The sequence below is a fragment of the Pempheris klunzingeri genome, chromosome 19 (genome assembly GCF_042242105.1).
Source record: "Pempheris klunzingeri isolate RE-2024b chromosome 19, fPemKlu1.hap1, whole genome shotgun sequence".
NCBI lineage: Eukaryota > Metazoa > Chordata > Actinopteri > Acropomatiformes > Pempheridae > Pempheris > Pempheris klunzingeri.
In genome coordinates, this window is record NC_092030.1 from 9,786,547 (window position 1) to 9,858,635 (window position 72,089).

Genomic DNA, 72,089 nt, shown 5'->3' on the forward strand with positions numbered 1-72,089 from the left:
TATCTTAAGAAACTTGATCTTACTAGTGTAATTCATCATCTTGAACTATTCTGAGTGTTTCCTGTACAGAAGTTCAGCTTTGCAAGCCCCTGGAAAGACAATTCACCTCCTGTGTCTAAAATAGGCTTAGAATGGTGAGAGAAAGCCAAAATGGACACTGTTGAATACAGACAAATTATCTTAAGAAACTTGATCTTACTAGTGTAATTCATCATCTTGAACTATTCTGAGTGTTTTCTGGGCAAAAATCTAAGTCTATCAGTCCATGATAACACATTTCACCTCCTGTGTCTAAAATAGGCTTAGAATGGTGAGAGAAAGCCAAAATGGACACTGTTGAATACAGACAAATTATCTTAAGAAACTTGATCTTACTAGTGTAATTCATCATCTTGAACTATTCTGAGTGTTTCCTGTACAGAAGTTCAGCTTTGCCAGCCCCTGGAAAGACAATTCACCTCCTGTGTCTAAAATAGGCTTAGAATGGTGAGAGAAAGCCAAAATGGACACTGTTGAATACAGACAAATTATCTTAAGAAACTTGATCTTACTAGTGTAATTCATCATCTTGAACTATTCTGAGTGTTTCCTGTACAGAAGTTCAGCTTTGCCAGCCCCTGGAAAGACAATTCACCTCCTGTGTCTAAAATAGGCTTAGAATGGTGAGAGAAAGCCAAAATGGACACTGTTGAATACAGACAAATTATCTTAAGAAACTTGATCTTACTAGTGTAATTCATCATCTTGAACTATTCTGAGTGTTTCCTGTACAGAAGTTCAGCTTTGCCAGCCCCTGGAAAGACAATTCACCTCCTGTGTCTAAAATAGGCTTAGAATGGTGAGAGAAAGCCAAAATGGACACTGTTGAATACAGACAAATTATCTTAAGAAACTTGATCTTACTAGTGTAATTCATCATCTTGAACTATTCTGAGTGTTTCCTGTACAGAAGTTCAGCTTTGCCAGCCCCTGGAAAGACAATTCACCTCCTGTGTCTAAAATAGGCTTAGAATGGTGAGAGAAAGCCAAAATGGACACTGTTGAATACAGACAAATTATCTTAAGAAACTTGATCTTACTAGTGTAATTCATCATCTTGAACTATTCTGAGTGTTTCCTGTACAGAAGTTCAGCTTTGCCAGCCCCTGGAAAGACAATTCACCTCCTGTGTCTAAAATAGGCTTAGAATGGTGAGAGAAAGCCAAAATGGACACTGTTGAATACAGACAAATTATCTTAAGAAACTTGATCTTACTAGTGTAATTCATCATCTTGAACTATTCTGAGTGTTTCCTGTACAGAAGTTCAGCTTTGCAAGCCCCTGGAAAGACAATTCACCTCCTGTGTCTAAAATAGGCTTAGAATGGTGAGAGAAAGCCAAAATGGACACTGTTGAATACAGACAAATTATCTTAAGAAACTTGATCTTACTAGTGTAATTCATCATCTTGAACTATTCTGAGTGTTTCCTGTACAGAAGTTCAGCTTTGCCAGCCCCTGGAAAGACAATTCACCTCCTGTGTCTAAAATAGGCTTAGAATGGTGAAGAGAAAGCCAAAATGGACACTGTTGAATACAGACAAATTATCTTAAGAAACTTGATCTTACTAGTGTAATTCATCATCTTGAACTATTCTGAGTGTTTCCTGTACAGAAGTTCAGCTTTGCCAGCCCCTGGAAAGACAATTCACCTCCTGTGTCTAAAATAGGCTTAGAATGGTGAGAGAAAGCCAAATGGACACTGTTGAATACAGACAAATTATCTTAAGAAACTTGATCTTACTAGTGTAATTCATCATCTTGAACTATTCTGAGTGTTTTCTGGCAAAGAAGTCTAGTCTATGCAGTCCATGATAACACATTTCACCTCCTGTGTCTAAAATAGGCTTAGAATGGTGAGAGAAAGCCAAAATGGACACTGTTGAATACAGACAAATTATCTTAAGAAACTTGATCTTACTAGTGTAATTCATCATCTTGAACTATTCTGAGTGTTTCCTGTACAGAAGTTCAGCTTTGCCAGCCCCTGGAAAGACAATTCACCTCCTGTGTCTAAAATAGGCTTAGAATGGTGAGAGAAAGCCAAAATGGACACTGTTGAATACAGACAAATTATCTTAAGAAACTTGATCTTACTAGTGTAATTCATCATCTTGAACTATTCTGAGTGTTTCCTGTACAGAAGTTCAGCTTTGCCAGCCCCTGGAAAGACAATTCACCTCCTGTGTCTAAAATAGGCTTAGAATGGTGAGAGAAAGCCAAAATGGACACTGTTGAATACAGACAAATTATCTTAAGAAACTTGATCTTACTAGTGTAATTCATCATCTTGAACTATTCTGAGTGTTTCCTGTACAGAAGTTCAGCTTTGCCAGCCCCTGGAAAGACAATTCACCTCCTGTGTCTAAAATAGGCTTAGAATGGTGAGAGAAAGCCAAAATGGACACTGTTGAATACAGACAAATTATCTTAAGAAACTTGATCTTACTAGTGTAATTCATCATCTTGAACTATTCTGAGTGTTTCCTGTACAGAAGTTCAGCTTTGCCAGCCCCTGGAAAGACAATTCACCTCCTGTGTCCAAAATAGGCTTAGAATGGTGAGAGAAAGCCAAAATGGACACTGTTGAATACAGACAAATTATCTTAAGAAACTTGATCTTACTAGTGTAATTCATCATCTTGAACTATTCTGAGTGTTTCCTGTACAGAAGTTCAGCTTTGCAAGCCCTGGAAAGACAATTCACCTCCTGTGTCTAAAATAGGCTTAGAATGGTGAGAGAAAGCCAAAATGGACACTGTTGAATACAGACAAATTATCTTAAGAAACTTGATCTTACTAGTGTAATTCATCATCTTGAACTATTCTGAGTGTTTCCTGTACAGAAGTTCAGCTTTGCCAGCCCTGGAAAGACAATTCACCTCCTGTGTCTAAAATAGGCTTAGAATGGTAAGAGAAAGCCAAAATGGACACTGTTGAATACAGACAAATTATCTTAAGAAACTTGATCTTACTAGTGTAATTCATCATCTTGAACTATTCTGAGTGTTTCCTGTACAGAAGTTCAGCTTTGCCAGCCCCTGGAAAGACAATTCACCTCCTGTGTCTAAAATAGGCTTAGAATGGTGAGAGAAAGCCAAAATGGACACTGTTGAATACAGACAAATTATCTTAAGAAACTTGATCTTACTAGTGTAATTCATCATCTTGAACTATTCTGAGTGTTTTCCTGGGCAAAAATCTAAGTCTATCAGTCCATGATAACACATTTCACCTCCTGTGTCTAAAATAGGCTTAGAATGGTGAGAGAAAGCCAAAATGGACACTGTTGAATACAGACAAATTATCTTAAGAAACTTGATCTTACTAGTGTAATTCATCATCTTGAACTATTCTGAGTGTTTCCTGTACAGAAGTTCAGCTTTGCCAGCCCCTGGAAAGACAATTCACCTCCTGTGTCTAAAATAGGCTTAGAATGGTGAGAGAAAGCCAAAATGGACACTGTTGAATACAGACAAATTATCTTAAGAAACTTGATCTTACTAGTGTAATTCATCATCTTGAACTATTCTGAGTGTTTTCTGGGCAAAAATCTAAGTCTATCAGTCCATGATAACACATTTCACCTCCTGTGTCTAAAATAGGCTTAGAATGGTGAGAGAAAGCCAAAATGGACACTGTTGAATACAGACAAATTATCTTAAGAAACTTGATCTTACTAGTGTAATTCATCATCTTGAACTATTCTGAGTGTTTCCTGTACAGAAGTTCAGCTTTGCAAGCCCCTGGAAAGACAATTCACCTCCTGTGTCTAAAATAGGCTTAGAATGGTGAGAGAAAGCCAAAATGGACACTGTTGAATACAGACAAATTATCTTAAGAAACTTGATCTTACTAGTGTAATTCATCATCTTGAACTATTCTGAGTGTTTCCTGTACAGAAGTTCAGCTTTGCAAGCCCCTGGAAAGACAATTCACCTCCTGTGTCTAAAATAGGCTTAGAATGGTGAGAGAAAGCCAAAATGGACACTGTTGAATACAGACAAATTATCTTAAGAAACTTGATCTTACTAGTGTAATTCATCATCTTGAACTATTCTGAGTGTTTCCTGTACAGAAGTTCAGCTTTGCCAGCCCCCTGGAAAGACAATTCACCTCCTGTGTCTAAAATAGGCTTAGAATGGTAAGAGAAAGCCAAAATGGACACTGTTGAATACAGACAAATTATCTTAAGAAACTTGATCTTACTAGTGTAATTCATCATCTTGAACTATTCTGAGTGTTTCCTGTACAGAAGTTCAGCTTTGCCAGCCCCTGGAAAGACAATTCACCTCCTGTGTCTAAAATAGGCTTAGAATGGTGAGAGAAAGCCAAAATGGACACTGTTGAATACAGACAAATTATCTTAAGAAACTTGATCTTACTAGTGTAATTCATCATCTTGAACTATTCTGAGTGTTTCCTGTACAGAAGTTCAGCTTTGCCAGCCCCTGGAAAGACAATTCACCTCCTGTGTCTAAAATAGGCTTAGAATGGTGAGAGAAAGCCAAAATGGACACTGTTGAATACAGACAAATTATCTTAAGAAACTTGATCTTACTAGTGTAATTCATCATCTTGAACTATTCTGAGTGTTTCCTGTACAGAAGTTCAGCTTTGCCAGCCCCTGGAAAGACAATTCACCTCCTGTGTCTAAAATAGGCTTAGAATGGTGAGAGAAAGCCAAAATGGACACTGTTGAATACAGACAAATTATCTTAAGAAACTTGATCTTACTAGTGTAATTCATCATCTTGAACTATTCTGAGTGTTTCCTGTACAGAAGTTCAGCTTTGCCAGCCCCTGGAAAGACAATTCACCTCCTGTGTCTAAAATAGGCTTAGAATGGTGAGAGAAAGCCAAAATGGACACTGTTGAATACAGACAAATTATCTTAAGAAACTTGATCTTACTAGTGTAATTCATCATCTTGAACTATTCTGAGTGTTTCCTGTACAGAAGTTCAGCTTTGCCAGCCCCTGGAAAGACAATTCACCTCCTGTGTCTAAAATAGGCTTAGAATGGTGAGAGAAAGCCAAAATGGACACTGTTGAATACAGACAAATTATCTTAAGAAACTTGATCTTACTAGTGTAATTCATCATCTTGAACTATTCTGAGTGTTTTCTGGCAGAAATCTAAGTCTATCAGTCCATGATAACACATTTCACCTCCTGTGTCTAAAATAGGCTTAGAATGGTGAGAGAAAGCCAAAATGGACACTGTTGAATACAGACAAATTATCTTAAGAAACTTGATCTTACTAGTGTAATTCATCATCTTGAACTATTCTGAGTGTTTCCTGTACAGAAGTTCAGCTTTGCCAGCCCTGAAAGACAATTCACCTCCTGTGTCTAAAATAGGCTTAGAATGGTGAGAGAAAGCCAAAATGGACACTGTTGAATACAGACAAATTATCTTAAGAAACTTGATCTTACTAGTGTAATTCATCATCTTGAACTATTCTGAGTGTTTCCTGTACAGAAGTTCAGCTTTGCCAGCCCCTGGAAAGACAATTCACCTCCTGTGTCTAAAATAGGCTTAGAATGGTGAGAGAAAGCCAAAATGGACACTGTTGAATACAGACAAATTATCTTAAGAAACTTGATCTTACTAGTGTAATTCATCATCTTGAACTATTCTGAGTGTTTCCTGTACAGAAGTTCAGCTTTGCCAGCCCCTGGAAAGACAATTCACCTCCTGTGTCTAAAATAGGCTTAGAATGGTGAGAGAAAGCCAAAATGGACACTGTTGAATACAGACAAATTATCTTAAGAAACTTGATCTTACTAGTGTAATTCATCATCTTGAACTATTCTGAGTGTTTCCTGTACAGAAGTTCAGCTTTGCCAGCCCCTGGAAAGACAATTCAACCTCCTGTGTCTAAAATAGGCTTAGAATGGTGAGAGAAAGCCAAAATGGACACTGTTGAATACAGACAAATTATCTTAAGAAACTTGATCTTACTAGTGTAATTCATCATCTTGAACTATTCTGAGTGTTTCCTGTACAGAAGTTCAGCTTTGCCAGCCCCTGGAAAGACAATTCACCTCCTGTGTCTAAAATAGGCTTAGAATGGTGAGAGAAAGCCAAAATGGACACTGTTGAATACAGACAAATTATCTTAAGAAACTTGATCTTACTAGTGTAATTCATCATCTTGAACTATTCTGAGTGTTTCCTGTACAGAAGTTCAGCTTTGCCAGCCCCTGGAAAGACAATTCACCTCCTGTGTCTAAAATAGGCTTAGAATGGTGAGAGAAAGCCAAAATGGACACTGTTGAATACAGACAAATTATCTTAAGAAACTTGATCTTACTAGTGTAATTCATCATCTTGAACTATTCTGAGTGTTTCCTGTACAGAAGTTCAGCTTTGCAAGCCCCTGGAAAGACAATTCACCTCCTGTGTCTATAATAGGCTTAGAATGGTGAGAGAAAGCCAAAATGGACACTGTTGAATACAGACAAATTATCTTAAGAAACTTGATCTTACTAGTGTAATTCATCATCTTGAACTATTCTGAGTGTTTCCTGTACAGAAGTTCAGCTTTGCCAGCCCCTGGAAAGACAATTCACCTCCTGTGTCTAAAATAGGCTTAGAATGGTAAGAGAAAGCCAAAATGGACACTGTTGAATACAGACAAATTATCTTAAGAAACTTGATCTTACTAGTGTAATTCATCATCTTGAACTATTCTGAGTGTTTCCTGTACAGAAGTTCAGCTTTGCCAGCCCCTGGAAAGACAATTCACCTCCTGTGTCTAAAATAGGCTTAGAATGGTGAGAGAAAGCCAAAATGGACACTGTTGAATACAGACAAATTATCTTAAGAAACTTGATCTTACTAGTGTAATTCATCATCTTGAACTATTCTGAGTGTTTTCTGGGCAAAAATCTAAGTCTATCAGTCCATGATAACACATTTCACCTCCTGTGTCTAAAATAGGCTTAGAATGGTGAGAGAAAGCCAAAATGGACACTGTTGAATACAGACAAATTATCTTAAGAAACTTGATCTTACTAGTGTAATTCATCATCTTGAACTATTCTGAGTGTTTCCTGTACAGAAGTTCAGCTTTGCAGCCCCTGGAAAGACAATTCACCTCCTGTGTCTAAAATAGGCTTAGAATGGTGAGAGAAAGCCAAAATGGACACTGTTGAATACAGACAAATTATCTTAAGAAACTTGATCTTACTAGTGTAATTCATCATCTTGAACTATTCTGAGTGTTTTCTGGGCAAAAATCTAAGTCTATCAGTCCATGATAACACATTTCACCTCCTGTGTCTAAAATAGGCTTAGAATGGTGAGAGAAAGCCAAAATGGACACTGTTGAATACAGACAAATTATCTTAAGAAACTTGATCTTACTAGTGTAATTCATCATCTTGAACTATTCTGAGTGTTTCCTGTACAGAAGTTCAGCTTTGCAAGCCCCTGGAAAGACAATTCACCTCCTGTGTCTAAAATAGGCTTAGAATGGTGAGAGAAAGCCAAAATGGACACTGTTGAATACAGACAAATTATCTTAAGAAACTTGATCTTACTAGTGTAATTCATCATCTTGAACTATTCTGAGTGTTTCCTGTACAGAAGTTCAGCTTTGCCAGCCCCCTGGAAAGACAATTCACCTCCTGTGTCTAAAATAGGCTTAGAATGGTAAGAGAAAGCCAAAATGGACACTGTTGAATACAGACAAATTATCTTAAGAAACTTGATCTTACTAGTGTAATTCATCATCTTGAACTATTCTGAGTGTTTCCTGTACAGAAGTTCAGCTTTGCCAGCCCCTGGAAAGACAATTCACCTCCTGTGTCTAAAATAGGCTTAGAATGGTGAGAGAAAGCCAAAATGGACACTGTTGAATACAGACAAATTATCTTAAGAAACTTGATCTTACTAGTGTAATTCATCATCTTGAACTATTCTGAGTGTTTCCTGTACAGAAGTTCAGCTTTGCCAGCCCCTGGAAAGACAATTCACCTCCTGTGTCTAAAATAGGCTTAGAATGGTGAGAGAAAGCCAAAATGGACACTGTTGAATACAGACAAATTATCTTAAGAAACTTGATCTTACTAGTGTAATTCATCATCTTGAACTATTCTGAGTGTTTCCTGTACAGAAGTTCAGCTTTGCCAGCCCCTGGAAAGACAATTCACCTCCTGTGTCTAAAATAGGCTTAGAATGGTGAGAGAAAGCCAAAATGGACACTGTTGAATACAGACAAATTATCTTAAGAAACTTCATCTAACTACTGTAATTCATCATCTTGAACTATTCTGAGTGTTTCCTGTACAGAAGTTCAGCTTTGCCAGCCCCTGGAAAGACAATTCACCTCCTGTGTCTAAAATAGGCTTAGAATGGTGAGAGAAAGCCAAATGGACACTGTTGAATACAGACAAATTATCTTAAGAAACTTGATCTTACTAGTGTAATTCATCATCTTGAACTATTCTGAGTGTTTCCTGTACAGAAGTTCAGCTTTGCCAGCCCCTGGAAAGACAATTCACCTCCTGTGTCTAAAATAGGCTTAGAATGGTGAGAGAAAGCCAAAATGGACACTGTTGAATACAGACAAATTATCTTAAGAAACTTGATCTTACTAGTGTAATTCATCATCTTGAACTATTCTGAGTGTTTCCTGTACAGAAGTTCAGCTTTGCCAGCCCCTGGAAAGACAATTCACCTCCTGTGTCTAAAATAGGCTTAGAATGGTGAGAGAAAGCCAAAATGGACACTGTTGAATACAGACAAATTATCTTAAGAAACTTGATCTTACTAGTGTAATTCATCATCTTGAACTATTCTGAGTGTTTCCTGTACAGAAGTTCAGCTTTGCCAGCCCCTGGAAAGACAATTCACCTCCTGTGTCTAAAATAGGCTTAGAATGGTGAGAGAAAGCCAAAATGGACACTGTTGAATACAGACAAATTATCTTAAGAAACTTGATCTTACTAGTGTAATTCATCATCTTGAACTATTCTGAGTGAATTCCTGTACAGAAGTTCAGCTTTGCCAGCCCCTGGAAAGACAATTCACCTCCTGTGTCTAAAATAGGCTTAGAATGGTGAGAGAAAGCCAAAATGGACACTGTTGAATACAGACAAATTATCTTAAGAAACTTGATCTTACTAGTGTAATTCATCATCTTGAACTATTCTGAGTGTTTCCTGTACAGAAGTTCAGCTTTGCCAGCCCCTGGAAAGACAATTCACCTCCTGTGTCTAAAATAGGCTTAGAATGGTGAGAGAAAGCCAAAATGGACACTGTTGAATACAGACAAATTATCTTAAGAAACTTGATCTTACTAGTGTAATTCATCATCTTGAACTATTCTGAGTGTTTCCTGTACAGAAGTTCAGCTTTGCCAGCCCCTGGAAAGACAATTCATCTCCTGTGTCTAAAATAGGCTTAGAATGGTGAGAGAAAGCCAAAATGGACACTGTTGAATACAGACAAATTATCTTAAGAAACTTGATCTTACTAGTGTAATTCATCATCTTGAACTATTCTGAGTGTTTCCTGTACAGAAGTTCAGCTTTGCCAGCCCCTGGAAAGACAATTCACCTCCTGTGTCTAAAATAGGCTTAGAATGGTGAGAGAAAGCCAAAATGGACACTGTTGAATACAGACAAATTATCTTAAGAAACTTGAGCTTACTAGTGTAATTCATCATCTTGAACTATTCTGAGTGTTTCCTGTACAGAAGTTCAGCTTTGCCAGCCCCTGGAAAGACAATTCACCTCCTGTGTCTAAAATAGGCTTAGAATGGTGAGAGAAAGCCAAAATGGACACTGTTGAATACAGACAAATTATCTTAAGAAACTTGATCTTACTAGTGTAATTCATCATCTTGAACTATTCTGAGTGTTTCCTGTACAGAAGTTCAGCTTTGCCAGCCCCTGGAAAGACAATTCACCTCCTGTGTCTAAAATAGGCTTAGAATGGTGAGAGAAAGCCAAAATGGACACTGTTGAATACAGACAAATTATCTTAAGAAACTTGATCTTACTAGTGTAATTCATCATCTTGAACTATTCTGAGTGTTTCCTGTACAGAAGTTCAGCTTTGCCAGCCCCTGGAAAGACAATTCACCTCCTGTGTCTAAAATAGGCTTAGAATGGTGAGAGAAAGCCAAAATGGACACTGTTGAATACAGACAAATTATCTTAAGAAACTTGATCTTACTAGTGTAATTCATCATCTTGAACTATTCTGAGTGTTTCCTGTACAGAAGTTCAGCTTTGCCAGCCCCTGGAAAGACAATTCACCTCCTGTGTCTAAAATAGGCTTAGAATGGTGAGAGAAAGCCAAAATGGACACTGTTGAATACAGACAAATTATCTTAAGAAACTTGATCTTACTAGTGTAATTCATCATCTTGAACTATTCTGAGTGTTTCCTGTACAGAAGTTCAGCTTTGCCAGCCCCTGGAAAGACAATTCAACTCCTGTGTCTAAAATAGGCTTAGAATGGTAAGAGAAAGCCAAAATGGACACTGTTGAATACAGACAAATTATCTTAAGAAACTTGATCTTACTAGTGTAATTCATCATCTTGAACTATTCTGAGTGTTTCCTGTACAGAAGTTCAGCTTTGCCAGCCCCTGGAAAGACAATTCACCTCCTGTGTCTAAAATAGGCTTAGAATGGTGAGAGAAAGCCAAAATGGACACTGTTGAATACAGACAAATTATCTTAAGAAACTTGATCTTACTAGTGTAATTCATCATCTTGAACTATTCTGAGTGTTTTCTGGGCAAAAATCTAAGTCTATCAGTCCATGATAACACATTTCACCTCCTGTGTCTAAAATAGGCTTAGAATGGTGAGAGAAAGCCAAAATGGACACTGTTGAATACAGACAAATTATCTTAAGAAACTTGATCTTACTAGTGTAATTCATCATCTTGAACTATTCTGAAGTGTTTTCTGGGCAAAAATCTAAGTCTATCAGTCCATGATAACACATTTCACCTCCTGTGTCTAAAATAGGCTTAGAATGGTGAGAGAAAGCCAAAATGGACACTGTTGAATACAGACAAATTATCTTAAGAAACTTGATCTTACTAGTGTAATTCATCATCTTGAACTATTCTGAGTGTTTCCTGTACAGAAGTTCAGCTTTGCCAGCCCCTGGAAAGACAATTCAACTCCTGTGTCTAAAATAGGCTTAGAATGGTGAGAGAAAGCCAAAATGGACACTGTTGAATACAGACAAATTATCTTAAGAAACTTCATCTAACTACTGTAATTCATCATCTTGAACTATTCTGAGTGTTTTCTGGGCAAAAATGTAAGTCTATCATTCCATGATAACACATTTCACCTCCTGTGTCTAAAATAGGCTTAGAATGGTGAGAGAAAGCCAAAATGGACACTGTTGAATACAGACAAATTATCTTAAGAAACTTGATCTTACTAGTGTAATTCATCATCTTGAACTATTCTGAGTGTTTCCTGTACAGAAGTTCAGCTTTGCCAGCCCCTGGAAAGACAATTCACCTCCTGTGTCTAAAATAGGCTTAGAATGGTGAGAGAAAGCCAAAATGGACACTGTTGAATACAGACAAATTATCTTAAGAAACTTGATCTTACTAGTGTAATTCATCATCTTGAACTATTCTGAGTGTTTCCTGTACAGAAGTTCAGCTTTGCCAGCCCCTGGAAAGACAATTCAACTCCTGTGTCTAAAATAGGCTTAGAATGGTAAGAGAAAGCCAAAATGGACACTGTTGAATACAGACAAATTATCTTAAGAAACTTGATCTTACTAGTGTAATTCATCATCTTGAACTATTCTGAGTGTTTCCTGTACAGAAGTTCAGCTTTGCCAGCCCCTGGAAAGACAATTCACCTCCTGTGTCTAAAATAGGCTTAGAATGGTGAGAGAAAGCCAAAATGGACACTGTTGAATACAGACAAATTATCTTAAGAAACTTGATCTTACTAGTGTAATTCATCATCTTGAACTATTCTGAGTGTTTCCTGTACAGAAGTTCAGCTTTGCCAGCCCCTGGAAAGACAATTCACCTCCTGTGTCTAAAATAGGCTTAGAATGGTGAGAGAAAGCCAAAATGGACACTGTTGAATACAGACAAATTATCTTAAGAAACTTGATCTTACTAGTGTAATTCATCATCTTGAACTATTCTGAGTGTTTTCTGGGCAAAAATCTAAGTCTATCAGTCCATGATAACACATTTCACCTCCTGTGTCTAAAATAGGCTTAGAATGGTGAGAGAAAGCCAAAATGGACACTGTTGAATACAGACAAATTATCTTAAGAAACTTGATCTTACTAGTGTAATTCATCATCTTGAACTATTCTGAGTGTTTTCTGGGCAAAAATCTAAGTCTATCAGTCCATGATAACACATTTCACCTCCTGTGTCTAAAATAGGCTTAGAATGGTGAGAGAAAGCCAAAATGGACACTGTTGAATACAGACAAATTATCTTAAGAAACTTGATCTTACTAGTGTAATTCATCATCTTGAACTATTCTGAGTGTTTCCTGTACAGAAGTTCAGCTTTGCCAGCCCCTGGAAAGACAATTCATCTCCTGTGTCTAAAATAGGCTTAGAATGGTGAGAGAAAGCCAAAATGGACACTGTTGAATACAGACAAATTATCTTAAGAAACTTGATCTTACTAGTGTAATTCATCATCTTGAACTATTCTGAGTGTTTCCTGTACAGAAGTTCAGCTTTGCCAGCCCCTGGAAAGACAATTCACCTCCTGTGTCTAAAATAGGCTTAGAATGGTGAGAGAAAGCCAAAATGGACACTGTTGAATACAGACAAATTATCTTAAGAAACTTGATCTTACTAGTGTAATTCATCATCTTGAACTATTCTGAGTGTTTCCTGTACAGAAGTTCAGCTTTGCCAGCCCCTGGAAAGACAATTCACCTCCTGTGTCTAAAATAGGCTTAGAATGGTGAGAGAAAGCCAAAATGGACACTGTTGAATACAGACAAATTATCTTAAGAAACTTGATCTTACTAGTGTAATTCATCATCTTGAACTATTCTGAGTGTTTCCTGTACAGAAGTTCAGCTTTGCCAGCCCCTGGAAAGACAATTCACCTCCTGTGTCTAAAATAGGCTTAGAATGGTGAGAGAAAGCCAAAATGGACACTGTTGAATACAGACAAATTATCTTAAGAAACTTGATCTTACTAGTGTAATTCATCATCTTGAACTATTCTGAGTGTTTCCTGTACAGAAGTTCAGCTTTGCCAGCCCCTGGAAAGACAATTCAACTCCTGTGTCTAAAATAGGCTTAGAATGGTAAGAGAAAGCCAAAATGGACACTGTTGAATACAGACAAATTATGTTAAGAAACTTGATCTTACTAGTGTAATTCATCATCTTGAACTATTCTGAGTGTTTCCTGTACAGAAGTTCAGCTTTGCCAGCCCCTGGAAAGACAATTCACCTCCTGTGTCTAAAATAGGCTTAGAATGGTGAGAGAAAGCCAAAATGGACACTGTTGAATACAGACAAATTATCTTAAGAAACTTGATCTTACTAGTGTAATTCATCATCTTGAACTATTCTGAGTGTTTCCTGTACAGAAGTTCAGCTTTGCCAGCCCCTGGAAAGACAATTCACCTCCTGTGTCTAAAATAGGCTTAGAATGGTGAGAGAAAGCCAAAATGGACACTGTTGAATACAGACAAATTATCTTAAGAAACTTGATCTTACTAGTGTAATTCATCATCTTGAACTATTCTGAGTGTTTCCTGTACAGAAGTTCAGCTTTGCCAGCCCCTGGAAAGACAATTCACCTCCTGTGTCTAAAATAGGCTTAGAATGGTGAGAGAAAGCCAAAATGGACACTGTTGAATACAGACAAATTATCTTAAGAAACTTGATCTTACTAGTGTAATTCATCATCTTGAACTATTCTGAGTGTTTCCTGTACAGAAGTTCAGCTTTGCCAGCCCCTGGAAAGACAATTCACCTCCTGTGTCTAAAATAGGCTTAGAATGGTGAGAGAAAGCCAAAATGGACACTGTTGAATACAGACAAATTATCTTAAGAAACTTGATCTTACTAGTGTAATTCATCATCTTGAACTATTCTGAGTGTTTCCTGTACAGAAGTTCAGCTTTGCCAGCCCCTGGAAAGACAATTCATCTCCTGTGTCTAAAATAGGCTTAGAATGGTGAGAGAAAGCCAAAATGGACACTGTTGAATACAGACAAATTATCTTAAGAAACTTGATCTTACTAGTGTAATTCATCATCTTGAACTATTCTGAGTGTTTCCTGTACAGAAGTTCAGCTTTGCCAGCCCCTGGAAAGACAATTCACCTCCTGTGTCTAAAATAGGCTTAGAATGGTGAGAGAAAGCCAAAATGGACACTGTTGAATACAGACAAATTATCTTAAGAAACTTGAGCTTACTAGTGTAATTCATCATCTTGAACTATTCTGAGTGTTTCCTGTACAGAAGTTCAGCTTTGCCAGCCCCTGGAAAGACAATTCACCTCCTGTGTCTAAAATAGGCTTAGAATGGTGAGAGAAAGCCAAAATGGACACTGTTGAATACAGACAAATTATCTTAAGAAACTTGATCTTACTAGTGTAATTCATCATCTTGAACTATTCTGAGTGTTTCCTGTACAGAAGTTCAGCTTTGCCAGCCCCTGGAAAGACAATTCACCTCCTGTGTCTAAAATAGGCTTAGAATGGTGAGAGAAAGCCAAAATGGACACTGTTGAATACAGACAAATTATCTTAAGAAACTTGATCTTACTAGTGTAATTCATCATCTTGAACTATTCTGAGTGTTTCCTGTACAGAAGTTCAGCTTTGCCAGCCCCTGGAAAGACAATTCACCTCCTGTGTCTAAAATAGGCTTAGAATGGTGAGAGAAAGCCAAAATGGACACTGTTGAATACAGACAAATTATCTTAAGAAACTTGATCTTACTAGTGTAATTCATCATCTTGAACTATTCTGAGTGTTTCCTGTACAGAAGTTCAGCTTTGCCAGCCCCTGGAAAGACAATTCACCTCCTGTGTCTAAAATAGGCTTAGAATGGTGAGAGAAAGCCAAAATGGACACTGTTGAATACAGACAAATTATCTTAAGAAACTTGATCTTACTAGTGTAATTCATCATCTTGAACTATTCTGAGTGTTTCCTGTACAGAAGTTCAGCTTTGCCAGCCCCTGGAAAGACAATTCAACTCCTGTGTCTAAAATAGGCTTAGAATGGTAAGAGAAAGCCAAAATGGACACTGTTGAATACAGACAAATTATCTTAAGAAACTTGATCTTACTAGTGTAATTCATCATCTTGAACTATTCTGAGTGTTTCCTGTACAGAAGTTCAGCTTTGCCAGCCCCTGGAAAGACAATTCACCTCCTGTGTCTAAAATAGGCTTAGAATGGTGAGAGAAAGCCAAAATGGACACTGTTGAATACAGACAAATTATCTTAAGAAACTTGATCTTACTAGTGTAATTCATCATCTTGAACTATTCTGAGTGTTTTCTGGGCAAAAATCTAAGTCTATCAGTCCATGATAACACATTTCACCTCCTGTGTCTAAAATAGGCTTAGAATGGTGAGAGAAAGCCAAAATGGACACTGTTGAATACAGACAAATTATCTTAAGAAACTTGATCTTACTAGTGTAATTCATCATCTTGAACTATTCTGAGTGTTTTCTGGGCAAAAATCTAAGTCTATCAGTCCATGATAACACATTTCACCTCCTGTGTCTAAAATAGGCTTAGAATGGTGAGAGAAAGCCAAAATGGACACTGTTGAATACAGACAAATTATCTTAAGAAACTTGATCTTACTAGTGTAATTCATCATCTTGAACTATTCTGAGTGTTTCCTGTACAGAAGTTCAGCTTTGCCAGCCCCTGGAAAGACAATTCAACTCCTGTGTCTAAAATAGGCTTAGAATGGTGAGAGAAAGCCAAAATGGACACTGTTGAATACAGACAAATTATCTTAAGAAACTTCATCTAACTACTGTAATTCATCATCTTGAACTATTCTGAGTGTTTTCTGGGCAAAAATGTAAGTCTATCATTCCATGATAACACATTTCACCTCCTGTGTCTAAAATAGGCTTAGAATGGTGAGAGAAAGCCAAAATGGACACTGTTGAATACAGACAAATTATCTTAAGAAACTTGATCTTACTAGTGTAATTCATCATCTTGAACTATTCTGAGTGTTTCCTGTACAGAAGTTCAGCTTTGCCAGCCCCTGGAAAGACAATTCACCTCCTGTGTCTAAAATAGGCTTAGAATGGTGAGAGAAAGCCAAAATGGACACTGTTGAATACAGACAAATTATCTTAAGAAACTTGATCTTACTAGTGTAATTCATCATCTTGAACTATTCTGAGTGTTTCCTGTACAGAAGTTCAGCTTTGCCAGCCCCTGGAAAGACAATTCAACTCCTGTGTCTAAAATAGGCTTAGAATGGTAAGAGAAAGCCAAAATGGACACTGTTGAATACAGACAAATTATCTTAAGAAACTTGATCTTACTAGTGTAATTCATCATCTTGAACTATTCTGAGTGTTTCCTGTACAGAAGTTCAGCTTTGCCAGCCCCTGGAAAGACAATTCACCTCCTGTGTCTAAAATAGGCTTAGAATGGTGAGAGAAAGCCAAAATGGACACTGTTGAATACAGACAAATTATCTTAAAAAACTTGATCTTACTAGTGTAATTCATCATCTTGAACTATTCTGAGTGTTTTCTGGGCAAAAATCTAAGTCTATCAGTCCATGATAACACATTTCACCTCCTGTGTCTAAAATAGGCTTAGAATGGTGAGAGAAAGCCAAAATGGACACTGTTGAATACAGACAAATTATCTTAAGAAACTTGATCTTACTAGTGTAATTCATCATCTTGAACTATTCTGAGTGTTTTCTGGGCAAAAATCTAAGTCTATCAGTCCATGATAACACATTTCACCTCCTGTGTCTAAAATAGGCTTAGAATGGTGAGAGAAAGCCAAAATGGACACTGTTGAATACAGACAAATTATCTTAAGAAACTTGATCTTACTAGTGTAATTCATCATCTTGAACTATTCTGAGTGTTTCCTGTACAGAAGTTCAGCTTTGCCAGCCCCTGGAAAGACAATTCATCTCCTGTGTCTAAAATAGGCTTAGAATGGTGAGAGAAAGCCAAAATGGACACTGTTGAATACAGACAAATTATCTTAAGAAACTTGATCTTACTAGTGTAATTCATCATCTTGAACTATTCTGAGTGTTTCCTGTACAGAAGTTCAGCTTTGCCAGCCCCTGGAAAGACAATTCACCTCCTGTGTCTAAAATAGGCTTAGAATGGTGAGAGAAAGCCAAAATGGACACTGTTGAATACAGACAAATTATCTTAAGAAACTTGATCTTACTAGTGTAATTCATCATCTTGAACTATTCTGAGTGTTTCCTGTACAGAAGTTCAGCTTTGCCAGCCCCTGGAAAGACAATTCACCTCCTGTGTCTAAAATAGGCTTAGAATGGTGAGAGAAAGCCAAAATGGACACTGTTGAATACAGACAAATTATCTTAAGAAACTTGATCTTACTAGTGTAATTCATCATCTTGAACTATTCTGAGTGTTTCCTGTACAGAAGTTCAGCTTTGCCAGCCCCTGGAAAGACAATTCACCTCCTGTGTCTAAAATAGGCTTAGAATGGTGAGAGAAAGCCAAAATGGACACTGTTGAATACAGACAAATTATCTTAAGAAACTTGATCTTACTAGTGTAATTCATCATCTTGAACTATTCTGAGTGTTTCCTGTACAGAAGTTCAGCTTTGCCAGCCCCTGGAAAGACAATTCAACTCCTGTGTCTAAAATAGGCTTAGAATGGTAAGAGAAAGCCAAAATGGACACTGTTGAATACAGACAAATTATGTTAAGAAACTTGATCTTACTAGTGTAATTCATCATCTTGAACTATTCTGAGTGTTTCCTGTACAGAAGTTCAGCTTTGCCAGCCCCTGGAAAGACAATTCACCTCCTGTGTCTAAAATAGGCTTAGAATGGTGAGAGAAAGCCAAAATGGACACTGTTGAATACAGACAAATTATCTTAAGAAACTTGATCTTACTAGTGTAATTCATCATCTTGAACTATTCTGAGTGTTTTCTGGGCAAAAATCTAAGTCTATCAGTCCATGATAACACATTTCACCTCCTGTGTCTAAAATAGGCTTAGAATGGTGAGAGAAAGCCAAAATGGACACTGTTGAATACAGACAAATTATCTTAAGAAACTTGATCTTACTAGTGTAATTCATCATCTTGAACTATTCTGAGTGTTTTCTGGGCAAAAATCTAAGTCTATCAGTCCATGATAACACATTTCACCTCCTGTGTCTAAAATAGGCTTAGAATGGTGAGAGAAAGCCAAAATGGACACTGTTGAATACAGACAAATTATCTTAAGAAACTTGATCTTACTAGTGTAATTCATCATCTTGAACTATTCTGAGTGTTTCCTGTACAGAAGTTCAGCTTTGCCAGCCCCTGGAAAGACAATTCAACTCCTGTGTCTAAAATAGGCTTAGAATGGTGAGAGAAAGCCAAAATGGACACTGTTGAATACAGACAAATTATCTTAAGAAACTTCATCTAACTACTGTAATTCATCATCTTGAACTATTCTGAGTGTTTTCTGGGCAAAAATGTAAGTCTATCATTCCATGATAACACATTTCACCTCCTGTGTCTAAAATAGGCTTAGAATGGTGAGAGAAAGCCAAAATGGACACTGTTGAATACAGACAAATTATCTTAAGAAACTTGATCTTACTAGTGTAATTCATCATCTTGAACTATTCTGAGTGTTTCCTGTACAGAAGTTCAGCTTTGCCAGCCCCTGGAAAGACAATTCACCTCCTGTGTCTAAAATAGGCTTAGAATGGTGAGAGAAAGCCAAAATGGACACTGTTGAATACAGACAAATTATCTTAAGAAACTTGATCTTACTAGTGTAATTCATCATCTTGAACTATTCTGAGTGTTTCCTGTACAGAAGTTCAGCTTTGCCAGCCCCTGGAAAGACAATTCACCTCCTGTGTCTAAAATAGGCTTAGAATGGTGAGAGAAAGCCAAAATGGACACTGTTGAATACAGACAAATTATGTTAAGAAACTTCATCTAACTAGTGTAATTCATCATCTTGAACTATTCTGAGTGTTTCCTGTACAGAAGTTCAGCTTTGCCAGCCCCTGGAAAGACAATTCACCTCCTGTGTCTAAAATAGGCTTAGAATGGTGAGAGAAAGCCAAAATGGACACTGTTGAATGCAGACAAATTATCTTAAGAAACTTCATCTAACTACTGTAATTCATCATCTTGAACTATTCTGAGTGTTTTCTGGGAAAAAATGTAAGTCTATCAGTCCATGATAACACATTTCACCTCCTGTGTCTAAAATAGGCTTAGAATGGTGAGAGAAAGCCAAAATGGACACTGTTGAATACAGACAAATTATCTTAAGAAACTTGATCTTACTAGTGTAATTCATCATCTTGAACTATTCTGAGTGTTTCCTGTACAGAAGTTCAGCTTTGCCAGCCCCTGGAAAGACAATTCACCTCCTGTGTCTAAAATAGGCTTAGAATGGTGAGAGAAAGCCAAAATGGACACTGTTGAATACAGACAAATTATGTTAAGAAACTTCATCTAACTACTGTAATTCATCATCTTGAACTATTCTTAGTGTTTCCTATACAGAAGTTCAGCTTTGCCAGCCCCTGGAAAGACAATTCACCTCCTGTGTCTAAAATAGGCTTAGAATGGTGAGAGAAAGCCAAAATGGACACTGTTGAATACAGACAAATTATCTTAAGAAACTTCATCTAACTACTGTAATTCATCATCTTGAACTATTCTGAGTGTTTTCTGGGCAAAAATGTAAGTCTATCAGTCCATGATAACACATTTCACCTCCTGTGTCTAAAATAGGCTTAGAATGGTGAGAGAAAGCCAAAATGGACACTGTTGAATACAGACAAATTATCTTAAGAAACTTGATCTTACTAGTGTAATTCATCATCTTGAACTATTCTGAGTGTTTTCTGGGCAAAAATGTAAGTCTATCATTCCATGATAACACATTTCACCTCCTGTGTCTAAAATAGGCTTAGAATGGTGAGAGAAAGCCAAAATGGACACTGTTGAATACAGACAAATTATCTTAAGAAACTTGATCTTACTAGTGTAATTCATCATCTTGAACTATTCTGAGTGTTTCCTGTACAGAAGTTCAGCTTTGCCAGCCCCTGGAAAGACAATTCACCTCCTGTGTCTAAAATAGGCTTAGAATGGTGAGAGAAAGCCAAAATGGACACTGTTGAATACAGACAAATTATCTTAAGAAACTTGATCTTACTAGTGTAATTCATCATCTTGAACTATTCTGAGTGTTTCCTGTACAGAAGTTCAGCTTTGCCAGCCCCTGGAAAGACAATTCACCTCCTGTGTCTAAAATAGGCTTAGAATGGTGAGAGAAAGCCAAAATGGACACTGTTGAATACAGACAAATTATCTTAAGAAACTTGATCTTACTAGTGTAATTCATCATCTTGAACTATTCTGAGTGTTTCCTGTACAGAAGTTCAGCTTTGCCAGCCCCTGGAAAGACAATTCACCTCCTGTGTCTAAAATAGGCTTAGAATGGTGAGAGAAATCCAAAATGGACACTGTTGAATACAGACAAATTATGTTAAGAAACTTCATCTAACTAGTGTAATTCATCATCTTGAACTATTCTGAGTGTTTCCTGTACAGAAGTTCAGCTTTGCCAGCCCCTGGAAAGACAATTCACCTCCTGTGTCTAAAATAGGCTTAGAATGGTGAGAGAAAGCCAAAATGGACACTGTTGAATGCAGACAAATTATCTTAAGAAACTTCATCTAACTACTGTAATTCATCATCTTGAACTATTCTGAGTGTTTTCTGGGAAAAAATGTAAGTCTATCAGTCCATGATAACACATTTCACCTCCTGTGTCTAAAATAGGCTTAGAATGGTGAGAGAAAGCCAAAATGGACACTGTTGAATACAGACAAATTATCTTAAGAAACTTGATCTTACTAGTGTAATTCATCATCTTGAACTATTCTGAGTGTTTCCTGTACAGAAGTTCAGCTTTGCCAGCCCCTGGAAAGACAATTCACCTCCTGTGTCTAAAATAGGCTTAGAATGGTGAGAGAAAGCCAAAATGGACACTGTTGAATACAGACAAATTATGTTAAGAAACTTCATCTAACTACTGTAATTCATCATCTTGAACTATTCTTAGTGTTTCCTATACAGAAGTTCAGCTTTGCCAGCCCCTGGAAAGACAATTCACCTCCTGTGTCTAAAATAGGCTTAGAATGGTGAGAGAAAGCCAAAATGGACACTGTTGAATACAGACAAATTATCTTAAGAAACTTCATCTAACTACTGTAATTCATCATCTTGAACTATTCTGAGTGTTTTCTGGGCAAAAATGTAAGTCTATCAGTCCATGATAACACATTTCACCTCCTGTGTCTAAAATAGGCTTAGAATGGTGAGAGAAAGCCAAAATGGACACTGTTGAATACAGACAAATTATCTTAAGAAACTTGATCTTACTAGTGTAATTCATCATCTTGAACTATTCTGAGTGTTTTCTGGGCAAAAATGTAAGTCTATCATTCCATGATAACACATTTCACCTCCTGTGTCTAAAATAGGCTTAGAATGGTGAGAGAAAGCCAAAATGGACACTGTTGAATACAGACAAATTATCTTAAGAAACTTCATCTAACTACTGTAATTCATCATCTTGAACTATTCTGAGTGTTTTCTGGGCAAAAATGTAAGTCTATCAGTCCATGATAACACATTTCACCTCCTGTGTCTAAAATAGGCTTAGAATGGTGAGAGAAAGCCAAAATGGACACTGTTGAATACAGACAAATTATCTTAAGAAACTTGATCTTACTAGTGTAATTCATCATCTTGAACTATTCTGAGTGTTTCCTGTACAGAAGTTCAGCTTTGCCAGCCCCTGGAAAGACAATTCATCTCCTGTGTCTAAAATAGGCTTAGAATGGTGAGAGAAAGCCAAAATGGACACTGTTGAATACAGACAAATTATCTTAAGAAACTTGATCTTACTAGTGTAATTCATCATCTTGAACTATTCTGAGTGTTTCCTGTACAGAAGTTCAGCTTTGCCAGCCCCTGGAAAGACAATTCACCTCCTGTGTCTAAAATAGGCTTAGAATGGTGAGAGAAAGCCAAAATGGACACTGTTGAATACAGACAAATTATCTTAAGAAACTTGATCTTACTAGTGTAATTCATCATCTTGAACTATTCTGAGTGTTTCCTGTACAGAAGTTCAGCTTTGCCAGCCCCTGGAAAGACAATTCACCTCCTGTGTCTAAAATAGGCTTAGAATGGTGAGAGAAAGCCAAAATGGACACTGTTGAATACAGACAAATTATCTTAAGAAACTTGATCTTACTAGTGTAATTCATCATCTTGAACTATTCTGAGTGTTTCCTGTACAGAAGTTCAGCTTTGCCAGCCCCTGGAAAGACAATTCACCTCCTGTGTCTAAAATAGGCTTAGAATGGTGAGAGAAAGCCAAAATGGACACTGTTGAATACAGACAAATTATCTTAAGAAACTTGATCTTACTAGTGTAATTCATCATCTTGAACTATTCTGAGTGTTTCCTGTACAGAAGTTCAGCTTTGCCAGCCCCTGGAAAGACAATTCAACTCCTGTGTCTAAAATAGGCTTAGAATGGTAAGAGAAAGCCAAAATGGACACTGTTGAATACAGACAAATTATGTTAAGAAACTTGATCTTACTAGTGTAATTCATCATCTTGAACTATTCTGAGTGTTTCCTGTACAGAAGTTCAGCTTTGCCAGCCCCTGGAAAGACAATTCACCTCCTGTGTCTAAAATAGGCTTAGAATGGTGAGAGAAAGCCAAAATGGACACTGTTGAATACAGACAAATTATCTTAAGAAACTTGATCTTACTAGTGTAATTCATCATCTTGAACTATTCTGAGTGTTTTCTGGGCAAAAATCTAAGTCTATCAGTCCATGATAACACATTTCACCTCCTGTGTCTAAAATAGGCTTAGAATGGTGAGAGAAAGCCAAAATGGACACTGTTGAATACAGACAAATTATCTTAAGAAACTTGATCTTACTAGTGTAATTCATCATCTTGAACTATTCTGAGTGTTTTCTGGGCAAAAATCTAAGTCTATCAGTCCATGATAACACATTTCACCTCCTGTGTCTAAAATAGGCTTAGAATGGTGAGAGAAAGCCAAAATGGACACTGTTGAATACAGACAAATTATCTTAAGAAACTTGATCTTACTAGTGTAATTCATCATCTTGAACTATTCTGAGTGTTTCCTGTACAGAAGTTCAGCTTTGCCAGCCCCTGGAAAGACAATTCAACTCCTGTGTCTAAAATAGGCTTAGAATGGTGAGAGAAAGCCAAAATGGACACTGTTGAATACAGACAAATTATCTTAAGAAACTTCATCTAACTACTGTAATTCATCATCTTGAACTATTCTGAGTGTTTTCTGGGCAAAAATGTAAGTCTATCATTCCATGATAACACATTTCACCTCCTGTGTCTAAAATAGGCTTAGAATGGTGAGAGAAAGCCAAAATGGACACTGTTGAATACAGACAAATTATCTTAAGAAACTTGATCTTACTAGTGTAATTCATCATCTTGAACTATTCTGAGTGTTTCCTGTACAGAAGTTCAGCTTTGCCAGCCCCTGGAAAGACAATTCACCTCCTGTGTCTAAAATAGGCTTAGAATGGTGAGAGAAAGCCAAAATGGACACTGTTGAATACAGACAAATTATCTTAAGAAACTTGATCTTACTAGTGTAATTCATCATCTTGAACTATTCTGAGTGTTTCCTGTACAGAAGTTCAGCTTTGCCAGCCCCTGGAAAGACAATTCACCTCCTGTGTCTAAAATAGGCTTAGAATGGTGAGAGAAAGCCAAAATGGACACTGTTGAATACAGACAAATTATGTTAAGAAACTTCATCTAACTAGTGTAATTCATCATCTTGAACTATTCTGAGTGTTTCCTGTACAGAAGTTCAGCTTTGCCAGCCCCTGGAAAGACAATTCACCTCCTGTGTCTAAAATAGGCTTAGAATGGTGAGAGAAAGCCAAAATGGACACTGTTGAATGCAGACAAATTATCTTAAGAAACTTCATCTAACTACTGTAATTCATCATCTTGAACTATTCTGAGTGTTTTCTGGGAAAAAATGTAAGTCTATCAGTCCATGATAACACATTTCACCTCCTGTGTCTAAAATAGGCTTAGAATGGTGAGAGAAAGCCAAAATGGACACTGTTGAATACAGACAAATTATCTTAAGAAACTTGATCTTACTAGTGTAATTCATCATCTTGAACTATTCTGAGTGTTTCCTGTACAGAAGTTCAGCTTTGCCAGCCCCTGGAAAGACAATTCACCTCCTGTGTCTAAAATAGGCTTAGAATGGTGAGAGAAAGCCAAAATGGACACTGTTGAATACAGACAAATTATGTTAAGAAACTTCATCTAACTACTGTAATTCATCATCTTGAACTATTCTTAGTGTTTCCTATACAGAAGTTCAGCTTTGCCAGCCCCTGGAAAGACAATTCACCTCCTGTGTCTAAAATAGGCTTAGAATGGTGAGAGAAAGCCAAAATGGACACTGTTGAATACAGACAAATTATCTTAAGAAACTTCATCTAACTACTGTAATTCATCATCTTGAACTATTCTGAGTGTTTTCTGGGCAAAAATGTAAGTCTATCAGTCCATGATAACACATTTCACCTCCTGTGTCTAAAATAGGCTTAGAATGGTGAGAGAAAGCCAAAATGGACACTGTTGAATACAGACAAATTATCTTAAGAAACTTGATCTTACTAGTGTAATTCATCATCTTGAACTATTCTGAGTGTTTTCTGGGCAAAAATGTAAGTCTATCATTCCATGATAACACATTTCACCTCCTGTGTCTAAAATAGGCTTAGAATGGTGAGAGAAAGCCAAAATGGACACTGTTGAATACAGACAAATTATCTTAAGAAACTTGATCTTACTAGTGTAATTCATCATCTTGAACTATTCTGAGTGTTTCCTGTACAGAAGTTCAGCTTTGCCAGCCCCTGGAAAGACAATTCACCTCCTGTGTCTAAAATAGGCTTAGAATGGTGAGAGAAAGCCAAAATGGACACTGTTGAATACAGACAAATTATCTTAAGAAACTTGATCTTACTAGTGTAATTCATCATCTTGAACTATTCTGAGTGTTTCCTGTACAGAAGTTCAGCTTTGCCAGCCCCTGGAAAGACAATTCACCTCCTGTGTCTAAAATAGGCTTAGAATGGTGAGAGAAAGCCAAAATGGACACTGTTGAATACAGACAAATTATCTTAAGAAACTTGATCTTACTAGTGTAATTCATCATCTTGAACTATTCTGAGTGTTTCCTGTACAGAAGTTCAGCTTTGCCAGCCCCTGGAAAGACAATTCACCTCCTGTGTCTAAAATAGGCTTAGAATGGTGAGAGAAAGCCAAAATGGACACTGTTGAATACAGACAAATTATGTTAAGAAACTTCATCTAACTAGTGTAATTCATCATCTTGAACTATTCTGAGTGTTTCCTGTACAGAAGTTCAGCTTTGCCAGCCCCTGGAAAGACAATTCACCTCCTGTGTCTAAAATAGGCTTAGAATGGTGAGAGAAAGCCAAAATGGACACTGTTGAATGCAGACAAATTATCTTAAGAAACTTCATCTAACTACTGTAATTCATCATCTTGAACTATTCTGAGTGTTTTCTGGGAAAAAATGTAAGTCTATCAGTCCATGATAACACATTTCACCTCCTGTGTCTAAAATAGGCTTAGAATGGTGAGAGAAAGCCAAAATGGACACTGTTGAATACAGACAAATTATCTTAAGAAACTTGATCTTACTAGTGTAATTCATCATCTTGAACTATTCTGAGTGTTTCCTGTACAGAAGTTCAGCTTTGCCAGCCCCTGGAAAGACAATTCACCTCCTGTGTCTAAAATAGGCTTAGAATGGTGAGAGAAAGCCAAAATGGACACTGTTGAATACAGACAAATTATGTTAAGAAACTTCATCTAACTACTGTAATTCATCATCTTGAACTATTCTTAGTGTTTCCTATACAGAAGTTCAGCTTTGCCAGCCCCTGGAAAGACAATTCACCTCCTGTGTCTAAAATAGGCTTAGAATGGTGAGAGAAAGCCAAAATGGACACTGTTGAATACAGACAAATTATCTTAAGAAACTTCATCTAACTACTGTAATTCATCATCTTGAACTATTCTGAGTGTTTTCTGGGCAAAAATGTAAGTCTATCAGTCCATGATAACACATTTCACCTCCTGTGTCTAAAATAGGCTTAGAATGGTGAGAGAAAGCCAAAATGGACACTGTTGAATACAGACAAATTATCTTAAGAAACTTGATCTTACTAGTGTAATTCATCATCTTGAACTATTCTGAGTGTTTTCTGGGCAAAAATGTAAGTCTATCATTCCATGATAACACATTTCACCTCCTGTGTCTAAAATAGGCTTAGAATGGTGAGAGAAAGCCAAAATGGACACTGTTGAATACAGACAAATTATCTTAAGAAACTTGATCTTACTAGTGTAATTCATCATCTTGAACTATTCTGAGTGTTTCCTGTACAGAAGTTCAGCTTTGCCTGCCCCTGGAAAGACAATTCACCTCCTGTGTCTAAAATAGGCTTAGAATGGTGAGAGAAAGCCAAAATGGACACTGTTGAATACAGACAAATTATCTTAAGAAACTTGATCTTACTAGTGTAATTCATCATCTTGAACTATTCTGAGTGTTTCCTGTACAGAAGTTCAGCTTTGCCAGCCCCTGGAAAGACAATTCACCTCCTGTGTCTAAAATAGGCTTAGAATGGTGAGAGAAAGCCAAAATGGACACTGTTGAATACAGACAAATTATGTTAAGAAACTTCATCTAACTACTGTAATTCATCATCTTGAACTATTCTTAGTGTTTCCTATACAGAAGTTCAGCTTTGCCAGCCCCTGGAAAGACAATTCACCTCCTGTGTCTAAAATAGGCTTAGAATGGTGAGAGAAAGCCAAAATGGACACTGTTGAATACAGACAAATTATCTTAAGAAACTTCATCTAACTACTGTAATTCATCATCTTGAACTATTCTGAGTGTTTTCTGGGCAAAAATGTAAGTCTATCAGTCCATGATAACACATTTCACCTCCTGTGTCTAAAATAGGCTTAGAATGGTGAGAGAAAGCCAAAATGGACACTGTTGAATACAGACAAATTATCTTAAGAAACTTGATCTTACTAGTGTAATTCATCATCTTGAACTATTCTGAGTGTTTTCTGGGCAAAAATGTAAGTCTATCAGTCCATGATAACACATTTCACCTCCTGTGTCTAAAATAGGCTTAGAATGGTGAGAGAAAGCCAAAATGGACACTGTTGAATACAGACAAATTATCTTAAGAAACTTGATCTTACTAGTGTAATTCATCATCTTGAACTATTCTGAGTGTTTCCTGTACAGAAGTTCAGCTTTGCCAGCCCCTGGAAAGACAATTCACCTCCTGTGTCTAAAATAGGCTTAGAATGGTGAGAGAAAGCCAAAATGGACACTGTTGAATACAGACAAATTATCTTAAGAAACTTGATCTTACTAGTGTAATTCATCATCTTGAACTATTCTGAGTGTTTCCTGTACAGAAGTTCAGCTTTGCCAGCCCCTGGAAAGACAATTCACCTCCTGTGTCTAAAATAGGCTTAGAATGGTGAGAGAAAGCCAAAATGGACACTGTTGAATACAGACAAATTATCTTAAGAAACTTGATCTTACTAGTGTAATTCATCATCTTGAACTATTCTGAGTGTTTCCTGTACAGAAGTTCAGCTTTGCCAGCCCCTGGAAAGACAATTCACCTCCTGTGTCTAAAATAGGCTTAGAATGGTGAGAGAAAGCCAAAATGGACACTGTTGAATACAGACAAATTATCTTAAGAAACTTGATCTTACTAGTGTAATTCATCATCTTGAACTATTCTGAGTGTTTCCTGTACAGAAGTTCAGCTTTGCCAGCCCCTGGAAAGACAATTCACCTCCTGTGTCTAAAATAGGCTTAGAATGGTGAGAGAAAGCCAAAATGGACACTGTTGAATACAGACAAATTATGTTAAGAAACTTCATCTAACTAGTGTAATTCATCATCTTGAACTATTCTGAGTGTTTCCTGTACAGAAGTTCAGCTTTGCCAGCCCCTGGAAAGACAATTCACCTCCTGTGTCTAAAATAGGCTTAGAATGGTGAGAGAAAGCCAAAATGGACACTGTTGAATACAGACAAATTATCTTAAGAAACTTGATCTTACTAGTGTAATTCATCATCTTGAACTATTCTGAGTGTTTTCTGGGCAAAAATGTAAGTCTATCATTCCATGATAACACATTTCACCTCCTGTGTCTAAAATAGGCTTAGAATGGTGAGAGAAAGCCAAAATGGACACTGTTGAATACAGACAAATTATCTTAAGAAACTTGATCTTACTAGTGTAATTCATCATCTTGAACTATTCTGAGTGTTTCCTGTACAGAAGTTCAGCTTTGCCAGCCCCTGGAAAGACAATTCACCTCCTGTGTCTAAAATAGGCTTAGAATGGTGAGAGAAAGCCAAAATGGACACTGTTGAATACAGACAAATTATGTTAAGAAACTTCATCTAACTACTGTAATTCATCATCTTGAACTATTCTTAGTGTTTCCTATACAGAAGTTCAGCTTTGCCAGCCCCTGGAAAGACAATTCACCTCCTGTGTCTAAAATAGGCTTAGAATGGTGAGAGAAAGCCAAAATGGACACTGTTGAATACAGACAAATGATCTTAAGAAACTTGATCTTACTAGTGTAATTCATCATCTTGAACTATTCTGAGTGTTTTCTGGGCAAAAATGTAAGTCTATCAGTCCATGATAACACATTTCACCTCCTGTGTCTAAAATAGGCTTAGAATGGTGAGAGAAAGCCAAAATGGACACTGTTGAATACAGACAAATTATCTTAAGAAACTTGATCTTACTAGTGTAATTCATCATCTTGAACTATTCTGAGTGTTTCCTGTACAGAAGTTCAGCTTTGCCAGCCCCTGGAAAGACAATTCACCTCCTGTGTCTAAAATAGGCTTAGAATGGTGAGAGAAAGCCAAAATGGACACTGTTGAATACAGACAAATTATCTTAAGAAACTTGATCTTACTAGTGTAATTCATCATCTTGAACTATTCTGAGTGTTTCCTGTACAGAAGTTCAGCTTTGCCAGCCCCTGGAAAGACAATTCACCTCCTGTGTCTAAAATAGGCTTAGAATGGTGAGAGAAAGCCAAAATGGACACTGTTGAATACAGACAAATTATCTTAAGAAACTTGATCTTACTAGTGTAATTCATCATCTTGAACTATTCTGAGTGTTTCCTGTACAGAAGTTCAGCTTTGCCAGCCCCTGGAAAGACAATTCACCTCCTGTGTCTAAAATAGGCTTAGAATGGTGAGAGAAAGCCAAAATGGACACTGTTGAATACAGACAAATTATGTTAAGAAACTTCATCTAACTACTGTAATTCATCATCTTGAACTATTCTTAGTGTTTCCTATACAGAAGTTCAGCTTTGCCAGCCCCTGGAAAGACAATTCACCTCCTGTGTCTAAAATAGGCTTAGAATGGTGAGAGAAAGCCAAAATGGACACTGTTGAATACAGACAAATTATCTTAAGAAACTTCATCTAACTACTGTAATTCATCATCTTGAACTATTCTGAGTGTTTTCTGGGCAAAAATGTAAGTCTATCAGTCCATGATAACACATTTCACCTCCTGTGTCTAAAATAGGCTTAGAATGGTGAGAGAAAGCCAAAATGGACACTGTTGAATACAGACAAATTATGTTAAGAAACTTCATCTAACTACTGTAATTCATCATCTTGAACTATTCTGAGTGTTTTCTGGGCAAAAATGTAAGTCTATCAGTCCATGATAACACATTTCACCTCCTGTGTCTAAAATAGGCTTAGAATGGTGAGAGAAAGCCAAAATGGACACTGTTGAATACAGACAAATTATCTTAAGAAACTTGATCTTACTAGTGTAATTCATCATCTTGAACTATTCTGAGTGTTTTCTGGGCAAAAATGTAAGTCTATCAGTCCATGATAACACATTTCACCTCCTGTGTCTAAAATAGGCTTAGAATGGTGAGAGAAAGCCAAAATGGACACTGTTGAATACAGACAAATTATCTTAAGAAACTTGATCTTACTAGTGTAATTCATCATCTTGAACTATTCTGAGTGTTTTCTGGGCAAAAATGTAAGTCTATCATTCCATGATAACACATTTCACCTCCTGTGTCTAAAATAGGCTTAGAATGGTGAGAGAAAGCCAAAATGGACACTGTTGAATACAGACAAATTATCTTAAGAAACTTGATCTTACTAGTGTAATTCATCATCTTGAACTATTCTGAGTGTTTTCTGGGCAAAAATGTAAGTCTATCATTCCATGATAACACATTTCACCTCCTGTGTCTAAAATAGGCTTAGAATGGTGAGAGAAAGCCAAAATGGACACTGTTGAATACAGACAAATTATCTTAAGAAACTTGATCTTACTAGTGTAATTCATCATCTTGAACTATTCTGAGTGTTTCCTGTACAGAAGTTCAGCTTTGCCAGCCCCTGGAAAGACAATTCACCTCCTGTGTCTAAAATAGGCTTAGAATGGTGAGAGAAAGCCAAAATGGACACTGTTGAATACAGACAAATTATCTTAAGAAACTTGATCTTACTAGTGTAATTCATCATCTTGAACTATTCTGAGTGTTTCCTGTACAGAAGTTCAGCTTTGCCAGCCCCTGGAAAGACAATTCACCTCCTGTGTCTAAAATAGGCTTAGAATGGTGAGAGAAAGCCAAAATGGACACTGTTGAATACAGACAAATTATGTTAAGAAACTTCATCTAACTACTGTAATTCATCATCTTGAACTATTCTTAGTGTTTCCTATACAGAAGTTCAGCTTTGCCAGCCCCTGGAAAGACAATTCACCTCCTGTGTCTAAAATAGGCTTAGAATGGTGAGAGAAAGCCAAAATGGACACTGTTGAATACAGACAAATTATCTTAAGAAACTTCATCTAACTACTGTAATTCATCATCTTGAACTATTCTGAGTGTTTTCTGGGCAAAAATGTAAGTCTATCAGTCCATGATAACACATTTCACCTCCTGTGTCTAAAATAGGCTTAGAATGGTGAGAGAAAGCCAAAATGGACACTGTTGAATACAGACAAATTATCTTAAGAAACTTGATCTTACTAGTGTAATTCATCATCTTGAACTATTCTGAGTGTTTTCTGGGCAAAAATGTAAGTCTATCATTCCATGATAACACATTTCACCTCCTGTGTCTAAAATAGGCTTAGAATGGTGAGAGAAAGCCAAAATGGACACTGTTGAATACAGACAAATTATCTTAAGAAACTTGATCTTACTAGTGTAATTCATCATCTTGAACTATTCTGAGTGTTTCCTGTACAGAAGTTCAGCTTTGCCAGCCCCTGGAAAGACAATTCACCTCCTGTGTCTAAAATAGGCTTAGAATGGTGAGAGAAAGCCAAAATGGACACTGTTGAATACAGACAAATTATCTTAAGAAACTTGATCTTACTAGTGTAATTCATCATCTTGAACTATTCTGAGTGTTTCCTGTACAGAAGTTCAGCTTTGCCAGCCCCTGGAAAGACAATTCACCTCCTGTGTCTAAAATAGGCTTAGAATGGTGAGAGAAAGCCAAAATGGACACTGTTGAATACAGACAAATTATCTTAAGAAACTTGATCTTACTAGTGTAATTCATCATCTTGAACTATTCTGAGTGTTTCCTGTACAGAAGTTCAGCTTTGCCAGCCCCTGGAAAGACAATTCACCTCCTGTGTCTAAAATAGGCTTAGAATGGTGAGAGAAAGCCAAAATGGACACTGTTGAATACAGACAAATTATCTTAAGAAACTTGATCTTACTAGTGTAATTCATCATCTTGAACTATTCTGAGTGTTTTCTGGGCAAAAATCTAAGTCTATCAGTCCATGATAACACATTTCACCTCCTGTGTCTAAAATAGGCTTAGAATGGTGAGAGAAAGCCAAAATGGACACTGTTGAATACAGACAAATTATCTTAAGAAACTTGATCTTACTAGTGTAATTCATCATCTTGAACTATTCTGAGTGTTTCCTGTACAGAAGTTCAGCTTTGCCAGCCCCTGGAAAGACAATTCAACTCCTGTGTCTAAAATAGGCTTAGAATGGTGAGAGAAAGCCAAAATGGACACTGTTGAATACAGACAAATTATCTTAAGAAACTTCATCTAACTACTGTAATTCATCATCTTGAACTATTCTGAGTGTTTTCTGGGCAAAAATGTAAGTCTATCATTCCATGATAACACATTTCACCTCCTGTGTCTAAAATAGGCTTAGAATGGTGAGAGAAAGCCAAAATGGACACTGTTGAATACAGACAAATTATCTTAAGAAACTTGATCTTACTAGTGTAATTCATCATCTTGAACTATTCTGAGTGTTTCCTGTACAGAAGTTCAGCTTTGCCAGCCCCTGGAAAGACAATTCACCTCCTGTGTCTAAAATAGGCTTAGAATGGTGAGAGAAAGCCAAAATGGACACTGTTGAATACAGACAAATTATCTTAAGAAACTTGATCTTACTAGTGTAATTCATCATCTTGAACTATTCTGAGTGTTTCCTGTACAGAAGTTCAGCTTTGCCAGCCCCTGGAAAGACAATTCACCTCCTGTGTCTAAAATAGGCTTAGAATGGTGAGAGAAAGCCAAAATGGACACTGTTGAATACAGACAAATTATGTTAAGAAACTTCATCTAACTAGTGTAATTCATCATCTTGAACTATTCTGAGTGTTTCCTGTACAGAAGTTCAGCTTTGCCAGCCCCTGGAAAGACAATTCACCTCCTGTGTCTAAAATAGGCTTAGAATGGTGAGAGAAAGCCAAAATGGACACTGTTGAATACAGACAAATTATCTTAAGAAACTTGATCTTACTAGTGTAATTCATCATCTTGAACTATTCTGAGTGTTTTCTGGGCAAAAATGTAAGTCTATCATTCCATGATAACACATTTCACCTCCTGTGTCTAAAATAGGCTTAGAATGGTGAGAGAAAGCCAAAATGGACACTGTTGAATACAGACAAATTATCTTAAGAAACTTGATCTTACTAGTGTAATTCATCATCTTGAACTATTCTGAGTGTTTCCTGTACAGAAGTTCAGCTTTGCCAGCCCCTGGAAAGACAATTCACCTCCTGTGTCTAAAATAGGCTTAGAATGGTGAGAGAAAGCCAAAATGGACACTGTTGAATACAGACAAATTATCTTAAGAAACTTGATCTTACTAGTGTAATTCATCATCTTGAACTATTCTGAGTGTTTCCTGTACAGAAGTTCAGCTTTGCCAGCCCCTGGAAAGACAATTCACCTCCTGTGTCTAAAATAGGCTTAGAATGGTGAGAGAAAGCCAAAATGGACACTGTTGAATACAGACAAATTATGTTAAGAAACTTCATCTAACTACTGTAATTCATCATCTTGAACTATTCTTAGTGTTTCCTATACAGAAGTTCAGCTTTGCCAGCCCCTGGAAAGACAATTCACCTCCTGTGTCTAAAATAGGCTTAGAATGGTGAGAGAAAGCCAAAATGGACACTGTTGAATACAGACAAATTATGTTAAGAAACTTCATCTAACTACTGTAATTCATCATCTTGAACTATTCTTAGTGTTTCCTATACAGAAGTTCAGCTTTGCCAGCCCCTGGAAAGACAATTCACCTCCTGTGTCTAAAATAGGCTTAGAATGGTGAGAGAAAGCCAAAATGGACACTGTTGAATACAGACAAATTATCTTAAGAAACTTCATCTAACTACTGTAATTCATCATCTTGAACTATTCTGAGTGTTTTCTGGGCAAAAATGTAAGTCTATCAGTCCATGATAACACATTTCACCTCCTGTGTCTAAAATAGGCTTAGAATGGTGAGAGAAAGCCAAAATGGACACTGTTGAATACAGACAAATTATCTTAAGAAACTTGATCTTACTAGTGTAATTCATCATCTTGAACTATTCTGAGTGTTTCCTGTACAGAAGTTCAGCTTTGCCAGCCCCTGGAAAGACAATTCACCTCCTGTGTCTAAAATAGGCTTAGAATGGTGAGAGAAAGCCAAAATGGACACTGTTGAATACAGACAAATTATCTTAAGAAACTTGATCTTACTAGTGTAATTCATCATCTTGAACTATTCTGAGTGTTTCCTGTACAGAAGTTCAGCTTTGCCAGCCCCTGGAAAGACAATTCACCTCCTGTGTCTAAAATAGGCTTAGAATGGTGAGAGAAAGCCAAAATGGACACTGTTGAATACAGACAAATTATCTTAAGAAACTTGATCTTACTAGTGTAATTCATCATCTTGAACTATTCTGAGTGTTTCCTGTACAGAAGTTCAGCTTTGCCAGCCCCTGGAAAGACAATTCACCTCCTGTGTCTAAAATAGGCTTAGAATGGTGAGAGAAAGCCAAAATGGACACTGTTGAATACAGACAAATTATCTTAAGAAACTTGATCTTACTAGTGTAATTCATCATCTTGAACTATTCTGAGTGTTTCCTGTACAGAAGTTCAGCTTTGCCAGCCCCTGGAAAGACAATTCACCTCCTGTGTCTAAAATAGGCTTAGAATGGTGAGAGAAAGCCAAAATGGACACTGTTGAATACAGACAAATTATCTTAAGAAACTTGATCTTACTAGTGTAATTCATCATCTTGAACTATTCTGAGTGTTTCCTGTACAGAAGTTCAGCTTTGCCAGCCCCTGGAAAGACAATTCACCTCCTGTGTCTAAAATAGGCTTAGAATGGTGAGAGAAAGCCAAAATGGACACTGTTGAATACAGACAAATTATCTTAAGAAACTTCATCTAACTAGTGTAATTCATCATCTTGAACTATTCTGAGTGTTTCCTGTACAGAAGTTCAGCTTTGCCAGCCCCTGGAAAGACAATTCACCTCCTGTGTCTAAAATAGGCTTAGAATGGTGAGAGAAAGCCAAAATGGACACTGTTGAATACAGACAAATTATCTTAAGAAACTTCATCTAACTACTGTAATTCATCATCTTGAACTATTCTGAGTGTTTTCTGGGAAAAAATGTAAGTCTATCAGTCCATGATAACACATTTCACCTCCTGTGTCTAAAATAGGCTTAGAATGGTGAGAGAAAGCCAAAATGGACACTGTTGAATACAGACAAATTATCTTAAGAAACTTGATCTTACTAGTGTAATTCATCATCTTGAACTATTCTGAGTGTTTCCTGTACAGAAGTTCAGCTTTGCCAGCCCCTGGAAAGACAATTCACCTCCTGTGTCTAAAATAGGCTTAGAATGGTGAGAGAAAGCCAAAATGGACACTGTTGAATACAGACAAATTATCTTAAGAAACTTGATCTTACTAGTGTAATTCATCATCTTGAACTATTCTGAGTGTTTCCTGTACAGAAGTTCAGCTTTGCCAGCCCCTGGAAAGACAATTCACCTCCTGTGTCTAAAATAGGCTTAGAATGGTGAGAGAAAGCCAAAATGGACACTGTTGAATACAGACAAATTATCTTAAGAAACTTGATCTTACTAGTGTAATTCATCATCTTGAACTATTCTGAGTGTTTCCTGTACAGAAGTTCAGCTTTGCCAGCCCCTGGAAAGACAATTCACCTCCTGTGTCTAAAATAGGCTTAGAATGGTGAGAGAAAGCCAAAATGGACACTGTTGAATACAGACAAATTATGTTAAGAAACTTCATCTAACTACTGTAATTCATCATCTTGAACTATTCTTAGTGTTTCCTATACAGAAGTTCAGCTTTGCCAGCCCCTGGAAAGACAATTCACCTCCTGTGTCTAAAATAGGCTTAGAATGGTGAGAGAAAGCCAAAATGGACACTGTTGAATACAGACAAATTATGTTAAGAAACTTCATCTAACTACTGTAATTCATCATCTTGAACTATTCTTAGTGTTTCCTATACAGAAGTTCAGCTTTGCCAGCCCCTGGAAAGACAATTCACCTCCTGTGTCTAAAATAGGCTTAGAATGGTGAGAGAAAGCCAAAATGGACACTGTTGAATACAGACAAATTATCTTAAGAAACTTCATCTAACTACTGTAATTCATCATCTTGAACTATTCTGAGTGTTTTCTGGGCAAAAATGTAAGTCTATCAGTCCATGATAACACATTTCACCTCCTGTGTCTAAAATAGGCTTAGAATGGTGAGAGAAAGCCAAAATGGACACTGTTGAATACAGACAAATTATCTTAAGAAACTTGATCTTACTAGTGTAATTCATCATCTTGAACTATTCTGAGTGTTTCCTGTACAGAAGTTCAGCTTTGCCAGCCCCTGGAAAGACAATTCACCTCCTGTGTCTAAAATAGGCTTAGAATGGTGAGAGAAAGCCAAAATGGACACTGTTGAATACAGACAAATTATCTTAAGAAACTTGATCTTACTAGTGTAATTCATCATCTTGAACTATTCTGAGTGTTTCCTGTACAGAAGTTCAGCTTTGCCAGCCCCTGGAAAGACAATTCACCTCCTGTGTCTAAAATAGGCTTAGAATGGTGAGAGAAAGCCAAAATGGACACTGTTGAATACAGACAAATTATCTTAAGAAACTTGATCTTACTAGTGTAATTCATCATCTTGAACTATTCTGAGTGTTTCCTGTACAGAAGTTCAGCTTTGCCAGCCCCTGGAAAGACAATTCACCTCCTGTGTCTAAAATAGGCTTAGAATGGTGAGAGAAAGCCAAAATGGACACTGTTGAATACAGACAAATTATCTTAAGAAACTTGATCTTACTAGTGTAATTCATCATCTTGAACTATTCTGAGTGTTTCCTGTACAGAAGTTCAGCTTTGCCAGCCCCTGGAAAGACAATTCACCTCCTGTGTCTAAAATAGGCTTAGAATGGTGAGAGAAAGCCAAAATGGACACTGTTGAATACAGACAAATTATCTTAAGAAACTTGATCTTACTAGTGTAATTCATCATCTTGAACTATTCTGAGTGTTTCCTGTACAGAAGTTCAGCTTTGCCAGCCCCTGGAAAGACAATTCACCTCCTGTGTCTAAAATAGGCTTAGAATGGTGAGAGAAAGCCAAAATGGACACTGTTGAATACAGACAAATTATCTTAAGAAACTTCATCTAACTAGTGTAATTCATCATCTTGAACTATTCTGAGTGTTTCCTGTACAGAAGTTCAGCTTTGCCAGCCCCTGGAAAGACAATTCACCTCCTGTGTCTAAAATAGGCTTAGAATGGTGAGAGAAAGCCAAAATGGACACTGTTGAATACAGACAAATTATCTTAAGAAACTTCATCTAACTACTGTAATTCATCATCTTGAACTATTCTGAGTGTTTTCTGGGAAAAAATGTAAGTCTATCAGTCCATGATAACACATTTCACCTCCTGTGTCTAAAATAGGCTTAGAATGGTGAGAGAAAGCCAAAATGGACACTGTTGAATACAGACAAATTATCTTAAGAAACTTGATCTTACTAGTGTAATTCATCATCTTGAACTATTCTGAGTGTTTCCTGTACAGAAGTTCAGCTTTGCCAGCCCCTGGAAAGACAATTCACCTCCTGTGTCTAAAATAGGCTTAGAATGGTGAGAGAAAGCCAAAATGGACACTGTTGAATACAGACAAATTATCTTAAGAAACTTGATCTTACTAGTGTAATTCATCATCTTGAACTATTCTGAGTGTTTCCTGTACAGAAGTTCAGCTTTGCCAGCCCCTGGAAAGACAATTCACCTCCTGTGTCTAAAATAGGCTTAGAATGGTGAGAGAAAGCCAAAATGGACACTGTTGAATACAGACAAATTATCTTAAGAAACTTGATCTTACTAGTGTAATTCATCATCTTGAACTATTCTGAGTGTTTCCTGTACAGAAGTTCAGCTTTGCCAGCCCCTGGAAAGACAATTCACCTCCTGTGTCTAAAATAGGCTTAGAATGGTGAGAGAAAGCCAAAATGGACACTGTTGAATACAGACAAATTATCTTAAGAAACTTGATCTTACTAGTGTAATTCATCATCTTGAACTATTCTGAGTGTTTCCTGTACAGAAGTTCAGCTTTGCCAGCCCCTGGAAAGACAATTCACCTCCTGTGTCTAAAATAGGCTTAGAATGGTGAGAGAAAGCCAAAATGGACACTGTTGAATACAGACAAATTATCTTAAGAAACTTGATCTTACTAGTGTAATTCATCATCTTGAACTATTCTGAGTGTTTCCTGTACAGAAGTTCAGCTTTGCCAGCCCCTGGAAAGACAATTCACCTCCTGTGTCTAAAATAGGCTTAGAATGGTGAGAGAAAGCCAAAATGGACACTGTTGAATACAGACAAATTATCTTAAGAAACTTGATCTTACTAGTGTAATTCATCATCTTGAACTATTCTGAGTGTTTCCTGTACAGAAGTTCAGCTTTGCCAGCCCCTGGAAAGACAATTCACCTCCTGTGTCTAAAATAGGCTTAGAATGGTGAGAGAAAGCCAAAATGGACACTGTTGAATACAGACAAATTATGTTAAGAAACTTGATCTTACTAGTGTAATTCATCATCTTGAACTATTCTGAGTGTTTCCTGTACAGAAGTTCAGCTTTGCCAGCCCCTGGAAAGACAATTCACCTCCTGTGTCTAAAATAGGCTTAGAATGGTGAGAGAAAGCCAAAATGGACACTGTTGAATACAGACAAATTATGTTAAGAAACTTGATCTTACTAGTGTAATTCATCATCTTGAACTATTCTGAGTGTTTCCTGTACAGAAGTTCAGCTTTGCCAGCCCCTGGAAAGACAATTCACCTCCTGTGTCTAAAATAGGCTTAGAATGGTGAGAGAAAGCCAAAATGGACACTGTTGAATACAGACAAATTATCTTAAGAAACTTCATCTAACTACTGTAATTCATCATCTTGAACTATTCTGAGTGTTTTCTGGGCAAAAATCTAAGTCTATCAGTCCATGATAACACATTTCACCTCCTGTGTCTAAAATAGGCTTAGAATGGTGAGAGAAAGCCAAAATGGACACTGTTGAATACAGACAAATTATCTTAAGAAACTTCATCCAACTACTGTAATTCATCATCTTGAACTATTCTGAGTGTTTTCTGGGCAAAAATGTAAGTCTATCAGTCCATGATAACACATTTCACCTCCTGTGTCTAAAATAGGCTTAGAAAGGTGAGAGAAAGCCAAAATGGACACTGTTGAATACAGACAAATTATCTTAAGAAACTTGATCTTACTAGTGTAATTCATCATCTTGAACTATTCTGAGTGTTTTCTGTACAGAAGTTCAGCTTTGCCAGCCCCTGGAAAGACAATTCACCTCCTGTGTCTAAAATAGGCTTAGAATGGTGAGAGAAAGCCAAAATGGACACTGTTGAATACAGACAAATTATCTTAAGAAACTTGATCTTACTAGTGTAATTCATCATCTTGAACTATTCTGAGTGTTTTCTGGGCAAAAATCTAAGTCTATCAGTCCATGATAACACATTTCACCTCCTGTGTCTAAAATAGGCTTAGAATGGTGAGAGAAAGCCAAAATGGACACTGTTGAATACAGACAAATTATCTTAAGAAACTTGATCTTACTAGTGTAATTCATCATCTTGAACTATTCTGAGTGTTTCCTGTACAGAAGTTCAGCTTTGCCAGCCCCTGGAAAGACAATTCACCTCCTGTGTCTAAAATAGGCTTAGAATGGTGAGAGAAAGCCAAAATGGACACTGTTGAATACAGACAAATTATGTTAAGAAACTTGATCTTACTAGTGTAATTCATCATCTTGAACTATTCTGAGTGTTTCCTGTACAGAAGTTCAGCTTTGCCAGCCCCTGGAAAGACAATTCACCTCCTGTGTCTAAAATAGGCTTAGAATGGTGAGAGAAAGCCAAAATGGACACTGTTGAATACAGACAAATTATCTTAAGAAACTTCATCTAACTACTGTAATTCATCATCTTGAACTATTCTGAGTGTTTTCTGGGCAAAAATCTAAGTCTATCAGTCCATGATAACACATTTCACCTCCTGTGTCTAAAATAGGCTTAGAATGGTGAGAGAAAGCCAAAATGGACACTGTTGAATACAGACAAATTATCTTAAGAAACTTCATCCAACTACTGTAATTCATCATCTTGAACTATTCTGAGTGTTTTCTGGGCAAAAATGTAAGTCTATCAGTCCATGATAACACATTTCACCTCCTGTGTCTAAAATAGGCTTAGAAAGGTGAGAGAAAGCCAAAATGGACACTGTTGAATACAGACAAATTATCTTAAGAAACTTGATCTTACTAGTGTAATTCATCATCTTGAACTATTCTGGGTGTTTTCTGTACAGAAGTTCAGCTTTGCCAGCCCCTGGAAAGACAATTCACCTCCTGTGTCTAAAATAGGCTTAGAATGGTGAGAGAAAGCCAAAATGGACACTGTTGAATACAGACAAATTATCTTAAGAAACTTGATCTTACTAGTGTAATTCATCATCTTGAACTATTCTGAGTGTTTCCTGTACAGAAGTTCAGCTTTGCCAGCCCCTGGAAAGACAATTCACCTCCTGTGTCTAAAATAGGCTTAGAATGGTGAGAGAAAGCCAAAATGGACACTGTTGAATACAGACAAATTATCTTAAGAAACTTCATCTAACTACTGTAATTCATCATCTTGAACTATTCTGAGTGTTTTCTGGGCAAAAATCTAAGTCTATCAGTCCATGATAACACATTTCACCTCCTGTGTCTAAAATAGGCTTAGAATGGTGAGAGAAAGCCAAAATGGACACTGTTGAATACAGACAAATTATCTTAAGAAACTTCATCCAACTACTGTAATTCATCATCTTGAACTATTCTGAGTGTTTTCTGGGCAAAAATGTAAGTCTATCAGTCCATGATAACACATTTCACCTCCTGTGTCTAAAATAGGCTTAGAAAGGTGAGAGAAAGCCAAAATGGACACTGTTGAATACAGACAAATTATCTTAAGAAACTTGATCTTACTAGTGTAATTCATCATCTTGAACTATTCTGAGTGTTTTCTGTACAGAAGTTCAGCTTTGCCAGCCCCTGGAAAGACAATTCACCTCCTGTGTCTAAAATAGGCTTAGAATGGTGAGAGAAAGCCAAAATGGACACTGTTGAATACAGACAAATTATCTTAAGAAACTTGATCTTACTAGTGTAATTCATCATCTTGAACTATTCTGAGTGTTTTCTGGGCAAAAATCTAAGTCTATCAGTCCATGATAACACATTTCACCTCCTGTGTCTAAAATAGGCTTAGAATGGTGAGAGAAAGCCAAAATGGACACTGTTGAATACAGACAAATTATCTTAAGAAACTTCATCCAACTACTGTAATTCATCATCTTGAACTATTCTGAGTGTTTCCTGTACAGAAGTTCAGCTTTGCCAGCCCCTGGAAAGACAATTCACCTCCTGTGTCTAAAATAGGCTTAGAATGGTGAGAGAAAGCCAAAATGGACACTGTTGAATACAGACAAATTATCTTAAGAAACTTGATCTTACTAGTGTAATTCATCATCTTGAACTATTCTGAGTGTTTCCTGTACAGAAGTTCAGCTTTGCCAGCCCCTGGAAAGACAATTCACCTCCTGTGTCTAAAATAGGCTTAGAATGGTGAGAGAAAGCCAAAATGGACACTGTTGAATACAGACAAATTATCTTAAGAAACTTGATCTTACTAGTGTAATTCATCATCTTGAACTATTCTGAGTGTTTCCTGTACAGAAGTTCAGCTTTGCCAGCCCCTGGAAAGACAATTCACCTCCTGTGTCTAAAATAGGCTTAGAATGGTGAGAGAAAGCCAAAATGGACACTGTTGAATACAGACAAATTATCTTAAGAAACTTCATCCAAATACTGTAATTCATCATCTTTAACTATTCTGAGTGTTTTCTGGGCAGAAATCTAAGTCTATCAGTCAATGGTAACACATTTCACCTCCTGTGTCTAAAATAGGCTTAGAATGGTGAGAGAAAGCCAAAATGGACACTGTTGAATACAGACAAATTATCTTAAGAAACTTGATCCAACTACTGTAATTCATCATCTTGAACTATTCTGAGTGTTTTCTGGGCAGAAATGTAAGTCTATCAGTCCCTGGAAACACAATTCACTTCGGGCGTTACACTTGTAGATTATATGCTTAGGTTCACCATGTGTATTTCAAATTCTGCATCTTATTCAAATGTTGGGGCCAGCATGCCTACCTCTACCTCTGTGTGATGGCTACCTCTCTGAATTGCTACACTATGGTGCTGCTGTAGTGTTTTCAGCCAGCCTGCTTATCTCTCTGCTTTAAGTTCAATTTGATAATAGACATCAAATAAAAATCTTCCTAACAAATAAAAGGGATTCTGTCCACAGACACTCTATGGGGCTTTTAATTTCAAACCAATACAAGAAATGTTGAAATTATTCCATGTCTGAATCATAATCTATGATTGAGACATTGAAAATGTATAATGTTTCTGGTATGATGACTATGATGGTATGATGAAACATATGCAAGGTTGCTGTTGTGGATTAAAGTTCTGCCTTTTATACCATCATCCCAAGCAGACTGTTTGACAAGATGTCCGACCTAGGCCTCCACCACAACATCTGCCTATGGATACAGGACTTTTTAAACAACCGACCATAGTCAGTCAGGAGGGGCCCCCACCACTCCTCCTCCCTGTCTCCGAGTACAAGAGCCCCACAGGGCTGCGTCCTCAGCCCCTTCCTGTACTCACTGTACACCCATGACTGCATGCCCACCCACAGTACCAATGTCATCATTAAATTTGCAGATGGGCCTGATCAGTGGTGGAAACGAGATGGCGTACAGGGAGGAGGTCCACAGGCTGGCAGAGTGGTGTACAGTAAACAACCTGTCCCTGAACACCAGGAACTCCTTTGATCATTGACTTCAGGAGGAAAAAGAATGACCATCAGCCACTGGAGATATACTGCGAAGGTGTGGAGAGGGTGCCAACATTTAAGTTTCTGGGCACACACATTTCAGAGGACCTCACTTGGGGAAAAAACACAAACTCTCTGGTTAAAAAGGCACAGCAGCGACTGTACTTCCTGAGGGTTCTCAGGAAGTGCAAACTGTCACAACATCTGCTGCTGTCCTTCTACCAATTCTCTGTCCTAAGTGTACTGACCTACGGCATCCTGGTCTGGTGTGGTTGGTGCAGCTCTACAGCAGACAAAAAGGCCTCATCTTCACCTCCCGTTGTCTCCAGAAAACAGACACTATCCTGAAAGAAGACACATCTCAACCCTGTTTGACCTTCTCCCCTCAGGGAGACGCTACCGGACAGTTAAAACATGCACCACCAGACTGTTACATAGTTTTTATCCTCAAGCCATCACCAAACTAAATAATGCACTTAAAACATAGGGCCTGTGTAATAATTTGAGTGGAATGTAATTTATTCTTTGGCATTTGTTGTTTTTGTATCTTTGTACTTTTATGGTTTTGTTTCACTTTTCTGAGCTTTGACTTTCATTGTATTTATTTACAATGACAGTAAAAGGGATCTATCTATCTATCTATCACAGCTCATTTTCACTCTATTTTTGCTGTGTCACATGTGTATTCAAAAATCACAACCCATCTGCATACAAACAATCACAAGAAACTTGATTAAAAAATCACTTCATCCTTCATGGCCATCGATACTCAATGTGTATAATGTAGAAACTTGAGTCTGTGTCTGCTACAAGTAGAAACAGGTGTTGAGGACATCTTGATCTTATTGTGTGTACCATTACATGCATGACATGACACGATAAGCTACAGGGGAGCTAGAGGTCATGACTGTAAAACGTTGCATAGGTGGTCATGTTCCCCTTAATAACACAAATACATCTGAGAACATCAGCGGAAGTAAATTGTGTGGCAGGACTGCGGTGCCTAATAGGCTACCTTACCTCATAGTCCAGAGAAGTACTGGGGTAACTGCATCTGTGTGGGTGATCCACATCTCCTTCTGGGTCTCCCTCATCTAGACTGCACATCTTGGGGTGAAATTGTTAACTAGAAACTCTGATATTGCAACAAAATGTCTTCAATGTTAATTAGAACTTTAAATCATAAAGTGTTTCATATGTTCCTCAAACGTTGTACAGGTCAGTGTGACCTGACAGACTGGTGTCTCCTCTATTGTTTTAAGCAGCAGATGTAATATCTTGATTGTAAGAAACAGAAAGTTCTTGTTTTATAAACATATTCCTGCTAGATACATGCCTACGCAGACAATGCTGACGGCTGGTGGAGACTGATGTACGGACTAGTGATGTGTCGGTCCTGATTGGGAGCTGATCCGATCGGGAGCCGATATGTTTGTTTTTCTCCCATCATTAGTACGGACCTTAGCATCCAATCAAACAATGGTTACGTGTGATATTGTAAAGGGTACTTTAAAATCTGTTGGAAAACCCAATTCTTAGCTCCTCTGGCCAGAACCTCCCCCCAAGGGCTGTCCATTAAAAGAATGCGAGTCCTTACAAAATAGTTGCTTTAGGTCCAGCTGAAAGACCAGCAAAATTGTGTAAGAAAATGCATACAAGACTATTTTGGTGTTCAGGTGTGAAAAGAAGATGCAGCGTCTATTTCTAGAGCTTAGGATGCTAATCTATATCAAAAGCAAGTACAGGTAAAGGTGTGTGAAGTGAGCCTAATGAGAAAATAAAGGTATAAAAATGCAAAGGTTCATCACAGTGTGTGATTATTGAACAATAGAACACAATAAGATGATTAGTAGGGATGGGTCATACTTTTCGAATATTATTAGTCATAAAATTATAACATTTGTTTTTGCCAGAGTAATAAATAGATCCTGGCTGTAAAGGCGATGTCAGGTCTCTGTAAAGATGTGGGTACAAACAGTCTCTGATTTCTTTATGCTTAGGGAGGGAGTTTAGGGAGTAGGGAATCCCATTTCATCTACTAGACAACTGTGACCATTAGCTGGAAGGAGCCCTCAGTACAAGCTGGGTTAGCTTAACTCATATCTCACCTGCTCTGCCTGCAGTCTGACTTGTAGCAGTACTCTCTCTTGCTCTCGTCTCTCCCTCACTCCAGTTCGTGTGCTCACTGCGCTGTGTCTATACCCCCCCCCCCCCCCCCCCCTCTAAGAACCGGATCGTTCGCGACCGACACATCACTAGTATCTGCTGTCTTTCTCTCCTTTTGGGGTGATCGCACTGCCCTTCAGCGCTTGGTCATGGCTGGATGCCAGTAGACAATGATCGACTTCTTTTTGCTTGAAACGCACATGCCTTGTGATTACTATTGGAAAATCTAGCACAGACAGCAAAGCTAGAGGTAGACATCTACACAGATAATAGTCTGGATAAACAGATAATTAAGCATACAGAGCTAACTTGTACTGAGTGTGTAATAAGCTAGCAATAGCGATTAGCAAGAATTCCGTACATAAAACAACAGAAAATGGCGACGAAACGCACAGAAACTGTAGCGTTAGCTAGCAGAATGCAGTGCTCACGATAAGCTAGTAACTAGCTCTGAATCACATCATGTTAATGACAGAAAACAATTATTCTGAGTCTCAACAACTGAATAACAATGAAAAAAAATACATTAACACCGTGTAATATAAATGGGAATATTTGACTCACATTTTTATCATCACATCATCACATCTGATGGTCATCCTGGTTCAAGTCAGGCAAGATCTTAAGTCGCGCTGATCCCTGTGCTGTGCTGTGGCCACACGGAGTTAACATGGACGGAGAAAGATCAAAGGCAAGGGCGGGGAGGGGGGGGGGTGGCGGGGGATCGGCGACGGTCATTTCAGAAGAGACATGAAAGAGGCAAGATCAAGGCCAGAGCCAGCTGCCAGATGAAGATCATGCGCATAAGTGACCTCCGTGTGCCACTCTGCAGCAGTAAGTGCGGCCTGCAGATAACAAGGTAAAGGTAACAAGGTAACCATTAGCTGCACATTTCTTTTAGTTTGTGCACTTGTAAAAATGTGAGTTTGATATTCTCAGGTTTATGTTTCACACTATTAGTCTAGATATTAACAGTGGATTTATTTTTTCACAGTGATTGTTGTTTTTTTCTTTTAACATGTCATGATTTAGAGCTAACAAGTAAGGAGTGAGGGTTGTCTTACTGCATTCGGCTAGCAAGCGTTCCTATATATTTCAGTTGCTATAATTCTATTGGTTATAGCTTGTGCTTATTTGCTTGCTGGTACTGTTTTACTACGAGCTCATTATCAGGCCCACTTGAATCTGTGCCTGCAGAATTCCAACAACATCTCTGCAGATTGATCACAGATTTTAAAGGAATTTCAATTCAGTTAACATTGTCATCTGAAAACGATATTATATTTACAAGCAAAAAAGTATTCTGCTAAATTCTGCTAACTACTAAACTATAAAAAAATTGCAGATGCTGTTTGGATCTGGTCATTACTAGCCTTTTGCTCTGTATGCTAGCTGTAACAAATGCCTTTGTGTCATTAGTTTGCTTTTCCCCAATGACAGGAGAGGGATAGTAGGGATCATTCGTGATGCTGCCTCCTCTGCTAATGCATTGGTTGTACATGTCCACCAAAGATGGAAGAAAGACATCAGTGATCCTGTCGCTCATCTGACCTGCTGTGGACCAGGAAGTGAAGATCATGCCTGCTTAAGTAGCCCAGTTGCATTCCAACTGGAGACAAGTTGACGGTTTGGGTGAGAAAATCATTGAAGCTTCAGGAAGATCCAAATACACATCAAGTTCAACAGATCCCAATGGTCCCTAAATTTGAGGTTAAATTAGAGCCTGAATTTAGTCTCTAATAGAATTAAAGACTTCATGAGGTTCTTTAATGATAAAATTATCTCTAAGTTCTATAGGAATAGAATACAAGGCTCAATAGAGTTCTGGCTCTTTGCCAGCCTGGCTGACATGCTGACATGTTTTCATGTCCCTCTATTAATGAAGAGTAATAGACAATGCGTTATAGAGGGCCTTTCTATAGGTTTTAAAGCTGCCCAGATTAAGCGTGGTTCTTCTAATTTGGTGGCACGCAGTATCCTTGCAAGTTTTCACAAATTATGCTCAAGTCTAGGAATTACTCCAATGAGCTTGTCTATTTAGTTTTGTTATCTTCTTTTTTAAAGAGAAAAACTGTTGTGGTAGGTAAAAAAAAAAAATTAAACTCCACAAAAGAACTGAGAAATCCTCTAATTAGCTGGAGAAACTTCATCCAACTAATGTAATTCAACATCTTGAACTATTCTGAGTGTTTTCTGGGCAGAAATCTAAGTCTATCAGTCCATGGTAACACATTTCACCTCCTGTGTCCAAAATAAGCTTAGAATGGTGAGAGAAAGCCAAAATGGACACTGTTGAATACAGACAAATTATCTTAAGAAACTTCATCCAACTACTGTAATTCATCATCTTGAACTATTCTGAGCGTTTCCTGTACAGAAGTTCAGGTTTGCCAGCCCCTGGAAAGACAATTCACCTCCTGTGTCTAAAATAGGCTTAGAATGGTGAGAGAAAGCCATAATGGATAGACAAATTATCTTAAACATGATGCATTACATTAGTTAGATCAAGTTTCTTAACTATTCTGAGTGTTTCCTGTACAGAACTTCAGGTGTGACACTGGTTCCTCCTCAGGATTTCAGGTGTGCCAGTGTTTCCTGTACAGAATTTCAGGTGTACCAGTGTTTCCTGCACAGGATTTCAGACCTGTCAGACCCCAAAACACAATTCACCTCCTGTGTCCAATGAGCTTAGTTTGGGGAGCAAACATGAACATGAACGTATGATGAACACAGACAAATTATCTTAAACATGATGAATTACATTAGTTAGATCAAGTTTCTTAACTATTCTGGATGTTTCCTGTACAGAATTTCAGGTGTGCCAGTGTTTCCTGCACAGGATTTCAGACCTGTCAGACCCAGAAACACAATTCACCTCCTTTGTCCGATGAGATTAGTTTGGGGAGAAAACATGAACATGAACGTAATATGAACACAGAATAGTTTAAGATGATGAATTACATTAGTAAAATCAAGTTTCTTAAGATAATTTGTCTGAGTGCTTACTGTACAGGATTTCAGGTGTGCCAGTGTTTCCTGCACAGGATTTCAGGTGTGCCAGTGTTTCCTGCACAGGATTTCAGAGCTGTCAGACCCAGAAACACAATTCACCTCCTGTGTCCACAATAGGCTTAGTTTGGGGAGAAAACATGAACATGAACGTATGATGAACACAGACAAATTATCTTAAACATGATGCATTACATTAGTTAGATCAAGTTTCTTAACTATTCTGAGTGTTTCCTGTACAGACCTTCAGGTGTGCCACTGCTTCCTCCTCAGGATTTCAGGTGTGCCAGTGCTTCCTGCAGAGGATTTCAGAGCTGTCAGATCTAGAAACACAATTCACCTCCTTTGTCCAATGAGCTTAGTTTGGGGAGAAAACATGAACATATGATGAACACAGACAAATTATCTTAAACATGATGCATTACATTAGTTAGATCAAGTTTCTTAATTATTCTGAGTGTTTCCTGTACAGAACTTCAGGTGTGCCAGTGTTTCCTGCACAGGATTTCAGACCTGTCAGACCCAGAAACACAATTCACCTCCTGTGTCCAATGAGCTTAGTTTGGGGAGAAAACATGAACGTATGATGAACACAGACAAATTATCTTAAGAAACTTGATCTTACTAGTGTAATTCATCATCTTGAACTATTCTGAGTGTTTTCTGGGCAAAAATGTAAGTCTATCAGTCCATGATAACACATTTCACCTCCTGTGTCCAAAATAAGCTTAGAATGGTGAGAGAAAGCCAAAATGGACACTGTTGAATACAGACAAATTATCTTAAGAAACTTGATCTTACTAGTGTAATTCATCATCTTGAACTACTCTGATAGTTTTCTGGGCAAAAATGTAAGTCTATCAGTCCATGATAACACATTTCACCTCCTGTGTCCAAAATAAGCTTAGAATGGTGAGAGAAAGCCAAAATGGACACTGTTGAATACAGACAAATTATGTTAAGAAACTTGATCTTACTAGTGTAATTCATCATCTTGAACTATTCTGAGTGTTTCCTGTACAGAAGTTCAGGTTTGCCAGCCCCTGGAAAGACAATTCACCTCCTGTGTCTAAAATAGGCTTAGAATGGTGAGAGAAAGCCAAAATGGACACTGTGAATACAGACAAATTATCTTAAGAAACTTGATCTTACTAGTGTAATTCATCATCTTGAACTATTCTGAGTGTTTTCTGGGCAAAAATGTAAGTCTATCAGTCCATGCTAACACATTTCACCTCCTGTGTCCAAAATAAGCATAGAATGGCGAGAGAACGCTATAATGGACACATGTCCCCGGAGCGTTTCTGTGCTTTCTCATCTCTCAGGTTCCTGTGGATCCTGTGGATCCTGGTCCTGGCCCTGCTGATGTGGTTCTCTGGTTCCTGTGGGTCCTGGTCCCGGTCCAGCTGATGTGGTTCTCTGGTTCCTGTGGATCCTAGTCCTGGTTCTGCTGATGTGGTTCCCTGGTTCCTATGGATCCTGGTCCTGGTCCCGCTGATGTGGTTCTCCACCAGCCAATGGATGTGCGTCTGTCCAAGGTTACAGCCTGTCCGTCCTTGGGAGCTGGATCTCTCCTTCACTGTGGTGCTCCCGGAGGTTTCTCTTTACCCACTGGGTTTTTTAGTTTTTCCTTCCCGAAGAAGGAGGGTCATAAAGGGCAGGTGATGCCTCCGACTGATCCACCGGACTGATCCATTGGCCTCATCGACTGCTGGACTCTTTATTAGATTGTTTGTTCGCTTACACTTGTTTATTTCAGTGAACTTTGTAAAGCACTATGAGACACGCTGTTGTGATATTGGGCTATACAAATAAAATTGAATTGAATTGAATTGAAAAATTTAATTGAATGTTGAATACAGACAAATTAGCTGGAGAAACTTCATCCAACTAATGTAATTCAACATCTTTAACTATTCTGAGTGTTTCCTGTACAGAATTCCAGGTGTACCAGTGTTTCCTGCAGAGGATTTCAGACCTGTCAGACCCCAAAACACAATTCACCTCCTGTGTCCAATGAGCTTAGTTTGGGGAGCAAACATGAACATGAACGTATGATGAACACAGACAAATTATCTTAAACATGATGAATTACATTAGATAGATCAAGTTCCTTAACTATTCTGGATGTTTCCTGTACAGAATTTCAGGTGTGCCAGTGTTTCCTGCACAGGATTTCAGACCTGTCAGACCCAGAAACACAATTCACCTCCTTTGTCCGATGAGATTAGTTTGGTGAGAAAACATGAACATGAACGTAATATGAACACAGAATAGTTTAAGATGATGAATTACATTAGTAAAATCAAGTTTCTTAAGATAATTTGTCTGAGTGCTTACTGTACAGGATTTCAGGTGTGCCAGTGTTTCCTGCACAGGATTTCAGACCTGTCAGACCCAGAAACACAATTCACCTCCTGTGTCCACAATAGGCTTAGTTTGGGGAGAAAACATGAACATGAACGTATGATGAACACAGACAAATTATCTTAAACATGATGCATTACATTAGTTAGATCAAGTTTCTTAACTATTCTGGATGTTTCCTTTACAGAACTTCAGGTGTGCCACTGCTTCCTCCTCAGGATTTCAGGTGTGCCAGTGCTTCCTGCACAGGAATTCAGAGCTGTCAGATCTAGAAACACAATTCACCTCATTTGTCCAATGAGCTTAGTTTGGGGAGAAAACATGAACATATGATGAACACAGACAAATTATCTTAAACATGATGCATTACATTAGTTAGATCAAGTTTCTTAACCATTCTGAGTGTTTCTTGTACAGAACTTCAGGTGTGCCAGTGCTTCCTCCTCAGGATTTCAGGTGTGCCAGTGCTTCCTGCACAGGATTTCAGAGCTGTCAAATCTAGAAACACAATTCACCTCCTTTGTCCAATAAGCTTAGTTTGGGGAGAAAACATGAACATATGATGAACACAGACAAATTATCTTAAACATGATGCATTACATTAGTTAGATCAAGTTTCTTAACTATTCTGAGTGTTTCTTGTACAGAACTTCAGGTGTGCCACTGCTTCCTCCTCAGGATTTCAGGTGTGCCAGTGTTTCCTGCACATTATTTTAGGTGTGCCAGTCTTTCCTGCACAGGATTTCAGACCTGTCAGACCCAGAAACACAATTCACCTCCTTTGTCCAATGAGCTTAGTTTGGGGAGAAAACATGAACATGAACGTATGATGAACACTGACAAATTATCTTAAGAAACTTCATCTTACTAATGTAATTCATCATCTTTAACTATTCTGAGTGTTTTTTGGGCAGAAATCTAAGTCTATCAGTCCATGGTAACACATTTCACCTCCTGTGTCCAAAATAAGCTTAGAGTGGTGAGAGAAAGCCAAAATGGACACTGTTGAATACAGACAAATTATCTTAAGAAACTTCATCCAACTACTGTAATTCATCGTCTTTAACTATTCTGAGTGTTTTCTAGGCAGAAATGAAAGTCTATAAGTCCATGGTAACACATTTCACCTCCTGTGTCCAAAATAAGATTAGAATGGTGAGAGAAAGCCAAAATGGACACTATTGAATACAGACAAATTATCTTCAGAAACTTCATCCAACTACTGTAATTCATCATCTTGAACTATTCTGAGTGTTTTCTGGGCAAAAATGTAAGTCTATCAGTCCATGATAACACATTTCACCTCCTGTGTCTAAAATAGGCTTAGAATGGTGAGAGAAAGCCAAAATGGACACTGTTGAATACAGACAAATTATCTTAAGAAACTTGATCTTACTAGTGTAATTCATCATCTTGAACTATTCTGAGTGTTTTCTGGGCAAAAATGTAAGTCTATCAGTCCATGATAACACATTTCACCTCCTGTGTCTAAAATAGGCTTAGAATGGTGAGAGAAAGCCAAAATGGACACTGTTGAATACAGACAAATTATGTTAAGAAACTTGATCTTACTAGTGTAATTCATCATCTTGAACTATTCTGAGTGTTTCCTGTACAGAAGTTCAGCTTTGCCAGCCCCTGGAAAGACAATTCACCTCCTGTGTCTAAAATAGGCTTAGAATGGTGAGAGAAAGCCAAAATGGACACTGTTGAATACAGACAAATTATCTTAAGAAACTTCATCTAACTACTGTAATTCATCATCTTAAACTATTCTGAGTGTTTTCTGGGCAAAAATGTAAGTCTATCAGTCCATGATAACACATTTCACCTCCTGTGTCCAAAATAAGCTTAGAATGGTGAGAGAAAGCCAAAATGGACACTGTTGAATACAGACAAATTATCTTAAGAAACTTGATCTTACTAGTGTAATTCATCATCTTGAACTATTCTGAGTGTTTCCTGTACAGAAGTTCAGCTTTGCCAGCCCCTGGAAAGACAATTCACCTCCTGTGTCTAAAATAGGCTTAGAATGGTGAGAGAAAGCCAAAATGGACACTGTTGAATACAGACAAATTATCTTAAGAAACTTGATCTTACTAGTGTAATTCATCATCTTGAACTATTCTGAGTGTTTCCTGTACAGAAGTTCAGCTTTGCCAGCCCCTGGAAAGACAATTCACCTCCTGTGTCTAAAATAGGCTTAGAATGGTGAGAGAAAGCAAAAATAGACACTGTTGAATACAGACAAATTATCTTAAGAAACTTGATCTTACTAGTGTAATTCATCATCTTGAACTATTCTGAGTGTTTTCTGGGCAAAAATCTAAGTCTATCAGTCCATGATAACACATTTCACCTCCTGTGTCTAAAATAGGCTTAGAATGGTGAGAGAAAGCCAAAATGGACACTGTTGAATACAGACAAATTATCTTAAGAAACTTGATCTTACTAGTGTAATTCATCATCTTGAACTATTCTGAGTGTTTCCTGTACAGAAGTTCAGCTTTGCCAGCCCCTGGAAAGACAATTCACCTCCTGTGTCTAAAATAGGCTTAGAATGGTGAGAGAAAGCCAAAATGGACACTGTTGAATACAGACAAATTATCTTAAGAAACTTGATCTTACTACTGTAATTCATCATCTTGAACTATTCTGAGTAATTCCTGTACAGAAGTTCAGCTTTGCCAGCCCCTGGAAAGACAATTCACCTCCTGTGTCTAAAATAGGCTTAGAATGGTGAGAGAAAGCCAAAATGGACACTGTTGAATACAGACAAATTATCTTAAGAAACTTGATCTTACTAGTGTAATTCATCATCTTGAACTATTCTGAGTGTTTTCTGGGCAAAAATGTAAGTCTATCAGTCCATGATAACACATTTCACCTCCTGTGTCTAAAATAGGCTTAGAATGGTGAGAGAAAGCCAAAATGGACACTGTTGAATACAGACAAATTATCTTAAGAAACTTGATCTTACTAGTGTAATTCATCATCTTGAACTATTCTGAGTGTTTTCTGGGCAAAAATGTAAGTCTATCAGTCCATGATAACACATTTCACCTCCTGTGTCTAAAATAGGCTTAGAATGGTGAGAGAAAGCCAAAATGGACACTGTTGAATACAGACAAATTATCTTAAGAAACTTGATCTTACTAGTGTAATTCATCATCTTGAACTATTCTGAGTGTTTCCTGTACAGAAGTTCAGCTTTGCCAGCCCCTGGAAAGACAATTCACCTCCTGTGTCTAAAATAGGCTTAGAATGGTGAGAGAAAGCCAAAATGGACACTGTTGAATACAGACAAATTATGTTAAGAAACTTGATCTTACTAGTGTAATTCATCATCTTGAACTATTCTGAGTGTTTCCTGTACAGAAGTTCAGCTTTGCCAGCCCCTGGAAAGACAATTCACCTCCTGTGTCTAAAATAGGCTTAGAATGGTGAGAGAAAGCCAAAATGGACACTGTTGAATACAGACAAATTATCTTAAGAAACTTGATCTTACTAGTGTAATTCATCATCTTGAACTATTCTGAGTGTTTTCTGGGCAAAAATGTAAGTCTATCAGTCCATGATAACACATTTCACCTCCTGTGTCTAAAATAGGCTTAGAATGGTGAGAGAAAGCCAAAATGGACACTGTTGAATACAGACAAATTATCTTAAGAAACTTGATCTTACTAGTGTAATTCATCATCTTGAACTATTCTGAGTGTTTTCTGGGCAAAAATGTAAGTCTATCAGTCCATGATAACACATTTCACCTCCTGTGTCTAAAATAGGCTTAGAATGGTGAGAGAAAGCCAAAATGGACACTGTTGAATACAGACAAATTATCTTAAGAAACTTGATCTTACTAGTGTAATTCATCATCTTGAACTATTCTGAGTGTTTTCTGGGCAAAAATGTAAGTCTATCAGTCCATGATAACACATTTCACCTCCTGTGTCTAAAATAGGCTTAGAATGGTGAGAGAAAGCCAAAATGGACACTGTTGAATACAGACAAATTATCTTAAGAAACTTGATCTTACTAGTGTAATTCATCATCTTGAACTATTCTGAGTGTTTCCTGTACAGAAGTTCAGCTTTGCCAGCCCCTGGAAAGACAATTCACCTCCTGTGTCTAAAATAGGCTTAGAATGGTGAGAGAAAGCCAAAATGGACACTGTTGAATACAGACAAATTATCTTAAGAAACTTCATCTAACTACTGTAATTCATCATCTTAAACTATTCTGAGTGTTTTCTGGGCAAAAATGTAAGTCTATCAGTCCATGATAACACATTTCACCTCCTGTGTCCAAAATAAGGTTAGAATGGTGAGAGAAAGCCAAAATGGACACTGTTGAATACAGACAAATTATCTTAAGAAACTTGATCTTACTAGTGTAATTCATCATCTTGAACTATTCTGAGTGTTTCCTGTACAGAAGTTCAGCTTTGCCAGCCCCTGGAAAGACAATTCACCTCCTGTGTCTAAAATAGGCTTAGAATGGTGAGAGAAAGCCAAAATGGACACTGTTGAATACAGACAAATTATCTTAAGAAACTTCATCTAACTACTGTAATTCATCATCTTAAACTATTCTGAGTGTTTTCTGGGCAAAAATGTAAGTCTATCAGTCCATGATAACACATTTCACCTCCTGTGTCTAAAATAAGCTTAGAATGGTGAGAGAAAGCCAAAATGGACACTGTTGAATACAGACAAATTATCTTAAGAAACTTGATCTTACTAGTGTAATTCATCATCTTGAACTATTCTGAGTGTTTCCTGTACAGAAGTTCAGCTTTGCCAGCCCCTGGAAAGACAATTCACCTCCTGTGTCTAAAATAGGCTTAGAATGGTGAGAGAAAGCCAAAATGGACACTGTTGAATACAGACAAATTATGTTAAGAAACTTGATCTTACTAGTGTAATTCATCATCTTGAACTATTCTGAGTGTTTCCTGTACAGAAGTTCAGCTTTGCCAGCCCCTGGAAAGACAATTCACCTCCTGTGTCTAAAATAGGCTTAGAATGGTGAGAGAAAGCCAAAATGGACACTGTTGAATACAGACAAATTATCTTAAGAAACTTGATCTTACTAGTGTAATTCATCATCTTGAACTATTCTGAGTGTTTCCTGTACAGAAGTTCAGCTTTGCCAGCCCCTGGAAAGACAATTCACCTCCTGTGTCTAAAATAGGCTTAGAATGGTGAGAGAAAGCAAAAATAGACACTGTTGAATACAGACAAATTATCTTAAGAAACTTGATCTTACTAGTGTAATTCATCATCTTGAACTATTCTGAGTGTTTTCTGGGCAAAAATCTAAGTCTATCAGTCCATGATAACACATTTCACCTCCTGTGTCTAAAATAGGCTTAGAATGGTGAGAGAAAGCCAAAATGGACACTGTTGAATACAGACAAATTATCTTAAGAAACTTGATCTTACTAGTGTAATTCATCATCTTGAACTATTCTGAGTGTTTCCTGTACAGAAGTTCAGCTTTGCCAGCCCCTGGAAAGACAATTCACCTCCTGTGTCTAAAATAGGCTTAGAATGGTGAGAGAAAGCCAAAATGGACACTGTTGAATACAGACAAATTATCTTAAGAAACTTGATCTTACTACTGTAATTCATCATCTTGAACTATTCTGAGTAATTCCTGTACAGAAGTTCAGCTTTGCCAGCCCCTGGAAAGACAATTCACCTCCTGTGTCTAAAATAGGCTTAGAATGGTGAGAGAAAGCCAAAATGGACACTGTTGAATACAGACAAATTATCTTAAGAAACTTGATCTTACTAGTGTAATTCATCATCTTGAACTATTCTGAGTGTTTTCTGGGCAAAAATGTAAGTCTATCAGTCCATGATAACACATTTCACCTCCTGTGTCTAAAATAGGCTTAGAATGGTGAGAGAAAGCCAAAATGGACACTGTTGAATACAGACAAATTATCTTAAGAAACTTGATCTTACTAGTGTAATTCATCATCTTGAACTATTCTGAGTGTTTTCTGGGCAAAAATGTAAGTCTATCAGTCCATGATAACACATTTCACCTCCTGTGTCTAAAATAGGCTTAGAATGGTGAGAGAAAGCCAAAATGGACACTGTTGAATACAGACAAATTATCTTAAGAAACTTGATCTTACTAGTGTAATTCATCATCTTGAACTATTCTGAGTGTTTCCTGTACAGAAGTTCAGCTTTGCCAGCCCCTGGAAAGACAATTCACCTCCTGTGTCTAAAATAGGCTTAGAATGGTGAGAGAAAGCCAAAATGGACACTGTTGAATACAGACAAATTATCTTAAGAAACTTGATCTTACTAGTGTAATTCATCATCTTGAACTATTCTGAGTGTTTCCTGTACAGAAGTTCAGCTTTGCCAGCCCCTGGAAAGACAATTCACCTCCTGTGTCTAAAATAGGCTTAGAATGGTGAGAGAAAGCAAAAATAGACACTGTTGAATACAGACAAATTATCTTAAGAAACTTGATCTTACTAGTGTAATTCATCATCTTGAACTATTCTGAGTGTTTTCTGGGCAAAAATCTAAGTCTATCAGTCCATGATAACACATTTCACCTCCTGTGTCTAAAATAGGCTTAGAATGGTGAGAGAAAGCCAAAATGGACACTGTTGAATACAGACAAATTATGTTAAGAAACTTGATCTTACTAGTGTAATTCATCATCTTGAACTATTCTGAGTGTTTCCTGTACAGAAGTTCAGCTTTGCCAGCCCCTGGAAAGACAATTCACCTCCTGTGTCTAAAATAGGCTTAGAATGGTGAGAGAAAGCCAAAATGGACACTGTTGAATACAGACAAATTATCTTAAGAAACTTGATCTTACTACTGTAATTCATCATCTTGAACTATTCTGAGTAATTCCTGTACAGAAGTTCAGCTTTGCCAGCCCCTGGAAAGACAATTCACCTCCTGTGTCTAAAATAGGCTTAGAATGGTGAGAGAAAGCCAAAATGGACACTGTTGAATACAGACAAATTATCTTAAGAAACTTGATCTTACTAGTGTAATTCATCATCTTGAACTATTCTGAGTGTTTTCTGGGCAAAAATGTAAGTCTATCAGTCCATGATAACACATTTCACCTCCTGTGTCTAAAATAGGCTTAGAATGGTGAGAGAAAGCCAAAATGGACACTGTTGAATACAGACAAATTATCTTAAGAAACTTGATCTTACTAGCGTAATTCATCATCTTGAACTATTCTGAGTGTTTTCTGGGCAAAAATGTAAGTCTATCAGTCCATGATAACACATTTCACCTCCTGTGTCTAAAATAGGCTTAGAATGGTGAGAGAAAGCCAAAATGGACACTGTTGAATACAGACAAATTATCTTAAGAAACTTGATCTTACTAGTGTAATTCATCATCTTGAACTATTCTGAGTGTTTCCTGTACAGAAGTTCAGCTTTGCCAGCCCCTGGAAAGACAATTCACCTCCTGTGTCTAAAATAGGCTTAGAATGGTGAGAGAAAGCCAAAATGGACACTGTTGAATACAGACAAATTATGTTAAGAAACTTGATCTTACTAGTGTAATTCATCATCTTGAACTATTCTGAGTGTTTCCTGTACAGAAGTTCAGCTTTGCCAGCCCCTGGAAAGACAATTCACCTCCTGTGTCTAAAATAGGCTTAGAATGGTGAGAGAAAGCAAAAATAGACACTGTTGAATACAGACAAATTATCTTAAGAAACTTGATCTTACTAGTGTAATTCATCATCTTGAACTATTCTGAGTGTTTTCTGGGCAAAAATCTAAGTCTATCAGTCCATGATAACACATTTCACCTCCTGTGTCTAAAATAGGCTTAGAATGGTGAGAGAAAGCCAAAATGGACACTGTTGAATACAGACAAATTATCTTAAGAAACTTGATCTTACTAGTGTAATTCATCATCTTGAACTATTCTGAGTGTTTTCTGGGCAAAAATGTAAGTCTATCAGTCCATGATAACACATTTCACCTCCTGTGTCTAAAATAGGCTTAGAATGGTGAGAGAAAGCCAAAATGGACACTGTTGAATACAGACAAATTATCTTAAGAAACTTGATCTTACTAGCGTAATTCATCATCTTGAACTATTCTGAGTGTTTTCTGGGCAAAAATGTAAGTCTATCAGTCCATGATAACACATTTCACCTCCTGTGTCTAAAATAGGCTTAGAATGGTGAGAGAAAGCCAAAATGGACACTGTTGAATACAGACAAATTATCTTAAGAAACTTGATCTTACTAGTGTAATTCATCATCTTGAACTATTCTGAGTGTTTCCTGTACAGAAGTTCAGCTTTGCCAGCCCCTGGAAAGACAATTCACCTCCTGTGTCTAAAATAGGCTTAGAATGGTGAGAGAAAGCCAAAATGGACACTGTTGAATACAGACAAATTATGTTAAGAAACTTGATCTTACTAGTGTAATTCATCATCTTGAACTATTCTGAGTGTTTCCTGTACAGAAGTTCAGCTTTGCCAGCCCCTGGAAAGACAATTCACCTCCTGTGTCTAAAATAGGCTTAGAATGGTGAGAGAAAGCAAAAATAGACACTGTTGAATACAGACAAATTATCTTAAGAAACTTGATCTTACTAGTGTAATTCATCATCTTGAACTATTCTGAGTGTTTTCTGGGCAAAAATCTAAGTCTATCAGTCCATGATAACACATTTCACCTCCTGTGTCTAAAATAGGCTTAGAATGGTGAGAGAAAGCCAAAATGGACACTGTTGAATACAGACAAATTATCTTAAGAAACTTGATCTTACTAGTGTAATTCATCATCTTGAACTATTCTGAGTGTTTCCTGTACAGAAGTTCAGCTTTGCCAGCCCCTGGAAAGACAATTCACCTCCTGTGTCTAAAATAGGCTTAGAATGGTGAGAGAAAGCCAAAATGGACACTGTTGAATACAGACAAATTATCTTAAGAAACTTGATCTTACTACTGTAATTCATCATCTTGAACTATTCTGAGTAATTCCTGTACAGAAGTTCAGCTTTGCCAGCCCCTGGAAAGACAATTCACCTCCTGTGTCTAAAATAGGCTTAGAATGGTGAGAGAAAGCCAAAATGGACACTGTTGAATACAGACAAATTATCTTAAGAAACTTGATCTTACTAGTGTAATTCATCATCTTGAACTATTCTGAGTGTTTCCTGTACAGAAGTTCAGCTTTGCCAGCCCCTGGAAAGACAATTCACCTCCTGTGTCTAAAATAGGCTTAGAATGGTGAGAGAAAGCCAAAATGGACACTGTTGAATACAGACAAATTATCTTAAGAAACTTGATCTTACTACTGTAATTCATCATCTTGAACTATTCTGAGTAATTCCTGTACAGAAGTTCAGCTTTGCCAGCCCCTGGAAAGACAATTCACCTCCTGTGTCTAAAATAGGCTTAGAATGGTGAGAGAAAGCCAAAATGGACACTGTTGAATACAGACAAATTATCTTAAGAAACTTGATCTTACTAGTGTAATTCATCATCTTGAACTATTCTGAGTGTTTTCTGGGCAAAAATGTAAGTCTATCAGTCCATGATAACACATTTCACCTCCTGTGTCTAAAATAGGCTTAGAATGGTGAGAGAAAGCCAAAATGGACACTGTTGAATACAGACAAATTATCTTAAGAAACTTGATCTTACTAGTGTAATTCATCATCTTGAACTATTCTGAGTGTTTTCTGGGCAAAAATGTAAGTCTATCAGTCCATGATAACACATTTCACCTCCTGTGTCTAAAATAGGCTTAGAATGGTGAGAGAAAGCCAAAATGGACACTGTTGAATACAGACAAATTATCTTAAGAAACTTGATCTTACTAGTGTAATTCATCATCTTGAACTATTCTGAGTGTTTCCTGTACAGAAGTTCAGCTTTGCCAGCCCCTGGAAAGACAATTCACCTCCTGTGTCTAAAATAGGCTTAGAATGGTGAGAGAAAGCCAAAATGGACACTGTTGAATACAGACAAATTATCTTAAGAAACTTGATCTTACTAGTGTAATTCATCATCTTGAACTATTCTGAGTGTTTCCTGTACAGAAGTTCAGCTTTGCCAGCCCCTGGAAAGACAATTCACCTCCTGTGTCTAAAATAGGCTTAGAATGGTGAGAGAAAGCAAAAATAGACACTGTTGAATACAGACAAATTATCTTAAGAAACTTGATCTTACTAGTGTAATTCATCATCTTGAACTATTCTGAGTGTTTTCTGGGCAAAAATCTAAGTCTATCAGTCCATGATAACACATTTCACCTCCTGTGTCTAAAATAGGCTTAGAATGGTGAGAGAAAGCCAAAATGGACACTGTTGAATACAGACAAATTATGTTAAGAAACTTGATCTTACTAGTGTAATTCATCATCTTGAACTATTCTGAGTGTTTCCTGTACAGAAGTTCAGCTTTGCCAGCCCCTGGAAAGACAATTCACCTCCTGTGTCTAAAATAGGCTTAGAATGGTGAGAGAAAGCCAAAATGGACACTGTTGAATACAGACAAATTATCTTAAGAAACTTGATCTTACTACTGTAATTCATCATCTTGAACTATTCTGAGTAATTCCTGTACAGAAGTTCAGCTTTGCCAGCCCCTGGAAAGACAATTCACCTCCTGTGTCTAAAATAGGCTTAGAATGGTGAGAGAAAGCCAAAATGGACACTGTTGAATACAGACAAATTATCTTAAGAAACTTGATCTTACTAGTGTAATTCATCATCTTGAACTATTCTGAGTGTTTTCTGGGCAAAAATGTAAGTCTATCAGTCCATGATAACACATTTCACCTCCTGTGTCTAAAATAGGCTTAGAATGGTGAGAGAAAGCCAAAATGGACACTGTTGAATACAGACAAATTATCTTAAGAAACTTGATCTTACTAGCGTAATTCATCATCTTGAACTATTCTGAGTGTTTTCTGGGCAAAAATGTAAGTCTATCAGTCCATGATAACACATTTCACCTCCTGTGTCTAAAATAGGCTTAGAATGGTGAGAGAAAGCCAAAATGGACACTGTTGAATACAGACAAATTATCTTAAGAAACTTGATCTTACTAGTGTAATTCATCATCTTGAACTATTCTGAGTGTTTCCTGTACAGAAGTTCAGCTTTGCCAGCCCCTGGAAAGACAATTCACCTCCTGTGTCTAAAATAGGCTTAGAATGGTGAGAGAAAGCCAAAATGGACACTGTTGAATACAGACAAATTATGTTAAGAAACTTGATCTTACTAGTGTAATTCATCATCTTGAACTATTCTGAGTGTTTCCTGTACAGAAGTTCAGCTTTGCCAGCCCCTGGAAAGACAATTCACCTCCTGTGTCTAAAATAGGCTTAGAATGGTGAGAGAAAGCAAAAATAGACACTGTTGAATACAGACAAATTATCTTAAGAAACTTGATCTTACTAGTGTAATTCATCATCTTGAACTATTCTGAGTGTTTTCTGGGCAAAAATCTAAGTCTATCAGTCCATGATAACACATTTCACCTCCTGTGTCTAAAATAGGCTTAGAATGGTGAGAGAAAGCCAAAATGGACACTGTTGAATACAGACAAATTATCTTAAGAAACTTGATCTTACTAGTGTAATTCATCATCTTGAACTATTCTGAGTGTTTTCTGGGCAAAAATGTAAGTCTATCAGTCCATGATAACACATTTCACCTCCTGTGTCTAAAATAGGCTTAGAATGGTGAGAGAAAGCCAAAATGGACACTGTTGAATACAGACAAATTATCTTAAGAAACTTGATCTTACTAGCGTAATTCATCATCTTGAACTATTCTGAGTGTTTTCTGGGCAAAAATGTAAGTCTATCAGTCCATGATAACACATTTCACCTCCTGTGTCTAAAATAGGCTTAGAATGGTGAGAGAAAGCCAAAATGGACACTGTTGAATACAGACAAATTATCTTAAGAAACTTGATCTTACTAGTGTAATTCATCATCTTGAACTATTCTGAGTGTTTCCTGTACAGAAGTTCAGCTTTGCCAGCCCCTGGAAAGACAATTCACCTCCTGTGTCTAAAATAGGCTTAGAATGGTGAGAGAAAGCCAAAATGGACACTGTTGAATACAGACAAATTATGTTAAGAAACTTGATCTTACTAGTGTAATTCATCATCTTGAACTATTCTGAGTGTTTCCTGTACAGAAGTTCAGCTTTGCCAGCCCCTGGAAAGACAATTCACCTCCTGTGTCTAAAATAGGCTTAGAATGGTGAGAGAAAGCAAAAATAGACACTGTTGAATACAGACAAATTATCTTAAGAAACTTGATCTTACTAGTGTAATTCATCATCTTGAACTATTCTGAGTGTTTTCTGGGCAAAAATCTAAGTCTATCAGTCCATGATAACACATTTCACCTCCTGTGTCTAAAATAGGCTTAGAATGGTGAGAGAAAGCCAAAATGGACACTGTTGAATACAGACAAATTATCTTAAGAAACTTGATCTTACTAGTGTAATTCATCATCTTGAACTATTCTGAGTGTTTCCTGTACAGAAGTTCAGCTTTGCCAGCCCCTGGAAAGACAATTCACCTCCTGTGTCTAAAATAGGCTTAGAATGGTGAGAGAAAGCCAAAATGGACACTGTTGAATACAGACAAATTATCTTAAGAAACTTGATCTTACTACTGTAATTCATCATCTTGAACTATTCTGAGTAATTCCTGTACAGAAGTTCAGCTTTGCCAGCCCCTGGAAAGACAATTCACCTCCTGTGTCTAAAATAGGCTTAGAATGGTGAGAGAAAGCCAAAATGGACACTGTTGAATACAGACAAATTATCTTAAGAAACTTGATCTTACTAGTGTAATTCATCATCTTGAACTATTCTGAGTGTTTCCTGTACAGAAGTTCAGCTTTGCCAGCCCCTGGAAAGACAATTCACCTCCTGTGTCTAAAATAGGCTTAGAATGGTGAGAGAAAGCCAAAATGGACACTGTTGAATACAGACAAATTATCTTAAGAAACTTGATCTTACTACTGTAATTCATCATCTTGAACTATTCTGAGTAATTCCTGTACAGAAGTTCAGCTTTGCCAGCCCCTGGAAAGACAATTCACCTCCTGTGTCTAAAATAGGCTTAGAATGGTGAGAGAAAGCCAAAATGGACACTGTTGAATACAGACAAATTATCTTAAGAAACTTGATCTTACTAGTGTAATTCATCATCTTGAACTATTCTGAGTGTTTTCTGGGCAAAAATGTAAGTCTATCAGTCCATGATAACACATTTCACCTCCTGTGTCTAAAATAGGCTTAGAATGGTGAGAGAAAGCCAAAATGGACACTGTTGAATACAGACAAATTATCTTAAGAAACTTGATCTTACTAGCGTAATTCATCATCTTGAACTATTCTGAGTGTTTTCTGGGCAAAAATGTAAGTCTATCAGTCCATGATAACACATTTCACCTCCTGTGTCTAAAATAGGCTTAGAATGGTGAGAGAAAGCCAAAATGGACACTGTTGAATACAGACAAATTATCTTAAGAAACTTGATCTTACTAGTGTAATTCATCATCTTGAACTATTCTGAGTGTTTCCTGTACAGAAGTTCAGCTTTGCCAGCCCCTGGAAAGACAATTCACCTCCTGTGTCTAAAATAGGCTTAGAATGGTGAGAGAAAGCAAAAATGGACACTGTTGAATACAGACAAATTATCTTAAGAAACTTGATCTTACTAGTGTAATTCATCATCTTGAACTATTCTGAGTGTTTTCTGGGCAAAAATCTAAGTCTATCAGTCCATGATAACACATTTCACCTCCTGTGTCTAAAATAGGCTTAGAATGGTGAGAGAAAGCCAAAATGGACACTGTTGAATACAGACAAATTATCTTAAGAAACTTGATCTTACTAGTGTAATTCATCATCTTGAACTATTCTGAGTGTTTCCTGTACAGAAGTTCAGCTTTGCCAGCCCCTGGAAAGACAATTCACCTCCTGTGTCTAAAATAGGCTTAGAATGGTGAGAGAAAGCCAAAATGGACACTGTTGAATACAGACAAATTATCTTAAGAAACTTGATCTTACTACTGTAATTCATCATCTTGAACTATTCTGAGTAATTCCTGTACAGAAGTTCAGCTTTGCCAGCCCCTGGAAAGACAATTCACCTCCTGTGTCTAAAATAGGCTTAGAATGGTGAGAGAAAGCCAAAATGGACACTGTTGAATACAGACAAATTATCTTAAGAAACTTGATCTTACTAGTGTAATTCATCATCTTGAACTATTCTGAGTGTTTTCTGGGCAAAAATGTAAGTCTATCAGTCCATGATAACACATTTCACCTCCTGTGTCTAAAATAGGCTTAGAATGGTGAGAGAAAGCCAAAATGGACACTGTTGAATACAGACAAATTATCTTAAGAAACTTGATCTTACTAGCGTAATTCATCATCTTGAACTATTCTGAGTGTTTTCTGGGCAAAAATGTAAGTCTATCAGTCCATGATAACACATTTCACCTCCTGTGTCTAAAATAGGCTTAGAATGGTGAGAGAAAGCCAAAATGGACACTGTTGAATACAGACAAATTATCTTAAGAAACTTGATCTTACTAGTGTAATTCATCATCTTGAACTATTCTGAGTGTTTCCTGTACAGAAGTTCAGCTTTGCCAGCCCCTGGAAAGACAATTCACCTCCTGTGTCTAAAATAGGCTTAGAATGGTGAGAGAAAGCCAAAATGGACACTGTTGAATACAGACAAATTATCTTAAGAAACTTCATCTAACTACTGTAATTCATCATCTTAAACTATTCTGAGTGTTTTCTGGGCAAAAATGTAAGTCTATCAGTCCATGATAACACATTTCACCTCCTGTGTCCAAAATAAGCTTAGAATGGTGAGAGAAAGCCAAAATGGACACTGTTGAATACAGACAAATTATGTTAAGAAACTTGATCTTACTAGTGTAATTCATCATCTTGAACTATTCTGAGTGTTTCCTGTACAGAAGTTCAGCTTTGCCAGCCCCTGGAAAGACAATTCACCTCCTGTGTCTAAAATAGGCTTAGAATGGTGAGAGAAAGCCAAAATGGACACTGTTGAATACAGACAAATTATCTTAAGAAACTTCATCTAACTACTGTAATTCATCATCTTAAACTATTCTGAGTGTTTTCTGGGCAAAAATGTAAGTCTATCAGTCCATGATAACACATTTCACCTCCTGTGTCCAAAATAAGCTTAGAATGGTGAGAGAAAGCCAAAATGGACACTGTTGAATACAGACAAATTATCTTAAGAAACTTGATCTTACTAGTGTAATTCATCATCTTGAACTATTCTGAGTGTTTCCTGTACAGAAGTTCAGCTTTGCCAGCCCCTGGAAAGACAATTCACCTCCTGTGTCTAAAATAGGCTTAGAATGGTGAGAGAAAGCCAAAATGGACACTGTTGAATACAGACAAATTATCTTAAGAAACTTGATCTTACTAGTGTAATTCATCATCTTGAACTATTCTGAGTGTTTCCTGTACAGAAGTTCAGCTTTGCCAGCCCCTGGAAAGACAATTCACCTCCTGTGTCTAAAATAGGCTTAGAATGGTGAGAGAAAGCCAAAATGGACACTGTTGAATACAGACAAATTATCTTAAGAAACTTGATCTTACTAGTGTAATTCATCATCTTGAACTATTCTGAGTGTTTTCTGGGCAAAAATGTAAGTCTATCAGTCCATGATAACACATTTCACCTCCTGTGTCTAAAATAGGCTTAGAATGGTGAGAGAAAGCCAAAATGGACACTGTTGAATACAGACAAATTATCTTAAGAAACTTGATCTTACTAGTGTAATTCATCATCTTGAACTATTCTGAGTGTTTCCTGTACAGAAGTTCAGCTTTGCCAGCCCCTGGAAAGACAATTCACCTCCTGTGTCTAAAATAGGCTTAGAATGGTGAGAGAAAGCCAAAATGGACACTGTTGAATACAGACAAATTATGTTAAGAAACTTGATCTTACTAGTGTAATTCATCATCTTGAACTATTCTGAGTGTTTCCTGTACAGAAGTTCAGCTTTGCCAGCCCCTGGAAAGACAATTCACCTCCTGTGTCTAAAATAGGCTTAGAATGGTGAGAGAAAGCCAAAATGGACACTGTTGAATACAGACAAATTATCTTAAGAAACTTGATCTTACTAGCGTAATTCATCATCTTGAACTATTCTGAGTGTTTTCTGGGCAAAAATCTAAGTCTATCAGTCCATGATAACACATTTCACCTCCTGTGTCTAAAATAGGCTTAGAATGGTGAGAGAAAGCCAAAATGGACACTGTTGAATACAGACAAATTATCTTAAGAAACTTGATCTTACTAGTGTAATTCATCATCTTGAACTATTCTGAGTGTTTCCTGTACAGAAGTTCAGCTTTGCCAGCCCCTGGAAAGACAATTCACCTCCTGTGTCTAAAATAGGCTTAGAATGGTGAGAGAAAGCCAAAATGGACACTGTTGAATACAGACAAATTATCTTAAGAAACTTCATCTAACTACTGTAATTCATCATCTTAAACTATTCTGAGTGTTTTCTGGGCAAAAATGTAAGTCTATCAGTCCATGATAACACATTTCACCTCCTGTGTCCAAAATAAGCTTAGAATGGTGAGAGAAAGCCAAAATGGACACTGTTGAATACAGACAAATTATCTTAAGAAACTTGATCTTACTAGTGTAATTCATCATCTTGAACTATTCTGAGTGTTTCCTGTACAGAAGTTCAGCTTTGCCAGCCCCTGGAAAGACAATTCACCTCCTGTGTCTAAAATAGGCTTAGAATGGTGAGAGAAAGCCAAAATGGACACTGTTGAATACAGACAAATTATCTTAAGAAACTTGATCTTACTAGTGTAATTCATCATCTTGAACTATTCTGAGTGTTTCCTGTACAGAAGTTCAGCTTTGCCAGCCCCTGGAAAGACAATTCACCTCCTGTGTCTAAAATAGGCTTAGAATGGTGAGAGAAAGCCAAAATGGACACTGTTGAATACAGACAAATTATCTTAAGAAACTTGATCTTACTAGTGTAATTCATCATCTTGAACTATTCTGAGTGTTTTCTGGGCAAAAATGTAAGTCTATCAGTCCATGATAACACATTTCACCTCCTGTGTCCAAAATAAGCTTAGAATGGTGAGAGAAAGCCAAAATGGACACTGTTGAATACAGACAAATTATCTTAAGAAACTTGATCTTACTAGTGTAATTCATCATCTTGAACTATTCTGAGTGTTTCCTGTACAGAAGTTCAGCTTTGCCAGCCCCTGGAAAGACAATTCACCTCCTGTGTCTAAAATAGGCTTAGAATGGTGAGAGAAAGCCAAAATGGACACTGTTGAATACAGACAAATTATCTTAAGAAACTTGATCTTACTAGTGTAATTCATCATCTTGAACTATTCTGAGTGTTTCCTGTACAGAAGTTCAGCTTTGCCAGCCCCTGGAAAGACAATTCACCTCCTGTGTCTAAAATAGGCTTAGAATGGTGAGAGAAAGCAAAAATAGACACTGTTGAATACAGACAAATTATCTTAAGAAACTTGATCTTACTAGTGTAATTCATCATCTTGAACTATTCTGAGTGTTTTCTGGGCAAAAATCTAAGTCTATCAGTCCATGATAACACATTTCACCTCCTGTGTCTAAAATAGGCTTAGAATGGTGAGAGAAAGCCAAAATGGACACTGTTGAATACAGACAAATTATCTTAAGAAACTTGATCTTACTAGTGTAATTCATCATCTTGAACTATTCTGAGTGTTTCCTGTACAGAAGTTCAGCTTTGCCAGCCCCTGGAAAGAAAATTCACCTCCTGTGTCTAAAATAGGCTTAGAATGGTGAGAGAAAGCCAAAATGGACACTGTTGAATACAGACAAATTATCTTAAGAAACTTGATCTTACTACTGTAATTCATCATCTTGAACTATTCTGAGTAATTCCTGTACAGAAGTTCAGCTTTGCCAGCCCCTGGAAAGACAATTCACCTCCTGTGTCTAAAATAGGCTTAGAATGGTGAGAGAAAGCCAAAATGGACACTGTTGAATACAGACAAATTATCTTAAGAAACTTGATCTTACTAGTGTAATTCATCATCTTGAACTATTCTGAGTGTTTTCTGGGCAAAAATGTAAGTCTATCAGTCCATGATAACACATTTCACCTCCTGTGTCTAAAATAGGCTTAGAATGGTGAGAGAAAGCCAAAATGGACACTGTTGAATACAGACAAATTATCTTAAGAAACTTGATCTTACTAGTGTAATTCATCATCTTGAACTATTCTGAGTGTTTTCTGGGCAAAAATGTAAGTCTATCAGTCCATGATAACACATTTCACCTCCTGTGTCCAAAATAAGCTTAGAATGGTGAGAGAAAGCCAAAATGGACACTGTTGAATACAGACAAATTATCTTAAGAAACTTGATCTTACTAGTGTAATTCATCATCTTGAACTATTCTGAGTGTTTCCTGTACAGAAGTTCAGCTTTGCCAGCCCCTGGAAAGACAATTCACCTCCTGTGTCTAAAATAGGCTTAGAATGGTGAGAGAAAGCCAAAATGGACACTGTTGAATACAGACAAATTATCTTAAGAAACTTCATCTAACTACTGTAATTCATCATCTTAAACTATTCTGAGTGTTTTCTGGGCAAAAATGTAAGTCTATCAGTCCATGATAACACATTTCACCTCCTGTGTCCAAAATAAGCTTAGAATGGTGAGAGAAAGCCAAAATGGACACTGTTGAATACAGACAAATTATGTTAAGAAACTTGATCTTACTAGTGTAATTCATCATCTTGAACTATTCTGAGTGTTTCCTGTACAGAAGTTCAGCTTTGCCAGCCCCTGGAAAGACAATTCACCTCCTGTGTCTAAAATAGGCTTAGAATGGTGAGAGAAAGCCAAAATGGACACTGTTGAATACAGACAAATTATCTTAAGAAACTTGATCTTACTAGTGTAATTCATCATCTTGAACTATTCTGAGTGTTTCCTGTACAGAAGTTCAGCTTTGCCAGCCCCTGGAAAGACAATTCACCTCCTGTGTCTAAAATAGGCTTAGAATGGTGAGAGAAAGCCAAAATGGACACTGTTGAATACAGACAAATTATCTTAAGAAACTTGATCTTACTAGTGTAATTCATCATCTTGAACTATTCTGAGTGTTTTCTGGGCAAAAATGTAAGTCTATCAGTCCATGATAACACATTTCACCTCCTGTGTCTAAAATAGGCTTAGAATGGTGAGAGAAAGCCAAAATGGACACGGTTGAATACAGACAAATTATGTTAAGAAACTTGATCTTACTAGTGTAATTCTTCATCTTGAACTATTCTGAGTGTTTTCTGGGCAAAAATGTAAGTCTATCAGTCCATGATAACACATAACACCTCCTGTGTCTAAAATAGGCTTAGAATGGTGAGAGAAAGCCAAAATGGACACTGTTGAATACAGACAAATTATCTTAAGAAACTTGATCTTACTAGTGTAATTCATCATCTTGAACTATTCTGAGTGTTTTCTGGGCAAAAATGTAAGTCTATCAGTCCATGATAACACATAACACCTCCTGTGTCTAAAATAGGCTTAGAATGGTGAGAGAAAGCCAAAATGGACACTGTTGAATACAGACAAATTATGTTAAGAAACTTGATCTTACTAGTGTAATTCATCATCTTGAACTATTCTGAGTGTTTCCTGTACAGAAGTTCAGCTTTGCCAGCCCCTGGAAAGACAATTCACCTCCTGTGTCTAAAATAGGCTTAGAATGGTGAGAGAAAGCCAAAATGGACACTGTTGAATACAGACAAATTATCTTAAGAAACTTCATCTAACTACTGTAATTCATCATCTTAAACTATTCTGAGTGTTTTCTGGGCAAAAATGTAAGTCTATCAGTCCATGATAACACATTTCACCTCCTGTGTCCAAAATAAGCTTAGAATGGTGAGAGAAAGCCAAAATGGACACTGTTGAATACAGACAAATTATGTTAAGAAACTTGATCTTACTAGTGTAATTCATCATCTTGAACTATTCTGAGTGTTTCCTGTACAGAAGTTCAGCTTTGCCAGCCCCTGGAAAGACAATTCACCTCCTGTGTCTAAAATAGGCTTAGAATGGTGAGAGAAAGCCAAAATGGACACTGTTGAATACAGACAAATTATCTTAAGAAACTTGATCTTACTAGTGTAATTCATCATCTTGAACTATTCTGAGTGTTTCCTGTACAGAAGTTCAGCTTTGCCAGCCCCTGGAAAGACAATTCACCTCCTGTGTCTAAAATAGGCTTAGAATGGTGAGAGAAAGCCAAAATGGACACTGTTGAATACAGACAAATTATCTTAAGAAACTTGATCTTACTAGTGTAATTCATCATCTTGAACTATTCTGAGTGTTTTCTGGGCAAAAATGTAAGTCTATCAGTCCATGATAACACATTTCACCTCCTGTGTCTAAAATAGGCTTAGAATGGTGAGAGAAAGCCAAAATGGACACGGTTGAATACAGACAAATTATGTTAAGAAACTTGATCTTACTAGTGTAATTCTTCATCTTGAACTATTCTGAGTGTTTTCTGGGCAAAAATGTAAGTCTATCAGTCCATGATAACACATAACACCTCCTGTGTCTAAAATAGGCTTAGAATGGTGAGAGAAAGCCAAAATGGACACTGTTGAATACAGACAAATTATCTTAAGAAACTTGATCTTACTAGTGTAATTCATCATCTTGAACTATTCTGAGTGTTTTCTGGGCAAAAATGTAAGTCTATCAGTCCATGATAACACATAACACCTCCTGTGTCTAAAATAGGCTTAGAATGGTGAGAGAAAGCCAAAATGGACACTGTTGAATACAGACAAATTATGTTAAGAAACTTGATCTTACTAGTGTAATTCATCATCTTGAACTATTCTGAGTGTTTCCTGTACAGAAGTTCAGCTTTGCCAGCCCCTGGAAAGACAATTCACCTCCTGTGTCTAAAATAGGCTTAGAATGGTGAGAGAAAGCCAAAATGGACACTGTTGAATACAGACAAATTATCTTAAGAAACTTGATCTTACTAATGTAATTCATCATCTTGAACTATTCTGAGTGTTTTCTGGGCGGAAATGTAAGTCTATCAGTCCATGGTAACACATTTCACCTCCTGTGTCTAAAATAAGCTTAGAATGGTGAGAGAAAGCCAAAATG